Source organism: Staurois parvus, unplaced genomic scaffold (genome assembly GCF_062004578.1).
Source record: "Staurois parvus isolate SC_StPar_1 unplaced genomic scaffold, SC_StPar_1.0 ptg000211l, whole genome shotgun sequence".
Lineage (NCBI taxonomy): Eukaryota > Metazoa > Chordata > Amphibia > Anura > Ranidae > Staurois > Staurois parvus.
Genome location: NW_028318007.1, coordinates 627,161 through 698,236, shown reverse-complemented (window position 1 = coordinate 698,236; position 71,076 = coordinate 627,161). Strand labels below are relative to the sequence as shown.

General features: G+C 45.3%; 4 protein-coding genes and 1 long non-coding RNA gene across 8 annotated transcripts in view; 3 read left to right on the top strand and 2 right to left on the bottom strand.

Moving 5' to 3' along the window:
• The window catches only part of KIFC3 (kinesin family member C3), a 27,462-nt gene extending 19,411 nt beyond the window's left edge, over positions 1-8,051 (top strand). For all 3 annotated transcript variants that reach the window (XM_089678893.1, XM_089678895.1, XM_089678894.1), the window contains exons 12-18: positions 230-360; positions 766-889; positions 1,116-1,245; positions 2,206-2,435; positions 2,979-3,113; positions 7,330-7,393; positions 7,831-8,051. In XM_089678893.1, the coding sequence (XP_089535019.1) occupies positions 230-360; positions 766-889; positions 1,116-1,245; positions 2,206-2,435; positions 2,979-3,113; positions 7,330-7,393; positions 7,831-7,856 (840 nt within the window). In that variant the 3' untranslated portion in view covers positions 7,857-8,051. The remainder of the gene's footprint in view (positions 1-229; positions 361-765; positions 890-1,115; positions 1,246-2,205; positions 2,436-2,978; positions 3,114-7,329; positions 7,394-7,830) is intronic.
• Positions 8,052-8,147: 96 nt separating this feature from the next.
• On the bottom strand, positions 8,148-21,445 carry KATNB1 (katanin regulatory subunit B1). 2 transcript variants are annotated; one of them, XM_089678897.1, is made up of 20 exons: positions 20,867-21,445; positions 19,221-19,354; positions 18,460-18,590; positions 18,095-18,212; positions 17,912-18,012; positions 17,564-17,605; positions 17,401-17,484; positions 16,724-16,839; positions 16,572-16,643; positions 15,455-15,605; positions 14,839-15,026; positions 14,574-14,671; positions 14,024-14,074; positions 13,849-13,922; positions 10,329-10,478; positions 10,101-10,250; positions 9,063-9,139; positions 8,921-8,995; positions 8,656-8,772; positions 8,148-8,499 (listed from the first exon to the last, which is right to left on the bottom strand). In XM_089678897.1, exons 2-20 carry the CDS (start codon positions 19,258-19,260, stop codon positions 8,367-8,369), a joined length of 1,968 nt encoding a protein of 655 aa, XP_089535023.1. In that variant the 5' UTR covers positions 19,261-19,354; positions 20,867-21,445; the 3' UTR covers positions 8,148-8,366. The 2 variants fall into 2 exon arrangements, with proteins under 2 accessions (XP_089535023.1, XP_089535022.1); XM_089678896.1 differs by having other exon boundaries at positions 20,898-21,444.
• A 2,963-nt stretch (positions 21,446-24,408) lies between these two features.
• LOC149461054 (uncharacterized) lies at positions 24,409-33,246 on the top strand. The gene is made up of 3 exons (XR_016312957.1): positions 24,409-24,839; positions 32,552-32,788; positions 33,004-33,246. It is a non-coding gene; the product is annotated as an uncharacterized LOC149461054 (long non-coding RNA).
• DRC7 (dynein regulatory complex subunit 7) lies at positions 25,304-48,259 on the bottom strand. Its single transcript, XM_089678891.1, has 18 exons — positions 48,215-48,259; positions 46,958-47,096; positions 46,522-46,693; positions 46,127-46,252; positions 43,199-43,393; positions 42,375-42,533; positions 33,558-33,776; positions 33,320-33,445; positions 31,200-31,269; positions 30,695-30,823; positions 30,493-30,621; positions 30,191-30,417; positions 29,376-29,591; positions 28,257-28,367; positions 26,518-26,628; positions 26,009-26,203; positions 25,576-25,715; positions 25,304-25,491 (listed from the first exon to the last, which is right to left on the bottom strand). The coding sequence occupies exons 2-18, from the start codon at positions 47,089-47,091 to the stop codon at positions 25,383-25,385; spliced, it is 2,568 nt and encodes an 855-aa protein (XP_089535017.1). The 5' UTR covers positions 47,092-47,096; positions 48,215-48,259; the 3' UTR covers positions 25,304-25,382.
• A 151-nt stretch (positions 48,260-48,410) lies between these two features.
• LOC149461052 (zona pellucida glycoprotein D-like) lies at positions 48,411-63,913 on the top strand. The gene is made up of 9 exons (XM_089678892.1): positions 48,411-48,467; positions 50,645-50,729; positions 58,404-58,601; positions 60,052-60,245; positions 60,895-61,070; positions 62,135-62,377; positions 63,158-63,314; positions 63,457-63,577; positions 63,748-63,913. The coding sequence occupies exons 2-9, from the start codon at positions 50,645-50,647 to the stop codon at positions 63,891-63,893; spliced, it is 1,320 nt and encodes a 439-aa protein (XP_089535018.1). The 5' UTR covers positions 48,411-48,467; the 3' UTR covers positions 63,894-63,913.
• Positions 63,914-71,076: the final 7,163 nt, after the last annotated feature.

The window sequence follows — 71,076 nt, the reverse complement described above, 5'->3', positions numbered from 1 at the left end:
GGAATGGAGGGATTGTAGAGGAAGGTCAGATGTGTGCAAGTGGAGGGGTTTGGAAAGGAAGGTCAGACAGGTGTGAGTGAAGGGGATTGTAGAGGAAGATCAGAAAGATGCAAGTGGGAGGAATTGTAGAGGGACACAAATGAGGGATTGTAGAGCAAGGTCAGGTGGGTAGGAATGGCAGGATTGTAGAGGAAGGTTGGCTTTTAATACAGTACTTATTATCCTCCAGGGTCCTTCTGCTAATCCAGGCATAAACCAGCGGGCACTGCGCCTTCTCCTCTCCGAGGTCAGCAAGCGGTCTGATTCCTGGGAGCACCATCTAAGCGTCAGCATGGCTGAGATCTACAACGAGTCGCTGCGGTGAGAGCAGACACCAAGGAATGATGGGTGTTAGTGATCTGTGTAGTGATCACAGCTTAATTGAAATGATAGCTGTCAGTATATAGAAAAAGCAGATGATGAGAGTAGTAGTTCCTACACCATGTGACAGATAAAGCCAAAATTTGGAGTATCATGGGACCCTGCAGTGGAAGTGGGGAGGTTCAAAAGTACTAACCTGGAGTTTGATGGCAGTCATGGCCTGCATTGAGGTGGGCATGGGTGACAAGAGTCGTAGCTTGAAAGGGAGGTGCAATGGCAGCCATGGTCTTGAGTTGGGGGGGTGATAGTAGCCATGATCTGGAGTGTCGGATAATTGGAGCCTTAACCTGGGGCAGGAGGTTGATGTTGACCTATAGATAATCTAAGTTCCTTTCTCTGGTACAGGGACCTGCTGGGTGCGGGCAATAATGCCTCTTTAGATATAAAGATATCTCCTGGCAGTGCCGGTGAGCTCTACGTTCCGGGTCTGACGCAGCAGAGTGTACGCGGCATACAGGACATCAACAAGGTGAGCGGCAAGCTTAATACATAAAATCAGCTATCACCATCAGTTGTGATTATTTGTTGGGGTATCTCAACACACAAGCCCCAGAAACCCATCTCCGTGAAGCATCTTCACCTTACAAAACCCAGAGGCCCATCTAGAACCCTATGGGGTATTTCATCTCACAACCCCCAGAGACCATTCTCCCAGTGCTCAGATTGCTTACTGCTTTTTACTCTTTTCACTGCAGATCTTGGAGTTCGGACACAAACAACGAGCCACAGAACATACCAACCTAAACACTCACAGCTCCCGCTCCCATGCCCTCCTTATCCTGACTGCACGGGGCCGGGAGACCAGCACTGGCATCTGTACAACAGGTTGGTCTGGAGGGGTGTCCTCTCAAATATGCAGAGCCCAGTAGATGGAGCTCTAGGTTGGTCTGAAGGGGAATCTTCTATACACAGAACATGGTAGATTGACCTCTAGGTTAGTCTGGAGGGAGGGGAGTCCTCTCATATATGCAGAGCCTGGTACATGATGCTCTAGGTGGGTCTGGAGGGGAATTCCCTTATACAAAAAAGCCCAGTACATGGCGCTCAGTGTTGGTCTGGCAGGGGTGTCCTCTGTTACATGTAGAGTATTCTAAAAAAGCTCTAGGTTGGTCTAACAGAGAGCCCTTTCTTACAAGCAGAACCTACTACATGGCACTCAGGCAAGTCTGGCAGATATTCCTCTCCTATATGCAAAACCCAGTACATGGCATTCTAGGAGAGTCTGGCAGGGAGTCCTCTCATGTGCAGAGCCCTGTGCATGGCACTGTAGGCAAGTATGGCAGGTATTTCTCTCCTATATGCAGAGTTCAGTAGATGGCACTCTAGGCAAGTGTGGTGGGGAGCCCACTACATGGCACTCTAGGCTGGTCTGGCAGGTATTCCTCTCCTATATGCAGAGCCCAGTAGATTTCACTGTAGGTGGGTCTAGTAGGTAGTGCTTTCTTATAGGCAGAGCCAAGGGGATGGCACTGTAAGTGGGTCTGGTGTGCAGTCCTTTCCTATGAACAGAGTCTGGTAGAATGAGCTCTAGGCTGGTCTGGAGGTAGTCCTCTTTTATATGCAGAGGCCAAGAGGTGACACTCTAGGTTGGTCTGGTGGGGATTCTCTCTTTTATATGCAGAACCTGGTAGATTGCACACTAAGTGGGTCTGCTGGGTACTTAGAGCCTGGTAGATGCACTGTGCATGGGTCTGATGTGGGTGACCTTGCATAATACCAAAGCCCTAGAAATGATGGGTTACATACAGTACTGTCTGATGGTGAGTCTTGAACCTCCTTCTCCAGGGAAGCTCTATCTGGTGGATCTGGCTGGATCAGAGAGGGTATCGCGTTCAGGTGCTGCTGGGGAGCGCCTGCGGGAGGCCCAGTGCATCAACCGCTCTTTGTCTGCTCTGGGTGACGTATTCTCGGCGCTGCGCTCCAATCAGGCCCACATTCCATATCGAAACTCCAAGCTCACCTACTTACTGCAAGAGCCGCTCAGCCGAGATGGCAAAGCTCTGCTCCTCTTACAGGTAAGTTAGCAGTGCTAGAGTACTCTTTGCTCTCTATCCCAACTTGGCATGAGTAGCAGCATCAAACTCTCCACCCATGTGAGTTGGTAGAGGCATAACCTATTTACAGGTGGAGCTCTGCTTAAGGTTCATGAACAATGGGAAAACATTTCCTGGAGATGATTCTGAGGACAGAGGAGAAGAACTGTAGAATCGTGCACAGTAATGCCGCAAAATCTGTATAATCTGTGAATTGTTGGAAATACACTGACCCAGCTGCTGTGTAACTTCATTTTTGGGTGCATTATATACAATACATGATTGTATATTGTGCTTTATCCTGTATTTATACACTATAATAGAACTTTTGAAAATTAGCATTTTTATTGCATGTTCTCGTACATTGTCTTATTCTTCAGCCCTAATGAAGGAGGATGTCAGATTTGCCTTCTCTTCAGATCACATACAATAAAGGCTTACAGGACTTTGATCAGATATTTGGCACTCTCAACCTTCTTCTTTACAACTTAATGACTTGGTCCTTCTCTCCTCTGTGCTGCTCAGGTGTCCCCAGCTGAAAGGAACATTAGTGAGTCGCTTTGCTCCCTCCGCTTTGGAGACCGAGTCCGAGCTGTGGAACTAGGAGCACCCAGCAGGAAGATCGAACAGCCACCATCTTCCAGCACAGAGACATCAGAGGTATGGAAGGTAGCCTACAGCTGATGGAACATAATGGGCTTCCAGAAAGCTAAGCTCACTCTTATGAATCCTGCACCATGTTTTATTAGGAACTATACACACTTTACATACTGCACACTTAAATGTGGGGGGGGAGGGAGACACCACGGCACAGGCAGAGCTGCTGCTTCAAAGGTAAAAATATTTAGCCAACACATATAGTGGTGGTCAAGAAATAGGAGTCTCAAATGTGGCCCATGACATGAAAGGGGCCACACACAGTATTCAGTCTGTAATTGCAGTCATAACAGCCCACTTTACAGGTCCGTGTTATCACAGATGATTCACCAACTCATGACCAACACACACTATGATGTAGGAGAACCAGTGAAAAGAAGGTGCAGAAGGAAAGCAAAACTCACAGCTGAAAATATGAGCCATGCTGATGCTCCTATGGTAGGACTGACCATTTTTGCATAGAGTACCCAGTAGTGCTGGAGCCTCCTATAGGCTTGAGATAATGTTCACATTGGGTAGTGTGTGTCTGAACTCTCAACCCAAAAGGACAAGAGAAAACCCTCAGAGCAGATCAGACGAAATGAAGGACAGAGCTCCATATTGAGACATTAGGAGAACAAGTACAGATAAAGGTGGCCACTGCTACTAGATAGACCGTTGTCATTGCTATTGGATACAAACCATGGCCACAAATAATAGATGCTGTATATACCATGACCACTGCTACTGGATTTACACCATGGTCACAGATACTAGATAGACCATAGCATCTGGTACTGGATATACATCATGATTATAGATAGCAGATAAACTGTGGTCACTAAATAATTTATATATATATATATATATATATAAATCTCACACACACTACTGTGCAAATGTTTTAGGAAGGTGGGAAAAATGCTATAAATTAGGAATACTTTCAGAAATAAATGTTAATAGTTTATTTGTATCATTTAACAAAAAATGGCAAGTAAATGAACAGAAGAGAAATCCAAATTAAATCAATATTTGTCATAACCACCCTTTTCCCTTTTTAAACTGCATCAATTTTTCTAGGTACACTTGCACAGTTTTTGAAGGAACTCTGCAGGTAGGTTGTTTCAAACATCTTGGAGAACAAACCACAGATCTTCTGTGGATGTAGGCTGCCGCAAATCCTTCTCTCAATGAAATCCTAAACAGACTTGATGTTGAGATCAGAGCTCTGTGGGGGCCAAACCATCACTTCCAGAACTCCTTGTTCTTTACACTGAAGATAGTGCTTAATGACATTGGCCGTAGCCCTGCTGCAGAATACATTTTGGGCCAGTCACACATCTTCCTGTTGGTATGATGGATAAGTATCTGCCTGTATTTCTCAGCATTGAGGACTCCATTGATCCTGACCAAATCGCCAACTCCAGTTGCATAAATGCAACCACAAATGGGCAAGGAACCTCCACCATGCTTCACTGTTGCCTGCAGACACTCATTATTGTACCGCTTTCCAGGGAACAGACTGGCTCCTGCTATAGGCAAATATTTCAAATTTCGACTCCTCAGTCCAAATATTTTTGTGCATAGTTGAGTCGCTTAGCCTTGTTCCCATGTTGGAAATATGGTTTTTATTGCAATTTTTTTTTCATGAAGCTCACTTCTGGCCAGACTTCTCTGGACAGTAGATGGGTGTATAAGTCCCACTGGTTTCTGCCAGTTCTTTGCCAATACAACTGCTTGATATCTTCTGATATCAATGGGAAGTGAGAATAATGTGTCTTCATCTGCTGCATTAAGTTTTCCTTAACTGATCACTGTTTCTACGGTCCTCAAGTTGCCCATTTCTTTGTGCTTTTTCAAAAGACCTTAAAACAGCACATCTTGAAACACCAGGCTACTTTGAAATCTTTGCCTGGGAGAGACCTTGCCGATGCAATATATCTACCTTGTGTCTTGTTGCTGTGCCAGTAGTCTTGCTATGGTATATGGCCTGTGACATGAAACTGTCTTCCACAACCTCACCTTAGTAGCAGAGTCTGGCCATTCCTTACCCAGTTTTAAGCCTCCTACACAGCTGTTTCAGTTAATGACTGTTTCGACCTACATATGAAATTGATGATCATTAGCACCTGTTTGGCATAACTGGTTATTCATAAACCGGATTCTATTCCTTAAAAAAAAAAAAAAAACTCTAATCCCCGCCTTTTGTGCAAGTGTAAAAACTGATGCTGGTTTGCAGTCAAAGACCTCTTCTGCTCACTCACTTTGCATTTTGTACGTAAATAAAAAAAAAAATTTTTTAAAAGCATTCTTACTTTAAATCTTCACACCTAAAACTATTGTACAGTACTGTGTAATAAATATATATATATATACAGTCAGGTCCATAAATATTGGGACATTGACACAATTCTAAAATTTTTGGCTCTATACACCACCTCAATGGATTTGAAATGAAACGAACAAGTTGTGCTTTAATTGCAGACTGTCAGCTTTAACTTGAGGGTATTTACATCCAAATCAGGTGAATGGTGTAGGAATTACAACAGTTTGAATATGTGCCTCCCACTTGTTAAGGGACCAAAAGTAATGGGACAGAATAATAATCATAAATCAAACTTTCATTTTTTAATACTTGGTTGCAAATCCTTTGCAGTCAATTACAGCCTGAAGTCTGGAACGCATAGACATCACCAGACGCTGGGTTTCATCCCTGGTGATGCTCTGCCAGGCCTCTACTGCAACTGTCTTCAGTTCCTGCTTGTTCTTGGGGCATTTTTCTCTTCAGTTTTGTCTTCAGTAAGTGAAATGCATGCTCAATCAGATTCAGGTCAGGTGATTGACTTGGCCATTGCATAACATTCCACTTCTTTCCCTTAAAAAACTCTTTGGTTGCTTTTGCAGTATGCTTTGGGTCATTGTCCATCTGCACTGTGAAGCGGCGTCCAATGAGTTCTGAAGCATTTGTCTGAATATGAGCAGATAATATTGCCTGAAACACTTCAGAATTCATCCTGCTGCTTTTGTCAGCAGTCACATCATCAATAAATACAAGAGAAGCAGTTCCATTGGCAGCCATACATGCCCACGCCATGACACTACCACCACCATGCTTCACTGATGAGGTGTTATGCTTAGGATCATGAGTAGTTCCTTTCCTTCTCCATACTCTTCTCTTCCCATCACTCTGGTACAAGTTGATCTTGGTCTCATCTGTCCATAGGATGTTGTTCCACAACTGGGAAGGCTTTTTTAGATGTCGTTTGGCAAACTCTAATCTGGCCTTCCTGTTTTTGAGGCTCACCAATGGTTTACATCTTGTGGTGAACCCTCTGTATTCACTCTGGTGAAGTCTTCTCTTGATTGTTGACTTTGGCACACATACACCTACCTCCTGGAGAGTGTTTTTGATCTGGCCAACTGTTGTGAAGGGTGTTTTCTTCACCAGGGAAAGAATTCTTCTGTCATCCACCACAGTTGTTTTCCGTGGTTTTCCAGGTCTTTTGGTGTTGCTGAGCTCACTGGTGCATTCCTTCTTTTTAAGAATGTTCCAAACAGTTGTTTTGACCACGCCTAATGTTTTTGCTATCTCTCTGATGGGTTTGTTTTGTTTTTTCAGCCTAATGATGGCTTGCTTCACTGATAGTGACAGCTCTTTGGATCTCATCTTGAGAGTTGACAGCAACAGATTCCAAATGCAAATAGCACACTTGAAATGAACTCTGGACTTTTTATCTGCTCATTGTAATTAGGATAATGAGGGAATAACACACACCTGGCCATGGAACAGCTGAGAAGCCAATTGTCCCATTACTTTTGGTCACTTAACAAATGGGAGGCACATATGCAAACTGTTGTAATTCCTACACCGTTCACCTGATTTGGATGTACATACCCTCAAATTAAAGCTGACAGTCTGCAGTTAAAGCACAACTTGTTAGTTTCATTTCAAATCCATTGTGGTGGTGTATAGAGCCAAAAATGTTAGAATTGTGTCGATGTCCCAATATTTATGGACCTGACTGTATATATATATATATATATATATATATACACACACACATACATACACACACCATGGCCAGCACTACTAAATAGACCATGACAAGGGCTACTGCATATACCATGTCCAATGCTACTATAAGCCATAATCTGGATCTATGAAAATCTTTGCAGACATAGTAGAAAAATTAAAGTCCCAGTGATGCATCTATAATGACTAATTGGTTTTCATTCACAGAGTGACACCCCCTCACCACGTGGAGTCAGGAACACATCTGTACGAAGAAAAGCTCCCAGCTCAGGTATCTGTGCATAGTGTTGTTAAAGTGGAACTCCAGCCAGGCATGGTGGAAATGGATCAGAGGCTCCGGGTTTGTCATCCATGTTCCCCTTGTGAAGAATTTATATCCTTATGGCCACAAATAAAGCAGTTTCTCTGTCCCATGGCACAGCCCAGTCCCTTCTGAGTTGAGTGCCAGGATACAGCTCAACTCAGTCCCTCACCTGCTAAGTACCATGACACAGCTCAAAACAGTCCTGCCTAAGCCAACAAAAGTGAATATAGTGTGCAGTAACTCAGGGCATCTGATCAGGATGGTGCTGGTTAGATGAAGGAAATTTCTGATCGGTTGCCTGTGTTCCACCATGTTTTGTGCTGTCTCTCCCTATTATTCCCTTCTCCTTCCACCCAAATGAAGATCCAGAACAGAAATGGTCATTTTTTTTTTTTTTTTTTTAGTGCGCCACCGAATAGGGCCATCGTAAGGGCCACACTGAAGCTTAGAACAATCCTGAACTGAAGCCGGTATGGAGGAAAGGATGGAGCTCCAGAATGAGGAGACGACAGTTGCACCTTGCGCTACAACTACATAAACTGATAATGCTGCCTGTTTTATATTTCTACTTTTAATATATTTATAGAGAATTAATACTTTATTACAGAGTATTTTATACTTAAAATGGCTGCTGTTTTTTTGTTCAGCGAGGTCACATGTGTGGAAGGAGGCGTGGCTGATGACAGTATAATCGTTAAACACGATACTCACACGTGTAACATAAAATATGAAGTTTGATTTATTGTCTCTAGAAAGGACAAAACAGGTGACGACCAGCGGTCTCTGGACACCGCACATGCCAATTTCAGGACTTTCCATACTAGTAAAATTCCCTCTCCCAATAACTGGCATATCCACAGTACTGATTAATAAATAGTTCCTCCACATGACAGTTCAGCACCGGCAAAGAATTGTGGGCATTCACCCATGGTATTCCAGCTTATTCCAATGCAGACATTAGGAGGTGTAGCTCTCGAAATGCACTTCCATACCGGCCGCTCTGGGATGCTCGGCTCTTCACCAATAACGAGAGGCACCGGAGCTGCTTGTAGCACATCTTACACTTTGTCAGTCTGCAGAAAGAGGAAAGAACAGGTTACTGGAGGGCAGACGGCCACTTTGTAGGGTAGAGGGGCAGTGTGCATATCTAAAGGCACAAGGCTTTCTATGAATTAAAAGTAGGCAACATTCGCTCAACCCAATGAGAAGCTCAATGAATAAACTCTTACCTCTCCTCCCGAGAAATGTCCACACCCACTGAGGGTGGAGCTGACAGCATGTCTGTGATCAGTGGGAGGAACCTCTGCAGCACCAACTTCAGGGAAATGCAGCCGGTCTGCACATAGCTGAGAAGACACAAAGAGGAATCAGACCAAAAAGAGGAGTAGGATGCCCCTGGAGGTGAAGGATAGATGAAGCAGGATGGCCCCTGGCAGTTGACAGCTGGGCAGCCATCACTTAATGCCAGTGTCCAATGCAGTCCCAGGTACTTACCTTTCGTATTTGCTCTGTAGGAGTTTGTCTATCTGCGGGAGGATGGTCAAACACAGATCCAGCTTCCACAGCGACCTGTAAATGACAGTTGTTAGAATCCAGGTAGAGACAGGAAATGTTCAATCGCAACTTTTAGACTTACGCTTTCTGGTTGATGATATTTAACATGTCCACAACCACCGATAAGTCATTTACTGCCACAGCGGAGTCCATGGAGGTCTGTGACACAGATGTTCAATCAATTACAGGGCAGAAACATCAAACCAGTATTATATAAATCCCCCTTCAACTGGATAGTGGTATGATCCTACATCCCCATAGATTTCCCACATCTCATTGGATAGTGGGATGACCTGAGGTTTCCACAAGAGATATCCCTAACCCACAGAATAGTGGTATGACTTGATATCCCCAGAGCTATCCCCCATTTTAATGGATAATGGTATGACCCTATATTCCCAGAGATTTCTCCCAACTCAATGGATATTAGTATGACCGGATGTCTCTAGAGATAGTCACCTGTGGTGTGATCCTACATCCCAAGGGATATCGAATCACCTAATTGAAGAATGGGTCCCCAGAGTTCTTCCCCCTTCTCACTGAACAGTGGTTTGACCCGATATACCCCCACCCATATAATTAGATAATGGAGTGACCCAAGGATATTTCACAACTGACTGGATAGTTGTATGGTCCTACAGCCCCAAGAATATACCACCACCTTACCAGATCATGGGGAAACCCTAATGATGTAGGGCTGTACCATTATCTACTTAGATGGGGATATATTTCTAAGGATGTAGGGCTGTACCACTACCCCGCAAAGATAGGGAGGTATTTCAGGGGCCATAGGGCTGTATCACTATCTACTGAAATTCAGGGGATACCTCCTTGAGACACAGGGTTGTCCCACGATCTACTTAGATGGGGAGATATTTCTGTGTCCCAAGGAGGTATCCCCTGAATTTCAGTAGATAGTGATATAGCCCTATGGCCCCTGAAATACCTACCTATCTGCGCAGGGTATTGGTACAGCCCTACGCCCCTTCCCTTCTCCTGCTCACCATCAACATTCTCCTGACCTCCGTCTTTCTTCTCTGATCCCCTCCCCCTTCGGCCAACCCTGTCTCCCTCTTCCTGGATGCCCCTCTTTCCTTCTCACACAGGAGGATTCTCTCACCTTGATGTCCCCAGTGCTCCATACCGCTCTCACTGTGTCCAGGTTGCGCATGCGGCTGGTCAGCACCATACACATTGTGTCATGCCCCTTCCGAATTTGACCCATGGCTTCCTCATCCCCAACTTCTGTTGGAGATGAGCCCTTTACCACCTGCAGAGGAAGAAGGGGGACGATGACAAACAGTTGCGGAGTGTCTGGGTAATATAAAATACCATCAACATCACTTACTGGAAGGAAGTCAGCCACCTTCAACCCGATAGGCTCCTTTCTGGCAGCAGAGATGACTGGGGGGTGGCTGGGGGTGGAAGGGGCAGCAGGGGGATCTGGGTACACTGTGGGTGTAGAAGATGCCACAGGAGGTCTGTTCAGCTGTTCACGCTGCAGGAAGGAAATAATCCAATATCAAGACAAATCCATTAGAACTAAAAGAGGTGAAGATGTGTATGAGGTGCTGTTCATGGACGAGCAATGTCATGGTGAGCACTTTTCTCCACAGTGACACCATCGCGTCATAAGATCGCATATTTCACAGGCAGACTTTATTCACCATATAGAAAAAAAATAATTCTGAACACCAACAAATGCTACAAAAAAGGCCAAAACAAATATTTCCAGATTTCTGAACTCTTCACCCTAAACACTGAGCTGGTGAAAAGATATTTTTACTTAAAGCAAAATCTATTTCTCAAAAGTACATTGAGGGTCACAGGAATTCAGAAACAGTTTATAATGCCACCTTCATGAGGTTGTGACACCAACATGCCTCAGGTTTGTGGAAAAGCAGTAGAGAGCACGATCATAAACACAGGGAGAGGGGAGGACCCGTGCCCCTCAAATGGACTCCAAGAAAAAGTTTTTACAGAGAGTACAAAGATCTTATTTTGTTTTTCATTCATTAAGGGACGCACAAATTCAGAAACAGCTGGGAGGGCCAAAAGCAGTTCAACTGAGAGGTGGGCAACAGCCACCAACAGGCCTATAAGAAAGGACTGGGAACTGTTTGCAACTCAGGACTACTTGAAAGACCAACACCCTGAATCTGAAGCAGATGAGGTGAAGCCCCCAGCCAGACAGGAGAAACTGCCAACAACCAAGGGAAGACCATAGAGGATTAAACAGGATACTCTAGACCAGGACAGGAGAGAAGAGATAACTGCCAAGGGGAACGATACCAACCAAAAGAACATACATCCTGAACTATCAAGAGGCTGTGAAACCAAAAAAACCCACCAAAACAGTTGGAGCATCATAACTACCGGACAAGCAAGAAATAGACCAAAAATGTTGTGTGGTCAACAGAAAACAATAAAAAAAAAAAATACACGAAGACAAGTATACTGCATCCCCAGCCTGATGCAAGAGAACACCAAAAGAAAACAAAAAGGATGGGCAAAAAACATTCACATCAACACCAGGAGGTGTCATTGGGGTCTTCTAGAGGAACTCTGCAGGACCTGCCAAACCTTGAGCAAAGAACACGGTTCTAATAATTATCAGACATGCCCTATACAAGAAAGTATCTATAGTCCTAGAGCAAGCGACAGAAACCTTATCCACACAGCTAAGAACATCCACCTAATTAAGAGCATGACCAAGGAAGGATTTGGAGACTCCGTCATAGAAGGACCATCTCCAGATAATCAGGTCACACAAAGGTCTCTGAACACACTGTATCATCAACAGGGAATACCTAACCTAAGGATTCCAGTGTGTTCTTCCTACTGAAAATCCAGAAGACTGCAGAGCCCTCCAGTGATGATTTCTGTCTGCCATGCATAAAATAAAACCTCTTCTTTTGGTAAGGAGACACTGGCTGAGGTGCGTCAAAAGCCCATGAATTGTCTCGAAGTAACCCATGCAGTTGAAAACAGAACTCCACGTCATCCAGTGTAGGGACTAGGGTTTTGGCCAGTCACAGGGAGGACTCTCAAACCTTCCTAGAGTTGAAGGCCCAGCAACACCCTAGGAGATATCAAAGAGTCCAACTCAGTTAGCAAACTTACAGTGGGATCTCTCGAAGAAGCACTGACCATCAGTTCCAGAGAAAGAGACTAAAGCCCAACGAATGGGAACACCAGAAAAGATTCACTACTGTGTGCACTTACCATAGAATATTAGTGAGTGATAGCTGAAGGAGATGCCAGACACATGGGGTGCCCTGAATAAAATTACCCAAGGACACATCCAGAGGTACTAACAGCACCTCGCTTGTAGAAGTGGGAGCACACCTTCATACAGAAGTCTAATTAGAGGAGTCAGCTGATCTCTGTCTTCAAACCCTAAGGATGAGTGGGGATTAAGCTCTTAAAGCTGATAAGTACTTGGTGGCAAAGATGAAGGAGAAGGATAGGATTCCTCCAACCCCTCAAAGGACTTCCCCCACACTTCCTAAATTTCAGACAACAGTATGAGGATGTGGTGCCTTAAGAACAGTCGAGAGCGACAGTGGTCACAAGCCTGGACTGGTTTAAGTGCCCAGAGTCTGTAGTGGATTGCACCAGAGCACATTTACAGACTTTGGGGGCAGAATTCCCAAGTAACTGAGTACAGGCAGCAAGAAAATCCAGAATGGACATGGAAGTCCCTGTGGACATAGGGGAGGCCTTGGCCTCTCCTGACAGAGCTGAAGAAGACTCTGATGACAACCCTATCACAAAAAGGGTCCCAAGTTCCAGGTATCGGTTCCTTCTGGGGATACCAAATAAACACACCCAGAACCACTAGAAGAGTATGAGCTGATGTTACCCAAGGCAGTGGGACTGTCCTCTGCGTGTCCTTGCGAAAATATGCTGGCCCAGTATGTAGCATAGCCTCAGGTACTCATAGACCCAGGCAGCTGGTGCTGATGAGGGATAAGTAGCCAGAGGAGACCAAATCAAAGTAGGCATTCAAAGGAACCAAACCAGAGATTCATGTGGTGCTTCAAGAATAGGAGCAGCAGGGCGGCGGTGCTTTCTCTGGGCTAAACAGTTGGAAAGAGCGCAGAACGTGTGGCACTCTACTGATCGTATGATGTCAATTCTCATTTCCTCAGCCTTAACCTTAACTGCAGTAAAACCAGCAGTGGTGCATTATTTCAATAGGTGCTAAACAGTGGAACAGTGAGGTAGCCTCCCAGTGCTTCAGCCAATACAGCCTTGTTGAGCAATTCTTCAGAGACAGGGTCACACTTGGGACTGTGCCATGACTCTGGACTCGGAAAGTGCTAACCATACACAAAGGTGTCCATATTGCACAGGCTCAGTGCCCGAAGATCCCAATCCAAGCTAGCCTTCCAACATTCAGTCCAGCAAAGGTTCAAGTACGGCCTCCAAAGCTAGGGCTGAGGAAATGGTAATCTAAATAGCTGCTGTACAGAGATGAGCTCAGGAAAGAAACTTGATTAAAGTCACTGAAGACTAAATTCCACAAAGCAAGGAAGGCTAACAAAAAAATAATTAAACTTTTTTCAGCAGAGAGGAAAAAAAAGGCATCCAACCTCCAAGGAAACTAGCAAAAAATGAGGCACGCTAGGCATTGGTGTGGTTATAATGGAATGGCCACAATGTTTCGGTTTCCAGTGTCCAAATCTCCTGTAGACAGCAGTATAACTCAGCAGTATATAATATATGAATTCTTGTGTTCCTCAATGGAAAAGAAAGAAACTTCAATAAAAAAAAAAAAATACACCAGAAGTTCACCAGGCCTTTCAAGACCCAAATCTTCACAGCACATCTCATCTTTTTCTTAGAACACAAAATAGACTTACATTTTTCTTTATGGCGGTGACCGGTGTGACAACTTCTGCTGCTGGCGGGACAGACTCCTTCACAGGGACACATTCTAAAGAACACAACATGGACAGTGACAATGGGCAGACAGGAAATGGGGTCCTAAATACAGGCTGTTATGGTCATCACAGTAAACACACAACTTCCTCTTACCATCTTCTGGGGGGGCCGGGAAAGGCTCGCTGTCACGTGGAGGAGTCCGTGCTAAAAATGTGAAAAATAAAATATGGAGATGGGAAAATACATACATAGACAGCAAACAGGTTGGTACAGAGGAGCGCAGGATGGGGAGTGTACAAGGAACACAGTGAAGACGGGGAAATACCTGACAGGCAAAAAAGGGGAGAAGTGGCCAGAAAAGGTAAAATGGCAGCAGAGGAGGGCAGGATGGGCTGTGTAAGTGGGCACACACTGGTAACAGGTTAAGGGTCTGGCACGCACAGAGGTAGAGAAGATGGCAGGGAGGGTAAAGTGATGGCAGAGAAAAAACTGGCAGGGTCAGAGGGGAAGGAGAGGGCAGGGTGGGTAAAGTGGTGTCAGAAAAGGGCAGGGTGGGTAAAGTGGTCGCAGAGGAAGTGCTGGCAAGGTCAGAGGGGAAGGAGACAAAAGGGCAGAGGAAGAGCTGGCAGTGTCAGAGGGGGACAAGAGGAGGGCAAAGTGGTGACAAAAGAAGGGTTTGCAGGCAGGAGATCCCTGGACTCACAGATTGCATTCTTCGGTTGGAAGATTTCATTGAACTCCTCTGGATTCTGGATCTCAGCACTGGACTCCTTCTCATCCTCATCACTGCTCGGACTCGCTCTGTGGATATCAGATAAATATGGGGATTACAACAGAAATGTTTAGATAAAGGACATGTCTCTCCTGCATACGGGATTCGAGTCTTGGTGTCTCTGATGTCAGGGCAGTGTGTTATTTCTCTGTTTTGGAGGGGTTTTATTATATAGATTTAGGGCCACGTTTCTCACCTCTTTGGTTTGCTGCAGGTGGTAGACGGTCTCTCATAGATTCTCCTCAATGAGGATGCGGAGGGTGTCGGCTGACTGATGGGGATCTCAGTTGGAAGAGACCCCTGTGGCTCTGATCCAATTAGTTTCACACGGTTCAGGTCTACCACAAAGGAGGAGACATTTGTCTGGGCAATAGAGACACCAATCTGCAAAAACAAAAAAACACTCTATGGTGACACCAGTACAACACCACTAATTAGCACACAGCCTCCCCCCCATTCCCCTTCAGCACATACCCTCCCTATCACCAACCAGGACATAGAACACCAAATCACCCCCTCCCCAAACTCACTCTACCCATCTAGCTCATATACAGTGCCCACCCTTTCCTGACCAGAACACAGACACCTGCCCTTGACCCCCTCCCACCACTATCAAACACACAGAGACTTGCCCTACCCCTGTTCCCCACCACCAGCACACACACCCTCCAAAATGCCTCTCACTGACCAGCACACAAACCACTCCTGAACAATCCCTCCTGGCCATCATAGACAACCTCTCCTAAACTACCTCCCCCCACTCTCCCCATTAACACACAGACACCGTCTCTATCCCCAACCCTGCTTCCTACCAGCTGGTTGTTGCAGAGGGACAGGTCAGAGACTTTGCCCCATGACACAGGGACGGTATCAAAGCAGCGCTCAGGTTCCCAGCCATAGACTCGAAGAGCATCGCGGCCTCCACAGAAGAGACATCCGCCATCACCACTGAACAGAATCGTTCTAAAAAGGGACAGACATACAATATTACTACTAAAATCAGAAAACCTGAGAAGATGGATCTACATTCCAACACATTGCCAATGTCATTTCTCTGGCATATTCTAATTGGTTGCTAAAAGCAACAGCACCTCCCCTGTCTGACTTTACTAAGGAGCAATTGGAGGAGCTGAGAAGATAGTGGAGCCCAGGCAGGGGGATGCCAATCTGCAGATAAATACCAGGATGTAGGCCAGCTGTGTCATGTGACAGAAGGGCCAACAGATTCCACCTAAGCTCAGAGATGGGTAAAGGAACCAAAGAAGAATCTGTTGTCTATAGAAGCCTTTTTCAACCAAGATGCCTTCACAAAATGTCTAAAAATTGCCCAAAAATTGTATACAAGCCAGCGAGTGGATCAAGCCTGCCTTTTAGCTACTCAAAGCCACAGGTTTTCATTGTACACCATTACAACTTTCTGGCCACTGGTGTCCTAACAACCAATGACGTCATTGGTTGATAAGGAGGACGTTGGACATCTGCACCGCACCGCACCTTTGTTTGCCCCTCCCCTGCCCCTCTCCATTAGCACTGGGGTCACATTAGCTAAATGAGGGAGAAAAAGTGATGGAGAAGAGAAACATTGGAATACTAGTCAGTACCAATGTGCAAAGGCATATTTGCTTCGGAAGAATAAATCACCTGTGATTGGCTGTCCATTGTAGTGTAAGGCTGCGCACAGACAAGAGACGGCAGACATGTTTGCTCTCTGCCATAGACATGTATGCTCAGTCCTACTGCTAGTGGCCACATTATTACCCGTCCAATCACTGTTCCTGTGCGACAGCAGTCAGGGGCTCCCTAAACTCACAGACATGAATTTGTCATCCAATCAGATCATGTTCATAGGTTTCTGAGGATGCTGGGAAGGAAGCTCTATGGGATGAATACAACATGTCCCGGCCCACAATCCCCAGCAGTAAGTCTCACCTGAAAGGAGTCGCTTCTCCTTCCACACAGCCAACCAGCTGGAACTTCTCCAGATCCCAGAACCTCACAGTCCTGCAATACCAAGAGAGTGAGATTGAGAATAACGGGATACACGTCACCAAATACAGAGAGAAGTCTGCCCCTCTCCTTACCTGTCTGCACTCGCTGAGGCCAGCAAATACTCATTGGGGTGAAACTCCACAATCTGGACCGGCCCCCGGTGTTCCGTAAACTCTGACATAATCTTCCCGGCACTCAAATCCCAGAGCTGGAGGGCAACATGGAGTCAGTGGAGTAAATGCTGGTATGTCTACAAATACCCTTATGCCCCATGACCCAGACATCCCCACCCCTATATTATACCATTTACAAACATTGCCTTCCCTCATTATCCCCTCCCTCCTAGATTGTAAGCTGCAAGGAGCAGAGCCCTTGAACCCCTCGTGTATTGCATTGTATTGTTATTGTACTGTCTCATGTATTGTCTCCCATTGTAATGTACAGCGCTGAGCGAACGGTTGGCGCTTTATAAATACTGTATAATAATAATAAAATAATAATAATTATCTTACTATAGACCATCTACAGACATCGCTGCCGCCGCCGCCGCCCCCCCCTTATCCCAGGTCAGACTGTCTACATACATTGCCTTCCCCTATTATATTACTATAGACCATCTACAGACATCACCCCCCCATTATCCCAAGTCAGACTATCTACATACATTGCCTTCCCCTGTTATCCAAGCTCAGGCCATCTATAGTTTCCCCAACACAGCAGTATATACTGTAAACTCTTCATTACTCTGGGTAGGAAATCTGCCACTAACCTTCACACTGCTGTCCTCTGAAGAGGATGCCAGCCACTTGCCATCCGGGCTGAACCGCAGACAGCGCACAGCTTGTGTGTGACCCTGCAGAAGGAAGAGAAGAAGTCATAACTGAAGGAGTAACATGGTGACTACAGGTGGCTGTAGGCAGCGCTACACTCACCTTATATCGAAACACACAACCTTTCCTCCGCACATCCCAGAGCTGTACAACACAGAGAGAAACAACATATCAGAATCAGATTACAGCCAAGATGAGAAACCAGATTTCACTTCACTGGTTCAGAAGAGACATTCAAGAGCCCTCACTGGACGGATTCCTGTTCAGCAGAACACAGACACTCCACAACAACTTCTACACACACATGGCTAACAATGGCAGAACAAAACGTCTGACCAATAGACTGAGCATCCTCTCAACCAATCAGCTTCTCACTTTCCTATAGGGAAGACACCGATTGGTTGCTGGGAGAGACACAGACTGTCCTTCACACAACTGACATGTTTGTACCTTAATATTTGTGTCAAGGGACCCGGATGCCACAAATTCCCCATAGGGATGGAAATCCAGACTGCAAATGCTGGCCTTGTGACCCATTAACGTTCTCTGTACTGAGGAGAGGAAGACGTTACACACAGACATCAAGATTCAGCTTTTATAGAGAAAAACTCAAGCTGGTAACTTAGATCTTACTCTTGGCTTCTTCCATATTCCAAATCCGCAAAGATCCAGACTGCGATCCGGCAACAATCAGCTTCTCCGATGGGTTGAACCTCACGCTCTCCACTGGGGATGTGTGACCGGTCAGACTCTACCATACCAAACAAATTGAAGTTATATTGGGGGGGAAGCAGAGAGACAGAGATGATGGGATGAGGGGGGAGAGAGAGACAGAGATGTAGTGGGGGGGGGGGGGGTGCGCAGAGAGATGGAGAGGTGGGAAAAACAGAAACCGTGAGGGGAGGAGGCACATGAAAAGTTGGAGGGGGGTGGGGGTGATGTAGGGACACACAGAACAATGTACAGAGGAACAGTAGCAGATCACAAACTGCTCTCACCATGATGCAGTTGGGTTTATTCACGGACCACAGGTTGACTCGGCAGTCCTCTCCCCCCGTGGCCAAGAGACGGCCTGAACTCTTCCCCAATGCCACAGCTGACACATTGCTGGCGTGAGCAACAAACTCCTCTACAAGATGTGAAGAGACAATATGAGGAGGAGGGACAAGACAGAGTGAATAGACAACACGGAGAAGACAGACAGACACACATCACAGACAAGACAGGAGCACAGGCAGGCAGGCAGATGACATGGTCAAAACGGGCAGCCAGTCAGATAGACGACACGGACGGGGCGGGCAGCCGGACGACACGGACGGGGCGGGCAGCCGGACGACACGGACGGGGCGGGCAGCCGGACGACACGGACGGGGCCGGCAGCCGGACGACACGGACGGGGCCGGCAGCCGGACGACACGGACGGGGCCGGCAGCCGGACGACACGGACGGGGCCGGCAGCCGGACGACACGGACGGGGCCGGCAGCCGGACGACACGGACGGGGCCGGCAGCCGGACGACACGGACGGGGCCGGCAGCCGGACGACACGGACGGGGCCGGCAGCCGGACGACACGGACGGGGCCGGCAGCTAGTCAGATGGACGACGCCGACGGAACCGACAGACGGACGACGCCGACAGACGGACGACGCCAACAGACGGTTGGGGCCAACACGGACGGGGCCGACAGACGGACGACACGGACGGGGCCGACAGACGGACGGGGCCGACAGACAACACGGACGGGGCCGACAGACTTACGCAGCTTCCATGTAGTTTTCGTCATCCCCGGCGCAGCCATGTTGGTGTGTAGCTGGGAGAATTCTGCCCCCAGAGGGGTCGGACCCCCCAGTAACCGGCCTTGGTGGACAACTATGAAGTATCACATAGGGTACCTGCCAGACAAAACATAGTTATCATTATAGAGGATTTATATTATTATTATTATCCAGAAGAAGAGGGGCACAGGGGAGGGGAGGGGGCACAGAGGAGTGAGGGACACACAGGGAGGGCAGGGGGCACAGAAGAGGGGGGGACACACAGGGAGGGCAGGGGGCACAGAGGAGGGGGGGACACACAGGGTGGGCAGGGGGCACAGAGGAGGGGGGGCACACAGGGAGGGCAGGGGGCACAGAGGAGGGGGGAGGGGGACACACAGGGAGGGCAGGGGAACAGAGGAGGGGGACACACAGGGAGGGCAGGGGGCACAGAGGAGGGGAGAACACACCGGGAGGGCAGGGGGCACAGAGGAGGGGAGAACACACCGGGAGGGCAGGGGGCACAGAGGAGGGGAGAACACACCGGGAGGGCAGGGGGCACAGAGGAGGGGAGAACACACCGGGAGGGCAGGGGGCACAGAGGAGGGGAGAACACACCGGGAGGGCAGGGGGCACAGAGGAGGGGAGAACACACCGGGAGGGCAGGGGGCACAGAGGAGGGGAGAACACACCGGGAGGGCAGGGGGCACAGAGGGGGGGACACACAGGGAGGGCAGGGGGCACAGATGAGGGGGGGCACACAGGGAGGGCAGGGGGCACAGATGAGGGGGGCACACAGGAAGGGCAGGGGGCACAGATGAGGGGGGGCACACAGGGAGGGCAGGGGGCACAGATGAGGGGGGGCACACAGGGAGGGCAGGGGGCACAGATGAGGGGGGGCACACAGGGAGGGCAGGGGGCACAGAGGAGGGGAGAACACATCGGGAGGGCAGGGGGCACAGAGGAGGGAGAACACAGCGGGAGGGCAGGGGGCACAGAGGAGAACACATCGGGAGGGCAGGGGGCACAGAGGGGGGGGGACACACAGGGAGGGCAGGGGGCACAGAGGAGAACACATCGGGAGGGCAGGGGGCACAGGGGGGGGGGGACACACAGGGAGGGCAGGGGGCACAGAGGAGAACACATCGGGAGGGCAGGGGGCACAGGGGGGGGGGGACACACAGGGAGGGCAGGGGGCACACACAGGGAGGGCAGGGGGCACAGAGGGGGGACACACAGGGAGGGCAGGGGGTACAGAGGAGGGGGGCACACAGGGAGGGCAGGGGGCACAGAGGAGGGGAGAACACATCGGGAGGGCAGGGGGCACAGAGGAGAACACATCGGGAGGGCAGGGGGCACAGAGGAGAACACATCGGGAGGGCAGGGGGCACAGAGGGGGGGGGGCACACAGGGAGGGCAGGGGGCACACACAGGGAGGGCAGGGGCACAGAGGGGGGACACACAGGGAGGGCAGGGGGCACAGAGGAGGGGGGCACATAGGGAGGGCAGGGGACACACATAGGGAGGGGGGGGGACACAGAAGAAGAAAGAGAGGGAGGGACAGAGGGGAGAAAGGGGGAGGTGGGTGGAGGACAAGGAAAGGCACAGGGGAAGGAAGGGGGGCAGAATGGTAAGGCAGGGGGCACACACCTCTCCTATCCTTCCCCAGGGGGTCTCTCACCTCTCCGCTTTCACGGGGGTCTCAGGTGTTGGTCACGTGTTCTTATGTCTTCTCTCCCACTCGCTGTTCCCTGACAACCAACTTCACAACAAAGCTCCGGACCCCGCCCCCAACGGTGAGCGTCTACATCATTCTGTCGCGCCGAGTGATCCCCGTGGCCATACCAGTTCCTGGCAGTGGAGTCTCCGCCCCCTATGTGACTGAGCTACAAGGACCCTCCCCATTGAACTCAATTAGGGTTTATGCAGATACCGGGCCAAAACAAGATGGGGGTAGAGAAGGAGTAGGTTTACCGGGCGTTGTGTTGAGGAGGGGGGTGCACAGGAAGGTGGGGGGGCTAATGGGGGGAGCTTTAGGTTTTCACCTTCCTTTCAGCCTGCAGGTGGCGGAAGAGAGCTGGCGCTGAGACTGAGAACTCACTTTAGTCACAATGCGGGCCGATGGGTAGTGAGGGCGGAAATGCTCTTCTTCCTGAACAACCTTGTCATGTGACATATAACGTGACCTAAGAGGGGAAAGAAGGAGGAGCTACCTTCATTCTGGGCTGAATGATCTGTAAGTAAAAGGGGGAGGGAACTGAGCACCACACCCTCCTCCTCAGACCTCTCCACTCCTCCTCAGACTCCTCCCCTCCTCCTCAGACCTCTCTTCTCCTCAGACCTCTCTTCTCCTCCTCATCAGACCCCTCCCCTCTTCCTCCTCAGACCCCTCCCCTCCTCCTTAGACCTCTCCTCTCCTTCTCAGACCCCTCCTCTCCTTCTCATAACCCTCCTCTCCTCCTCAGACCTCTCCTCTCCTTCTCATAACCCACCCCTCCTCAGACCTCTGCACTCCTCCTCAGACCCCTCTCCTCCCCCCCAGATCCCTCTCTTCCTCTCCAGACCCCTCCCTTCCTCCTCAGACCCCTCCTCTGCTCTCATCCTCCTCAGACCCCTCCTTCCCGGGCCCCTCGCTTCTTCTCCTCAGACTCCTCTCCTCCTCCTCAGACCCCTCCCCTCCTCAGACCTCTCCCCTCCTTCTCAGACCCCTCTCTTCCTCCTCAGAAGCCTCCCCTCCTCTTCAGACCCCTCCCTTCCTCCTTAGACTTCTCCCCTCCTCCTCATGCCTCTCCACTCCTCCCCAGACCCCTCTCCTCTCCTCCTCAGATCCCTCTCTTCCTCCTCAGACCCCTCTCTTCTTCTCTTCTCCTATCCTCTTCAGACCCGTGCCCTCCTCAGATCCCTCTCCTCTTCTCCTCAGAACCCTACCCTCCTCAGAACCTTCTCTTCTTCTCCTCAGACCTCTCCCCTCCTCCTCAGTCCTCTCCCCTCCTCCTCAGACCCCTCTCCTGTTCTCCACAGACTCCCTTAGCCTCCTCACTTTCTTACAGTATTTGTACATTGCAGGAAAATGCGCAAATTGTGTTTCCACAATGCACAAAAATGCACAGGGCTTTTGCAGGCTTGCAGTGGTGCATTAAATCCTAATGGCCGCCTCCTGCACCTTGCTAATATGTGCGCTTTTGCACTCAATTATCTGTGCCACAACGCACAAGTTTCACAATACCATGCATTTTGGTGCAACACAATTTTTTAAAAGGGTCCTGTACTTCTTTCGTACATTTTTAATGTATAGTGCAGTCATTAAATGTCATTGAAATGAATGAGCTGTCCTATAACTGCTGTAAAAAACCATGCGTGTACCAGCCTTAGTGTGAACAAAGACTTAGGGCTAGATTAGACTGCAGTAGCCCTCTGAATAACAATTCACATTGGATCACTTTTCATCCATTGTTTTTTCCACCTTCACCCAGGGCACTGTATTACCGGCACTGGATATATGTGTCCTCTCATCTCACAATATACTACACTACAGTATACACTCACCAACCACTTTATTAGGTACACCTGTTCAAGTGCTTATTAACACAAATTGCTAATCAGCAAATCATATGGCAGCAACTCAATGTGTTTAGGCATCTAGATGTGAAGAAAACTTTCTGAAGTTCAAACTAAGCATCAGAATGGGGAAGAAAGGGGATTTAAGTGATTTTGAACGTGGCATGGTTGTTGGTGCCAGACGGGCTGGTCTGAGTATTTCAAAAACTGCTGATCTGGGATTTTCACGCACAACCATCTCTAGGGTTTACAGAGAATGGTCTGAAAAAGAGAAAATATCCAGTGAGCGGCAGTTGTGTGGATAAAAATGCCTTGTTGAGGTCAGAGGAGAATGGGCAGACTGGTTCGAGATGATAGAAATGTAACACTAACTGAAATAAGCCCTCGTTACAACCAAGGTATGCAGAATACCGTCTCTGAACGCACAACACGTCCAACCTTGAAGTACATGGGCTACAGCAGCAGAAGGCCACTCCTGTCAGCTAAGAACAGGAAACGGAGGCTACAGTTCGCACAGGCTTACCAAAATTGGACAATAGAAGATTGGACAAAACGTTGCCTGGTCTGATGAGCCTCAATTTCAGCTGCAAAATTTAGATGGTAGGGTCCAGAATTTGGCATAAACAACATGAACTCATGGATCCATCCTGCCTTGTATCAACAGTTCAGGCTGGTGGTGTCATGGTGTAGGGGGATATTTTCTTGGCACACTTTGGGCCCCTTAGTATCAACTGACCATCGATTAAACACCACGGCCCTCCTGAGTATTGTTGCTGAACATGTCCATCCCTTTATGACTCCAGTGTCCCCATCTTCTGATGGCTCCTTCCAGCAGGATATTGCACCGTGTCACAAAGCCCATATCATCTCCAACTGGTTTCTTGAACATGACAATGAGTTCACTGGACTCCAATGGCCTCCATAGTCACCAGATCTCCATCCAATAGAGCACCTTTGGGATGTGGTGGAATGGGAGATTCGCATCATGGATGTGCAGCTGACAAATCTGCAGAAACTGCGTGATGTTATCATGTCAATATGGACCAAAATCTCTGAGAAAGGTTTCCAACACTTTGTTGAATCTATGCCATGAAGAATGAAGGCAGTTCTGAAAGCAAAAGGGGATCCAACCCAATACTGGCAATGTGTACCTAATAAAATGGCCGGTGAGTGTATGTGTCCTCTCATCCCAGAATATACTACACTATGGTATTTGTGTCCTCTCATCTGAGGATATACTACACTACAGTATATGTGTCTTCTCATTTGAGGATATACTGTAGTACGGTATATGTGTCTTCTCATCCCAAAATATACTATACTACGGTATGTGTGTCCTTTCATCCCAGAATATACTACACTATGGTATATGTGTCCTCTCATCCCAGAATATACTACACTATGGTATTTGTGTCCTCTCATCTGAGGATATACTACACTACAGTATATGTGTCTTCTCATATGAGGATATACTGTACTACGGTATATGTGTCTTCTCATCCCAAAATATACTATACTACGGTATGTGTGTCCTTTCATCCTAGAATATACTACACTATGGTATATGTGTCCTCTCATCCGAGGATATACTGTACTACGGTATGTGTGTCCTTTCATCCAACAATATACTACGCTATGGTATATGTGTCCTCTCATCCGAGGATGTACTACACTACGGTAAAGGTTTCCTCTCATGTGAGGATATACTACACTACAGTATATGTGTCTTCTCATCTGAGGATATACTATACTACGGTATATGTGTGTTCTCATCCCAGAATATACTACACTACGATATGTGTGTCCTTTCATCCCAGAATATACTACACTATGGTATATGTGTCTTCTCATCCCAGAATATACTACACTACAGTATGTGTGTCCTTTCATCACAGAATATACTACACTACGGTATGTGTGTCCTTTCATCCCAGAATATACTACACTATGGTATGTGTGTCCTTTCATCCCAGAATATACTACACTACGGTAAAGGTTTCCTCTCATCTGAGGATATACTACACTACGGTATATATGTCCTCTCATCCCAGAATACTATATTAAGGTATGTGTCTTTTATGTGAGAATATACTACACTACGGTATATGTGTCCTCTCATCTGAGAATATACTACACTATGGTACATGTTGGTACACAGCCCCAGAATATACTAAGTACTGATAACCTGAATCCCTGACTATATTTGATCAGCTAGGCCCAGATCCATCTTCAGCCCCAGTAATGGTCCTGAGTGTGGTTCGTTACATAAACACCAGACCACAGCTGGTTCTGATTGGTCCCCATTGTTGTTCCTTCTCATCAAAGCCTGTCATCAGTCCCAATGCCGATTTACTATGAGATCTTTTCTTGAAATTTCTACTGATCCTCCAATCCAAAATGCAGGGAGATCTTTATCCAGCTGTTGTATGCCACAAAATGGTAGCTGTACCCCATTCCCCCCCAACAAATTGCCCCCCTCCCCAGTCTGTCCCCTCTCTATCCCCCATGACAGGACACACACCAATCACAATCTTTTACTAATATTTATTAATGAAAATTTACATTTAGCAGTCAGAGACACAGCAGAGGAATCCACAGGACTGGCTTATCATTGGTGTCCTCCAGGCTGCAGTGAGATGAGCCCCTCACACAATCTCGGGTCCTTGTTGAGTCGATCTTCTAGAGCCAAGTACTTTCGTGGGGCGAGTTCCTTGTGCCTATACAGACAGACAATGTTACTGGTCATTGTATGCTTTGTATACATTGTATGGACATTACTCTGGGGGTGACATGCGGGGTACCTGGTAAGACGGGCCTCCAGAATCTGGATTCGGAACATGGCCTCTGAGCAGTACTCTGTGTAGGTGTCCTGGACTTCCTGGGTCATGGAAGTTTGGTTCTCTTGGTACCATTGCTGCTTCTTCTGAAGTTCTTGGGTTTCCTACAGCAAGAAGGAAACTCTGGGTGAAAACCGTGATCCACACAATGACCCCCTGAACAGCAGAGGTGATTGATGGTTTGTTGGATAAGTACCGACAGGACTGATCTAGATCATGTTCGTAAGCAATGGCCACAGCACTACACACTGGATATCCCTTTGACAACATGTGGAGATATCTGCACATGAACAAGCACTGAGAAGAACCCAGATGAAGGACAGTTACCAGTTGATGTAAATGGCCCTCCTTGCTCATATTGTGACGATAGTATTACAGGCGGTGTAGAAGTACTTACCTTCTCAAACCGTGCCTGGATGAGATTGGCCTGCTCAATGAGCCTATGTTTCAGGTCACTCAGGCAGTCTTCCCTCACTTGCTGGGCCTGTGCACGGGTCAGTCTCTCTGGATTTCCCAAACGTGCCAAGAATGACGCTAAGTAGTCCAGTTCCAGCAAGGCACATTGGAGGCGCTCTTCCCGAGCAGCTCGTTCCTGTGAAAGAAGAGTAACATCACTAAACCACAGGTAGGTTTCACAGTATATAGGATACTGGAATGCTTCTGAATCCCTCAACCCTCCCCCAACATTTCTGAGAAGATGGCTCCACTCCTCTAAGATGGAAGGGAGGGGGTGATTGTTGAGGTCGGCACCTACATCGAAGAGAGGGGGAGATTGCTGAGGTCCACACCTATATTGAAGAAAAGGGGTGATTGTTGAGGTCTGCACCCCAAATGGGAGGGGGGGAGGGTCACTGTTAATGCCCGCACCCACAGAAAGTATTCAGAGATAGGGTGGATTTCTCTTACCAGCGCCTCTCTTTGTTCTTTACTCTTCTCGTTCCGCTCGGTGTCATAGATGGAGATCGTCAGCTCAGGATCCAGTTCTTCCTGAGCCCGGACTTTGAGGATCTCAAGAACCTGCCCATACAAGATACAGCACAGTTATCTGGCATATACCAGTCAGATGAATGAGAGGCATCATGTTACCAGACGAGACACAGCACAGTGATATCCATATACTAATATGAATTAACGGGATCATGTGACCAGATGAGACTGCACGGTGATCTGCCATATACTAATGAGAAGAATGAGAGGGAACCATATGACCACAGGAGACACAGCATGGTTATCTTTCATATACTAATGAGATGAATGAAAGGGATCATGTGACCAGACAAGACAGCATGGTGATCTGCCATATATTAGTGAGATGAATGAATGTGACCAGAATGACTTTTCTGACTAGAAAACTGACAGTTGATAATGGTGGAAACTTAAAGTGGAACTAAACCCTCCTTTACAGTCAAGGAAGCTGCCATCAGAGCTTAAACTTTAATTGATCTGCAGTTACCATAGTGCTGACATGTGATCAGTTATGAGACCAGCCATTTACGAGCTTGACAATTTGGTTGAGAGCACAAGCAACTGAAACTGTTTTCATTCACAGCATGCTTTGAATCTAACTGTTTTGGGAAGCAGTTGCATTGATGGTTTTGGTTCCGCTTTAAGCCGGACATATTTTAGCAGAATTTCTTAAGATGTTGGCTTTCAGAGCGTTCGTTTCATTTTCTGATGGGTAGTGGGGTCAGATTGACATTCTTTTTTGACTGTAGTAAAGAAGGGTCATAAAGGAAAATATTTTTTTAACAAATAAATGAATCACATAAAATAAAATGTGTATGTGGATTTAATTCACATTCATTCACAATCACACAAATTGTAATGAAACCTGATTAGTATGTCTGGGGCTCCATTCTATTATCAGACCTGGAGAAAATTCTGCAGGTTTTCCAATAAAAAGAATTGACTCAGTGAAGGCAGGAGCAAATGTTCTGATGAAAGATTGTACAGAATTTCCATATGAATGTATGAAGGTGGTTCGACTAGTATACGGGCAACTGTGGGCATTGAATACCAAGCCGTGTATACAGCAGAAATAATAAAGAAATCTATCAGCTTGTTTGAAGCCATTAAAGTGCTTTTTTGCTCCAGTAGGGGCACCTCATGCAGGACAGGTAGGTGGCACATACGCCTCCTTCTTGCCGGCACCCTGGGTGCCAAACAGCCTGATAGGTTTCAGCATTGGTTAGTGTAGTTTTGCTTTGCACTTTTTAATTAAGGGGGGAACCCCTCTCTAATTATCTTCCAATGCTGAAGGGTATATGAGTTGGTATGAGGATACAACTCCCCCATTACTGGTGAGCATGCTGTTTTCCCAATTTTTAGTTTACATTAACCCTCCAGTACAAAAACGGAGTCAAATCCAATAAATCACCTGGTGTAAACTCATTGTATCTGACATTGACTGCTATTCTCCCCTGGGAATTATAATGGATAGGGTAAGTGTCCCTGTGGTACTTCAAGTGAATGCCATTCACTCTGCAAATTTTCCCAGTAATCCTTTATAAACAGACCCCTTAGAAACTATTGTCATGTGTCCCTGAAACTCTTTGATAATACCATTGGGTTAGCTCAAACTGTAACCAGAACATATCTGAATGCAGCGGAATCTGCATTTTCACACATACAGATGAATGCTTCACCTCTGCCTCAGCCTTCCTCATGGCCTCCTTGGCACTCCGCTCCCCCTCCTGGAGCTGGAGAAGAGTTTCATAGACATATAGCTGTTTGTTAAACTTCTCAGAGGGCTCAACCTGGTGGTAAAAATGAGTGACATTAGAGCGAGTCTCCACCTGTTGTATTGTGGAAGTAGGGTTAGATGCAGAAATCCCATATTGTCAAAGTATTGTGTCATGGAGTGGAGGATACTATACAGAAGCCTTTCTCAGCCTTGTTAACACAGAACCTTGAATTAACATTCTAGGTCCAGGAAACCCCTGCTAATAATGACTATGTCTACAGCTCATAGTACATTAGTGTGATGGTCATTGGGAAGAATTCCCTCTTACATATAGCTAAAAATATCATTGTTGTCAGAGGTTACTCATCTGAGAGGCAGAAGCCGATTATTGCTCAAAGAACCCCTAGAAAACTATGAAGGAACTCCAAGGTTCCACAAAACCCTGGTGGGGAAAGGCTGCTATAGAGAATCTACATTGTGGTTGCATGAACACCCTATACAACCAATATAGTGACTATACACTGTGACCTCTACAGTGGTCCTGCACAATGAACATGTATAGTGATGCTACATCATGACCTCTATGAAGGCCCTACTCAATGGTCATGTATGGTGTCTCTATACAATGGTCTCTATGAAGACCCCCCACAAAGTGATCCTGTATGGTGACTTTATACAATGGCTTCTATGAAGACCCAATGATCATAGTGACTGTAAATCATGGCCTCTGTGAAGACCCTACATAGTGCTAATATATAACAACTCTATTCTGTGGATTGCACAATAAACTTGTATGGTGACTCTGTTCCCTGCCTTTTGGATCCTGTAGAGTGTTGTCATTGGTGAATTTGTGTCCTAGCCTCTGCATTGATTCTGTACTGTGTCTATAGTAAATCTGGTGCCCAAGATGACTGTACACAGTTATTTATATAGTATAGTAAAGTATTACTAATAGTGAATCTATATGGCAGGTCCATATCTGCATAGGTGGCTTTTGGAAATTCTGACTGGGGACCTTTAGGGCCACACGCTAAATGGTGACGTTTCCTGGTAGACCTCCAAGCTATATTCAGCTGGTTACCTGGTAGGAGATGCAAGTTTCTGGGCTCAGAACAATGGAGATGCCCTTCTCTCCTAGGTTGGGCGGTTTCTGGAACTCCCAATAGGATGTGGTAATGTGGTCATCAAGCCGTTGGTAGTGGACATTTATGCGACCCTCTGTGATCAGGAAAACACGCTCTGCCACATCCTCATTGGCTGGCTTCTCTTTGTTTCTACAGAAACGTTCTGTAATTTTCTATTACGTAAAGAAAGCATGAAATAATTCTGTACAATCATTGCATCACACCATTAAAATAAAACCTGTGTTATAATAACATTCCTTACTTCAAACAACTAATCATATTCCAGCTGTCAGCTTCATAGCGCATGTATGAAAAAGTATGGAAGCACCTGACTGGCTTATGAGACCAGCACAGTGACCTTTCTATAGATTTTATGAATGAGCCCACTAAAGTAAGCTGTAGGACGCTGCCCTGTGAAGGTTTTGTGTCCAAACCTGAGTCTGTGTTCCCTTTCCAGAGAGCTGGGCCTGCCCCAGAGACATGCATGATTCTGGATTAAGTATACTCATGGAAAAATGAATTGTCATCTTTTCACTTCTACAGATTCACCACTACTGAGATAGTAGAGCCTGCAATTCACATGTTTTTGCCAGATTTGTAAGCAGACCTCTCTGACATGAAGAGAATCACACAACCCAGACAATGGAGACTCACAAATTGTAAGATTCTCTGCAGGATGGGAAAATCTAGATGCATTCAAGCAAATCAAAATATTTCCAGTTTTCTGGTTAGTTGGTTCTATTGTGATGTGTGGATTGGAAGTGCAGATTACCAAGATTGGTCTTGGATTGACCTCCATAGGTCCTCCTGCAATGGCCACCTTCTTTGGCCGTTTTCCAAACATAGTGACTCTGCTGTAGAGGAAGTCTGGTCGTCCCTGGAACATCTCAGTCATCTCCTTTGGTTTTTCATCACGGCGTTCCAGCCCATCAAGTCGAGCCTTGCTGTAGAAGAGCATGGTACGCTCTGTTTCTGGTGCTAAGGAGCGATATGTATGAACTGAAAAAGAAGAGACACTCAGAATCATGGCTGTTGGTTACCAGTCACCCCACATCTCATGACTCTCAGAGTCACCTTTTAAAGCATCACTGCGGCCTGGAGAGAAGTATTCTGTGGTCACTCCAGCCTGTCTCTTCTGTTGCCTCATGTCCAGTTTGTCCATTCGGTTCTTAAACCAGTCCTGGACCTCCACCACCAGAGAGCCTGCAGGAGAAAAATTCTTGTGGTCATGCTGTGTAGAGTGGCCATGACACTATCCCCAAAGTTTATCACTTACATTCGGTGTCTTGGTATATAGTGAGGCGGCCAACTTGTCCATCTTCTTGCACATACGGTGCCCACTTCTCCAACTTGGATTTCTTGTATTGTAGAAGCTTCTTTCCTAGAGGACTACGCATCTCGTACTCTGAGGGGAGACATATTAAAAACGTTGCTACATGGAATGACAGATTAGCCATAAAACAGAGAAACACAGGAGAGTGGCAGCAGAAAAACACCAAGTGGCCTATTGAGTTTTCCTCTTTTTTAAGGGGGCATCAATGTATGTCCGGAAATAGAAAGGTGGGAGGACTATTAGGGGGAATGAGGGTGCATGAAAGGAAAAAATAAATAAAAATAGTCATAGAATTGAGGAAAAGAGGAAGAGTTGGGTGGAAGAGAATCTAATTGGCTACTGAAGGAACTACCAATACTTAGATAATTCTTGACATTGTATAACTCTTTATTTCCTCCTTTAATATTTTGTCCTTCACCACACCTCACACAAATTATGTCTTACAAACCTTTTGGCGTGATGACAATGGGCATTGTCCAGGATGGTGGCATCTGAAATATCATCTTGCTGTCCTTATCCTGTAATATGATTAAACATTGTTACACAGGTCTCAGTTTTGATATTTTTCTACTCTACTTTTGTAGAGGGCAAGGCAATAACCAATCTAAAAATGCTAATATTAATAAAGAAGCATATTAATATTACCCAAGAGTATTCCTAACTATCTTAAAATTACTTGAACACTACCTCTAACCATCTGAATATTACTCATATATTACCCCTTACCCTCAACCTAACCGTATCCATCAACCTTTTCCCAACCATCAGCGCCAAATTTCAACCGTATTTATCAACCTAATCTGTATCCCGCTAAATAGTCCAAACCCGTACTTTACCTGCTATCTATATCCCTCCACCTAACAACTAACCCAGCCTTCAATTAAATCATAACCCTGAACATAATTTCAGCCCTCTACCTACTGCCAACCTAACCCTGAACCATCAACCCAGCTATAAATCAACAACTTAACCCTTGTCCACCAACCCAACCCTGAACCGCCAACCTAATTCTAAACTATCAACCCAACTATAAATCCAATAATCTAGCCCTGGTCCACCAACGTAACTCCAAACCACCAGCCTAATCCTAAACCATCCACCAAAACAACCTAGCCTTGGTCTACCAACCTAACACCAAACCATTAACTTAATCCTAAACTATCACCCCAAACCCTGAACCTACCAACCTAACTTCAAATTATCAGCAAAACTCTGAACTGTTACTCTAAATCTTGATTCTATCCTCCACCTCTATCCCAACCTTACATCTATAACCCTGAAAATAGTCCCAAAACTAAACTTGCTTCCAATCTCACTTATTCCACATCAAAAATATTGTCTCTGAAATACTATACTGGGCAACATTAAAGACAACCAAGAACTTGGTTCATACATCTGTCTGAGAGAGAAACAATGGAATTCTATCTTTCTTGGTGCAGTAGAGAGCTATGGGACATTGTGTTTGGTTGCTATGGGGTAATATACGTTTTTCCTTCACCTTCATACAAGAGGACAGTGTGTTTCCTGTACAGCTTCCACTTTACTGTTATTACTATCTTTATATTGCCTACAGTAATCCACAAGAAGAATGCTGGATCGGCAGCCATCTGCTCCTGCTTTAGTTGTGAGCCTGCACAGACTCCATCTTAACTAATGAAGTGGCTACATTTTACAGAGAATTGTGAATAAGGCCATGGTGATAAACACAAGTGTGATCTGTGATGTTCATTAGCATAGGAGGCTGATTATTTGTGTACTTCTTTTTACCTGTCAATGTGCTCCCAATATGTGCTCTTCCAGGCGTTCACTCCCCCTTTCCAAGGAGGCTTGGCAGGAAGAAGCTCCAGCTGGCCCACCCACATCCCTCTGTGCTAGCAAAGCCCCAGAACCAGGAGCTGCAATGCCTAGGCAGTGACATTACTCCACCTGTACTTGGCACCTGGCGTACACCAGTCTAGTGAACTCAGCTTGGCTCGTACCCAGCAAGGATGTTCCCTTACTGCTGTCAGAAAGGAACCACACAAGCCCACCAAGAGGGTAAGTCTTTGGTCAGTATTGACCTTCCCTAGCCACTTAAAATTCAGTGGGCTCCAGGCCTCTTGCTGTCCATAAAGAGGAAGAGACTGAGGGGAGGGAGGGAGGAATGGAAGGGAGTCCCACTATTAGGAGGATGAAGTGGGCCTAAAGAAAAAAAATAAAAGATGGGTGGAGGACTGCAGACCAGAATCCTGAACCGTGCCGCCTACCAACAGGTTCCAAGTGATGTGTCTCCTCCAGATGGAAGAAAGAATAACTGACCAGTTCCACAGAAGAACTTCCTCTTGAAGTGTTTTTTTGGTGATGCATTTCCTGTTCCTGTTTGGGGGAAGGAGACTCTCTCATGTGCCGTACTGGAACACAATTAAATATTTTAAAACAAAATACCAATTGAAGAGCTTTTATGTGAAAATGACCCTTACTTTGTGAAGTGACCAATAGCAACCAATCACAGATCACCTTGGGCTATCACCTTTAGCCTAACTTACTAAAAAGATCCATTGGTGACTTGCTGGCTGTCTATCGACTCACCTGGTTGTCATTCTCTTCCTCCTCTATGTCTTCTTCCTCCATGTCTGGGATAAGCAGAAGAGGCTTTGAAGAACCCATCAACATGACTTCCCAGCACACAGGGTCACCCAGGTCAAAAGTCATGTCCTGTAGGCAAAAGTCATTCCATCTGTTCATTGTGAAGAGGATTTACCAGGCCCACCTTCCCTCAGCATGTCCTTAATTGAAATTCTGTCAATACACAATCCATGTCTGGTACCTTACAGCCATTGCGACAGTCCTGCATATTGGCCCAGTAGTCCTCATGATTCCACACACTCTCAATCCCTAGAAAATGTTCATCTTTAGTTGGGTAAGCGTTGCCAGTCAGTGCATCAATGAAGAAGTTCTCAGGGACTTCTCTCTTCCCAGATAGAACCAGAACCCAGCAGTGAACCCGTAGTCCATACAGGGGGTCTGGACCAGCCTTCTCTGCTTCCTGGAGACATCAGACAAAGGTCATTAGCCCATCACATAATAACTACATGGTGTAGGTATACAAGTATGATCTAATTGGTTGTTATGGCTTAGGACACACCTGTTCTCCTTTTGCCATCATATAAAATGTTATGTAAGGAAGGAAGCAACCTTTTATCATATCAGAATGTATGAATTTTGCATAGATTTTGGTTCTGACAGTGACGCAAGCTCCAAACCTAAAGATTTATTCACTTAAACTAGCCATAGATGAGTCTAAAACCGAACATTCTGTCAATCAAAACATGAAAATAGCTCATATAATTGTGTCAACAATTGTTTTTGATTTTCTAAATAAAAAACCCAGTATGTTGGATTAGGCACTTTCAATTGCAAAACCAAAATTGCGTGTCGCAGCTGGCACACTAATGATGCAAAAATAGAACAATTCGACGATTGACACACATTTCGTTTGGTTTTTGACTCATCCACGGCCGGCTTTAATAGCATGCTAAACTATTTACGAATTTAGCAAGTTTATGACATGCCTAAAGCTGACTATAGAACAGTTGAATTTCAAACGAACATTCTTAGAAAGAGAATGTTTTAAGAAAGTTCTTTCCTTTCTCTAATCTTTAATGGGTCTAATTAACCTTTGTTTTCGACCGCAGTGATGAGAAAATTCAAATAAGACAGGATGGAAATTTCTCAAATGAACAAATTTATAACAGTGTATGTAGGTAGTCTCTTGGGATCAAGGAAGGGGCCTGAACATGGTGCCGATAGGTAGCTCGTGCTAGGAGAGTTGAAGGAGCTGTGTGTGAGAGAGTTGAAGGAGCTGTGTGTGAGAGGTGAAGGGCTCCGTGTAACGATGGACAGAGAAACCTGAGCCCTGCCCTACCTGTCCTCCTGTGTGCCCCTTGTGTGGTGGTGTTTAAGAGTCTGTTCTCCCTGGATGAGCAGAGAGCGGACCGCCAGCGAGCGGAGCGGTGGATGCTGGGAGTGCCCACGTGACAGCGATGGGGAATACTGGGAGAAGCCGCTCTAATGCGGAGGAGACAGCTGACACAGGACGCCGGAGCTGCGATACCCACGGTGGGTGATTTCTCCATAGTAACAGCAACCACTGGGACCCACCATGAGTGCCCCTGCAACAGAAATTTTGTCTGGAGAGGAGGAATACTACAGGAATTAGAGGTCCCCCCCCACACATGCGGGTGGAGAGGGCGAGTTGCCGTGGGAAGTGGTAGATTTGTATGCCCTACATCAAGCATGCTTAAGGGGAGTGAAGGTAAAATAAACTTTTCAGGGGGTTTTAGATAGCCATTGGGACTGTTAAAATAAAAGGGGGGAACCAAGGAGAGAAGCAAGGGGTCACCAAGTGGGTCCAGAAGAAAGGGAATGAGAGAGAGTTTCTCTTTTTTTATCCATGGACTAATAAGTACCATTAGGGAAAACTGGACGGGTACATGAGGTGGAGGTAAAATCCTCTTAACATTCCCTATAATATATCTCAGATAATGAACAGAAGAACACTTGCACTGAAACTGATTTAACAATTATAACCCTGAGAATGTATTTGGCATTGAGCTATAGACCCAGCAGGGCAATTTTAAGGACATGAAGAATAGACCTGTAAAAGAAGAAAGAACAAAAACTCCTCAGTCAAGTAAAAGTACAATAAGGAAATATATGCTCCAACAGGGAAAGAGCCCAGAGGGTCAAACCCCCGAGAGATAACAGGGAGCAAGAGAAAGATATGAGTCAGTATACAGCATTGGAAATCAAACCAGATTGTCATTAGGTGTAATGAACTTGAACCAGATTAAAGAACCTACAAACATGGAAAGTGAAACTGATTCTGAAAATACAGAAATACAAGGATCAAGTTCGCAAATGCCTACAAAAACGGAAATTGCAGAAATGTTTGCAGTTAGAACTCTCAATAAAGAATGAAATGGTTGTATTACATAATGACCTGGGTCAAGTACTATCACGGGTTGAAAAAACAAGAACAACTAGAGAAACATGTTCAAGTTATCACTAAGTTGGAAGCGCAGGTGGAAGAAATGAGAAGGGAGCAAAGGAAGTTAGCATATAAACTGTAAGATCAAGAGAACAGAGACAGAAGGAATAAGTTGAGGATCCGGGGCTTGCCAGAAGTATCCTCTGGAGAAGATTTATGGGAGAAAATGAGGAAAGTGCTTAATCCGATAATAGGAAGACCAGTGTCAGAGCAACTGAAAATAGTAAGAGTACACAGGGTTAGACGGCCCTATGGAGTGGCATTGGATACCCCTAGAGATGTGATAGTATGCTTTCACCACTATGAAGATAAAGAAAACATCTGGAAGAAGTTGCTATAGACTACAGCAATAAAATACAAAGAATCAAGCTTGCAAATCTTTGCAGACATTGCACAAGAGACATTGTCTAGAAGAAGATCTCTGAAACCATTATTAGATCAGATGCAAAAAAAAAGTCCGATATAATTGGGGTTTCCCAGCGTGCTTGATTGGGTGGAAAGATGGACAATCGGTGAGGCTGAGATTCCCAGAGGATCTAAAGGCTTTCTGTGAAAGACTAGATTTACAGATAATAGATATTCCGGGATGATTTGAATGTGTTAAGGAGAGTGCAGAGTTAGAAAAAGATAAGTGGCATCGAGTTCCAAAACAGAGACCAGAGAGGAAATAGAGGATATTAGTAGGGCATAATGGTTGTTATAGCATGGGGACAGGGTAGGGGGAGGTTTAAGGGAGGTATTTTGAGGAAGTAGTTTTTTTTCTCTAAATCTTCTTTAGAACGTCATGGCGGGTTATCAGGTTATCACTGGTTTCGTGACCCAAATATTGAAGACAGCGGTCTGGAAAGGTGCACTGGTTTTGAGTGTCACCCTGAAGGAGGAATCGACTGTGAGATCAAAATCGCATCTGATTCCAGAGCTAGAGTATGGGACAGCGGGTTCAAAAAAGAGGGAGGGGAGGGGAGAAAGAATTCTCTGGAGATATCTTCTTGTTCCAGATTATAGACACCTGCTTCCCTTACAGATTGGATATAGATCGGTAAAAGATAGAGTATAAGGAATGAATGTGATTAAGTTTTTGACCTATAATGTGAAGGGATTGAATACCCCAGCTAAAAGACATAAGATCCTATGAGAATTAAATCAACATTCTATTGAAGTAGTGTTTTTACAAGAAACACATATCTCAGGATACAAATATTAAGTTATATTCCATGTATTACCCAACCTGGTATTATGCTGACACACCAATAAAATGTGCAAAAGGGGTTGCAATTGGGTTTCCTAGGAATGTAAGATTTAATATTGAAGATAGGTTGACTAACCCAGAGGGTCGGTTTTTGTTTCTGAGAGGGAAGCTACAGGAATTGGAGTGCACATTAGTTAATATCTACTGTCCCAACAAAAACCCAATGATTTATCTGGAGAATACACCAAGGAAACCTATAGATTTTAAGATGGGTAAACTGATTGTGGCAGGAGACTTTAATTTCTGTATGGACCCATGGATGGATACATTGTCACATGTGCAGAGATGGAGGTAAATGTCTAAAGTCTATCAAAAGGATATTGCATCAGTGTCAGTTGATGGACATTTGGAGAATCAAACATCCAGGGGAAAGAGACTATACGTTCTATTCTTCAGCACATGGGACATAGTCTAGATTGGACTATATATAACGGTAGAACATAGACTCTTTGGGGTTTATTTACTAAAGCTGGAGAGTCCAAAATCAGACTCCCTTCTGCATAGAAACCAATCAGCTTCTAACCTCAGCTTGTTCAATGAAGCTTTGGCAATGAAACCTGGAAGCTGATTGGTTTCTATGCAGAAGGGAGTCTGATTTTGGACTCTCCAGCTTTAGTAAATAAACCCCTTTGAGTCCCTGGTTAAAGTTAATATAGAAAATATGTCAATATCAGATCATGCTCCTGTCACAATGAAGTTACAACTGGGGAAAGAGCAGAATAAGATAAACATGTGGAAAGTAAACGAGATGCTCTTACAGGACCAAGAAATGGAAATAAGGATAAGAGATGAAATAGAATAGTATTTTTTGTCAAATGAGATGGAAGGGGTTTCAGTAGCAATGGTATGGGTAGTGCATAAGGCATATATAAGGGGTATCTTGATTGCTATAAGGGCGGAAAAAAGAAAGAACGGTTGAAGAAAATCAGGGTGTTAACAGAGGATTTATACAAATTAGAACAACTACACAAAAAGAAAACTGAAATAGATATATATCAGAAGATAATCCTAAAAAGATATGAATTAAAGGATTGAATGAAGAAGAAACGAGGAGAATGTTTAACATGGTGGCGAAAAAAAGATATCAGTGGGGGAATAGACCAGGAAAAGACTGAGGAATAAGAAAGTGATGAACTATATAGAGAAAATCAAAGATGAGAATGGGGAAATTGTATATTCAACCATGAATATCGCACATGTATTTCAAAAATATTATAGTAGGTTATATGAGGTAGAACTGAAGGCTTTGAAAGAAGTGGAGGTAGAAAGAAAGAGAAAAAGGCAGACATACTTAAAAGAAGCCGAACTACAGAGATTGGGAAAAGAAAGACTAGTAGCCTACAACACAAGAAATAAATATAACCCTAACAAGAAAAAGCTAATAGGACTTTAAAGGTACCAACCATATACAACAAAAACTATATACAGATATGAAACAGAAATTGAAAAGAGTTTACCGCCTTTTATTTGGTTAAAAAACCATCATCATGGTGGAACATGACAATCGGATACATAGATTAAAGGTCATAATAAGCCCAAATGTATTGGACAAACAAAACTGCAATTAGTAGTCTACTGACAATACATAGAGTTACTGATATTCTTAAAGTTGTTCCTTGACTTCAAAAGTGCCAGTGTACAATTTTGTTTGATTGTTCCTGAAATATCTGTTGGTACTTTGTTAATGTATTTCAACGCATTTCACAGGACAAAGCCCACTTCTTCAGGGAGACAAAGTATAAATTCCTGTTGATGATATTGATGACCTCTCATAGGACCAGTGCATCATATATGGGACATTTCAGTTCAAGCCTAGATGGAGAGAAGCCCTCATTTATTGGTACCAGTGATTGCCAGTCAAGTGGAACTGTGTATCCACTATGAAAAGTGCGATGAATAGTGTTAAAATATATGTTGGTAAACATCCAAAAAGGTGCTCCAGAGATAGTAGTACAAAGAGTGTCAGTGCCACTTCCAAGAATGGGGGAGAAAAAGAGATGGCATCATCCCTACTTCCCCAGTGTAGTCCAAGAAATACAAGTAGCATTGAAAATTACAGCAACAGGGAAAAGCCCCGGACGAAACGGTTATAGAGTGAGATACTATAAGACATTTAAAGAACAATTAGTCCCTAAAATGTGTGTGTGTGTGTATATATATTGTAAGCTCCAAGTAGCAGGGCCCTCTAATTCCTCTTGTATTGAACTGTATTGTTACTGTACTGTCTCCCTCCATAATGTAAAGCGCTGAGCAAACTGTTGGCGCTATATAAGTCCTGTATAATAATAATAAATATATATATATATATATATATAAATGCATTAGATGAGGGGCTGGAAATGAGGGAGGGGTCATTGCAGGCATATATTACAATTATACCAAAAGAGGGGAAGGATCGATCTCAATGTGCCAGTTATAGACCTAAATCATTATTAAATACTGATACAAAACTAAATGCAAAGGTCTCTAGCAGCTAGAGTGATAGATTTAATGCCAGAGTGGTTCCACTTATATCAAGTGGGATTTATTCCATAAAGGGAAGGAAGGGATAATGATTTAAGATCATTGCTTCTTCTGCAAAAAAGCAAGAGAGAGAGGTCTCCTGTACTGATTCTGTCGATCAATGCTGAAAAAGCCTTTGACAGGGTCGACTGGAGTTTCATGATAGATACACTGGAGGAATTGGGAATAGGACCAAAAATGAGCCAATGGATAAAAAAGTTATATAGTTTTCCCTTAGCAGCTGTGAAGGTAAATGGTTCATTGTCATAGTTTTTCAAAATGCATAATGGTACAAGGCAAGGATGCCTGCTTTCCCCTTTGCTATTTGTCCTGTCTCTAGAGCCATTACTGACAACTGTACGGAATAGTGTAGATATAAAAGGAATTCAGATAGGCGATGTGGAACATAAAGTCGCGGCATATGCTGATGACATGTTGTTCTAAATTGTAAATCCTAGGTTGACACTACCTAACTTAATTAGAATATTAAAACATTATGGAGAATTATCAAACTTAAAAATTAATCTTTTAAAGTCAGAGATTCTAAATATCAATGTTCCACCGATAGAGAAGAGGAAAGATTTTCATTTCACGTGGAGGGAAAAATAATTAAATTACCTAAGATTAAAGTTAACTCAGTCCCTTAAGAGTTTATACCAGGCAAACTACATCCCATTAATAAATGAGATAAAAGATGATCTGAGGAGATTATCAATAGGACCACGTTCCTGGACTGGGCGAATAAATTTGGAAAAGATGGTAATAGTACCACAAATTTTATATAAATTTCAAATGCACCCAATACATTTACCAGGGACATAATTTGAGATTATAAAAAAAATGATACTTAGATATATATGGGTAAATAAAAAGACCAAGAGTAAAATATGTAGTCCTGCATAAATATAAAGTAAATGGGGTCTAAATGTGCCAGATTTTAAGAGATATTATCACTCTGTATTAATATCACGAACAGTCGATTGGAAACATAATACACAAGGGAACATTTGGGTTAAAATGGAAAAGACATTAAGTGAGACACAGATAGGATTGTTTGGGTACCAAACAATTTCATATGTTTGCTGAACACACAATCACTTTAACGCAGAATGTATTTAGAGTATGGGATGCATTGCATGTGAAAATGGGATGGGAATATAATTCACCGTTAATACCACTGGCAGGAACAAATTATTTCCCACCAGGGAAAGATAACATTTTTGGAAAGTGGATTAAAGACAGTAATGCACAGTTAAAGATATTATGAAAAAAGGGGAAATATGTTATTAGATGACATTAGATGAGTGGCAATACTTTCAATTAAGACATTTTATTACAGCACTTCCACAGCCATTAAGATCTGTGGAAGACCTGTATCCATTTGAACAAATGCTTAGTTCAGATATAATAAGAAAACATGGTACTTCTTGTGTTTATAATATTCTTACTGCAATATCGGGGCCCTCTTCCCCACTGTATTTAGAGAAGAGGGAAAATGAACTGGGAACACAACTGAAGGAACAGCAAAAAAAAGAAAATATTTAAATTAGCACACAGTGCCGTAGATATGATTACAATAGAAATGATCTATAAATGTTTGGTGAGATGGTATATCACTCCTAATGTGGCACATATTCAACAAGGGAACAATGGGACACATATGGTGGGATTGCCCCAGAATACAGGCATTTTAGCAGGAAATAATATATGAGATCTCAGGAATGAGTATTTTGAACGACCCTTGGGTATGTTTATTCCATTGTACCGAGTTAACAGTGAAACAATATAGGAATACGATGGTATTTCATTTAATAAATGCAGCAAAAGGATTGATTTCTAGATTTTGGCAGAAACGGGAAACACCAAAAATAAAAGATTGGTTGTATAGGGCTGAGCATACATACAGGATGGAGGAGCTATACCATATAGGAGAAGGAAAAATGGAAAAATTTAGAACAATATGTTAAAGGTGGAGTGAGTTTAAAATCTCAAAAAGATATGTAGAACTGGTAGAAGTCTAAATGAAGAGAAGAAAGAGGGACGGAGTAAAATGAAGGAAAGGGTAGAGAGGAAAGAAAGGGGGAGAAGGATGATAAAGGAAGTAATGAATTAGCAAGAGGAAAAAGGGAAAAGGTAAGCAGGATAGGAGTTAAGGAGGTAAATTTCTGGGGGAGGGTGAAAGGGAATGGGGGGGGGGGGATGTGGAATATGGTATTGATTTATACCGTGTTTGTGATTTTGTAAACCGAAATTATTAAAAAGATAATAAAAAAAAAAACAATGTATGTGGTTTTCATTTAGTAAAATCCATCTATTCCAATGTTAAAAGCAAGCAAAATCTTTTCAACTACAAATGTTCTGAGAATTTTCCTACAAATTTTACTTTGAAATTCTATCCATCTATGGCCAGCTTAATTGCTTATCAGTGCTCTGCCTTAGCCCCGGTTCACCGGTTCACACCGATACAACTTGTCATGCGACTTGACAGTTCCAAATTGCATGTGTAGTCGCACCCTATTTTCAGCAATGGAACCGCTCAAACCGGTTCCTGCACAATGTTCGACAATTTCAGGTGCGACTTGCATTGACATCTGTACATGACGTCGCACAAATGTCAAGCAAGCCACATATTAAATTGCACCGGGTCAATTTACAGGTTTTATTGCTAAAGCTTCATTGAACAAGCTGAGGTTAGAAGCTGATTGGCTACCAGGCACAGGTGCACAAGATTCTGAGTGAACCAGCTTTAGTAAATAAACCCCACAGTGTGCAACCTGGCCTCCCCCCTTCTCCCCACACGGGCCATCAAATATCATTATCCTCACACAGATGAGTTCTCTCACCTCCTGACGGCGTTCTTCTTCCTCCTGCTCTTTGAGGTGCATAGCCTGGATCTTCGCCTGGTGCTTGGCTTCCTGCTGCAGCTCAAATCTACTGATAAGCTGTCTGGGGGGCTTTACACTGTACTTCTTTTGGGGCTCCTTGTGGGGCTCTCCATTGCTCTGTAAAGAAATATATTACCATTTACATGTCCACAGAGGGATATCAGCCTATATGAGGTGTTAGGAGGTAACACGGGGACTGCCTAATATCATAAAACGTGGCTATACACAGGGGGGAAAAAAAACATCAAAGAGGTAAAAGGATAGCTAAGGGCAGAGGTGTATTGTCTGTGAGACTGTTCTGCATCCCAGGGGCCCTAAAACTATAGAGCACACAATGGAAGGGCACGTGGCCTGGGTCTAATGTGGAGGCATAGGCAACTTCATGTGGTTAGGAGCAAAAGTAATGTGGAGATCACATACACGGAGAAAAAGCAGTATCTAGTCAATGATCATCCTCAAGGGCTTTAACCAGAAAGCCAGCCAGTTTCTCTGTAGATGGGCCCTGTTATGGATAATCTACCAGGACAGCAGAAGCATCTGGCAAATAGCTGTAATTAAAATGATTTTGTATACAGCTCAGCCAGCTCTATCATGTCCTGTACAAAAGGAATTAGTAGGCTGAGAGTGATTGTAGTACATGGTTCTGAGCCCAGAAACTGGATCACTTTCACTCCAAAAGCTATATATATAGCTGCCCTCCACAGTATAGTTCCAGAATTCTCAGTCTAGCTTTGGGCCACCAACAATCCATTCACAGTCAAGGGGAAGAAAGACTTTCTCACCTCTTTTGTTTTATTCAGAAGAGGACATACTTCCCGTGATTCATCCATAAGACACATCTCCCGACTGGCGTAGCCACTGACACAGTATGCATCGTACCCGGCCCCAAGAAGCAGAGAACACAGAAAGATGCTGAAATCAAAGCAATTCCCCTTCTGTCTCTGCAGGACTGAGTTTGAGGAGAAGAGTTTACATGGCTGTGGAGAAGAGAAAATGTTAGAGAGAATGCAGGGATACACCTAGGAGAGATAAGATGAGGAAATGGAGGAGGATGGATGGGGAGATGAGTGGAAGTTGGATGGTGGCTGCATAGAAGAGGAAATTAATAAATGTTGGATGGAAGATGGATAGATGGGTGGGTGGATAATAGATGAAGGATGGATGCATCGATGTTGAGAGATAGATACAGTGTATGAGAGATGCATGGGTGAATGGATAATAGAAGGAAGGAAGATGGATGGATGATAGATGGAAGGAAGATGGATTTATAAATGAAAGCATCAATGTCAGAGGGAGAGATGATAGCAAGAGAGATGGATGAATGGGGAGATGAATGGAAGTTAGATGGAAGATGGATAGGTGGGAAGATGGATAGATGGATGAAATAATCAACATCAGAGGGATAGATGGAGAGATGGGTGGATGGATAATAGATGGAAGAAGGATGGGTGGATGGATGGAAGCATCAATGTCGGAGGGATAGATGACAGATGGAGAGATAGATGGGTGAATAGATAAATGGAAGTTTGATGGAGGGAAGATGGATAGATGGGTGGATGGATAATAGATGGAAGGAAGATGGATGTTGCAGAGAGGGATGAATGGATGTAGAAAAGATGAATAAAAGATGGATGTTGAAGATAGAGATGGAAGATGGAGAGATGAATGGATACTTAGATGTTAGAGATATGGATGGAAGATGGATATATAGATGGAAAACAGAGCTATGGGTGGAAAATGGATAGATGGCAGGATGCTGGAATTATGGAAAGGAAAATGGTTGGATATTGGATGTTGAAGATATGGATGGAAGATGGAGAGATGGATGGAACACTGGATGTCGGAGATATGAATGGAAGATGGAGAGATGGATGGTTTGATGTTGGACATATGGATGGAAGATGGAGAGATGGATGTTTGGATGTTGGAGATATAGTTGGAATTACAGGTTGATGGTTGGATATTTGAGATCTAGATATATGATGAAGGAATGGACGGTTGGATTTTGAAAATATGGATGGATGATGAATGATGGGAAGGATGGATGGATCAAAATTAGAGACATAGATGGAAGATGGATGCTTCAAGAGATCAATGAAAGGGATGAAAGAGAGATGGATGTAAGATGGGTGCATTAACGGTGACTTTAGGGAAAATGGATGTATAGAGAATAAAATAATGTTAAAGGTATGGATGGATGTTTGAGACAGAGATTATTATTATACAGGATTGATATAGCGCCAACAGTTTGCTCAGCGCTTTACAATATAACGGGAGACAATACAGCAACAATACAGTTCAATACAAAAGGATTAGGAAGGCCCTGCTGCTTGGAGCTTACAGTCTAAGAGGGAGGGGCTAGTGGTACAAAAGGTAGTAAATGTGGGGGATGGACTGGTAGGAGGAATAGAAGATTCCATTATTAGCTGAGGGCAGGATAGGCTTCCCTGAAGAGATTGGTTTTCAGAGATCACCTAAAAGTGAGTAGAGTAGGCGATAGTCTGATAAATTGGGGTAGAGAGTTCCAGAGGATGGGGGAAGCTCTGCAGAAGTCCTGGAGACTAGCATGAGAGGAGGAGACAAGGGAGCTAGAGAGCAGGAGGTCGTGCAAGGAGCAGAGAGTACTGTTTGGGTGATATTTGGAGACAAGATTGGTGATGTAATTTGGGGCAGAGTTATAAATGGCTTTATTTGTTATTGTTAATGTTTTGAATTTTATCCGTTGGGCAATGGGAAGCCAGTGGAGGGATTGGCAGAGACGGGTGGCAGATACGGAACGGTTAGTAAGGTGGATGAGTCTGGCAGCAGCATTCATGATAGACTGAAGACGGGATAGTCTGCGATGAGGTAGGCCAGTGAGCAGGGAGTTACAATAGTCAAGGCGAGAGATAACAAGGGAGTGACCAAGTTGCTTAGTAGTTTCGGAGGTTAAGAACGGGGGTATCTTGGAGATGTTGCAGACGTGAAGTCTACAAGATTTGGACAGTGTTGGATTTGGGGCTGAAAGGACCGATGGGAGTCTAGGATTACACCTAGTACCCTGGCATGAGGGGAGGGACTGATGGTTGTGTTATTGATCTTGATGGAGAAGTCAGGGGAGGGGGCACGGGCTGGAGGGAATACTAAGAGCTCATGAACTGACGTTGAAGAAATGAATGAAAGATGAATGGATGATTAGATGTTGAAGATATGGATAGAAGACAGGTGTATGGATGGATGGTTAGATGTTGGAGATATAGATGGATGATGGATGTATGGATGGATGGTTAGATGTTGGAGATATACAGTAGATGCAATATGAATGTATGGATGGATGTTGGAGATATGGATGGAAGATGAAAGAATAGATGGATACATGGATGGATGATAGAGATGGGGAAATGGATGGATTGCTGGATGTTGGAAATATGAATGGAAGACTGAGGGATATATGGTTGGGCGTTTGGAGATATAGATGGAAGATGGAGAGAAGGATGAATGGTTGGATGTTGAAGAGATGGATGGATGTTAGAGATGGGTAGAAGATGAATGATGGAGGTTGACAGTTTGAGTAAGACAGTAGGTGGGTACACAATGGATATTTATGGAGACAGGAGAAGAGCTGCTAAAAGTCAGGGGAGATTAGGCAGGCGATAGGGGGATATGTGGTCCTGGAATCCAGTCAGTGACACAAAGGTGAAGCACACAAAAATCCGTTGACAGGACATTACCAGCTCTATGGGGGAATTCATTGGCTCCATGCTGAGAAACTCTGATACAAAACGTGCGCACTCTTTCCAGTTATACAAGTCGGAGTACGGGAGGAGAATTGGGTGTAGTGTGGTGCAGACAAACTTCTGTAGAAAGGGAAAAGACACAAAACTGAATGAATCCACTTGTCTGAACTCTATGCTCCTGATCAAGCCAGACAATTCCTACTTCAGACACTTTGATGAATAAAGCTGCATGTGAACTGTCTGTATTGCTACATTTTGCCAGATTTATACAGAATATCAGTGGACTTCCTCGATTGAATACACAGTATACCAGTGCACCACAGTATCCACCATGCACCAGAAACACATTCTGCCCTGCGCACCAGACATTCCACCAGGTACTGTCTCACCTCCAGGCTGCACTCATTGAGGGGACACATGAAGAGTGGTTTGCGGTCCGGGTACAGATGGGTGTACTGACGCCAGAAATTGTCGGCCAGGCTCAGCAGAGTCCGCTCCTTCTGAGAGTTTGTGCGGTATGACTCTGGAAATGACTTGTTTTCCCAAACAGCCTCCAGATCCCTGAAACACAAACCGACATTACCGGGAGACAAAATGAAACTGGGATAGTAGCCATAGTAACAAGATGTTTTACTTCCTTCTCTATCCGGAAAGGTTTTCCTTCTATAGTTCTAACACAAAATAATCATTACAGGTCCTGACAAGGGGCCCCAAAGAAGGGCCCTGAGAGATAATAACTGTGAATTATGCGACTTCTCTTTTATACATTGGAATGTATTGGGGTAAGGGGGGGAGGAGTCCATGATGGATGCACTCAGTACTTACTGTGAACTGTCCCCCTCGGTGACCTCAATGTGTGACAGGTCCTCTTGTATGTCCCGCAGATCCTCCTCAGTAAGAATATCATCCTCAGTGCGGGGAGTCTGTCCCTCTCCTGGATCAGCCTCCACAAACTCCATATTACCTGAAATATCCCAGACCAATATGGCTCACTCTACAGTATACAGTATGACCCCCCCATTATTTACAGTATAACCCCCCCCCCCGTTATATGCAGCATGACCCTCCTCATTATATATACAGCATCTCCGCCTTATATACAGCATGACTGCCCATAATATACAGCATGACCCCCTATTACATACAGTATAACCCCCTGTTATATGCAGCATGACCCTTCCCATTATATACAGCACCCCCCCTTATATATAGCATGACCCCCCCATAATATACAACATTAACCCCCCCGATACAGTATGACCCCCCATTATATACAGTATAACCCCCTGTTGTATGCAGCATGACCCTCCCAATTATATACAGCATCCCCCCCATAATAAACAGCATTAACCCCCCCCCCCACACTTGGATACAGTATAACCCCCTGTTATATGCAGCATGACCCTCCCCATTATATACAGCATCCCCCCTTATATACAGCATGACCCCCCCATAATATACAGCATTTACCCCCCTCCCCAGATACAGTATGACCCTCCTCATATATACAGCATTCCCCCCCCCCCATATACAGCATGACACCCCATTATGTACAGTATAACCCCCTGTTATATGCAGCATGACCCTCCCAATTATATACAGCATCCCCTCCATAGTATACAACATTAACCCCCCCCCAACTTAGATACAGTATGACCCTCCTCATTATATTTACAGCATTCCCACCGCCTTATATACAGCACTACCCTCCCATAATATACAGCATTAACCCCCTCCCCCCTCAGATACAATATGACCCCCCATTATGTACAGTATAACCCCTTTTTATATGCAGCATGACCCTCCCCATTATATACAGCATCCCCCCTTATATACAGTATAACCCCCTGTGATATGCAGCATGACCTTCCCCATAATATACAGCATCCCCCCCCCTTATATACAGCACGACCCCCCATAATATACAGCATTAACCCCCCCCCCCCCCCAGATACAGTAGAACCCCCTGTTATATACAGCATGACCTTCCCCATAATATACAGCACCCCCCCCCATATACAGGGGAGGGGGTGATACATTGTATACAGAATGATTCATAGAGATATTTCTGCTATACTGTACTTGAGTCTCTGTAGTCAGATGTGTACTCTGGTTGCCGGGGTAACAATACCAGAAACAGGAAGTGCTGGCAGCATGGGATGCTGGGAGATGTAGTCGAAGACTCTCAAAAGGCTTCTCACCCAATATCACCCCTATCATCATCCCTGACCCAATATCCCGGGGAGGGGGAGGGAAGCATGATGATTGACAGCTGAAAGTCATTAATTTAGAGTGGGGAGGAGGGGGAGGGGAGAGCTGTGATCGGCTGGAGGAGGTAAACGTGTGTGAGGAGGCAACAGATCTGATATATACCCCAATTCTATACTATATACTGACATGGAGTGTATTACTCAGAGCCCCTTCTACATACGGGACTATTGTATTGTGTCAGGAGTCCCCCAACCCCTTCCCCCAATACATCCATCTCGCTGTTATACCCCATTCACCCCCACCCCCTCCTCTAATATACCCCAATTCCCCCCCTATCCATCTACTATACCCCCGTCCCTCTAATATACCCTAATCCCCCCCCCCCATCCATCTACTATACCCCCATCCCCCCAGTTCTATTATACCTCAATTCCCTCCTCTATTAACCCAACCCCTACCTCTGTCCTTTTACTGCACCCCCATTCCGCCCTCTGTCCATCTATTATACCCCAATCTCCCCCCTCCTACTCTCTATTATATCTCAAGTCCTCCTCTGTCTCTCTATTATGCCCCCCCCCCGTCCACAATCCCTCCCCCTTTAGTACCCCCAATACCCCCTCTATCCTTCTATTATACCCATGTCCCTCTATTATACCCCAATTTACTTTGTGTCCTATTATACCTCAACCCCCCCCCCCCCCCCCCGTTCATCTAATATACCTCATCCCCCCCCTCTATTATACCCCCACCTCTGTCCTATTATACCCCCAACCCCCCCCCCCGTCCTTTTATACCCCCAATTTCCCCCCCGTCCTTCTATTATAACCCCCCTGTCCTTCTATTATAACCCCAATCTCCCCCTCCTACCCTCTATTATTCCTCAATTCCTCCTCTGTCCCTCTATTATACTTCAGCCCAATTCCCCCCCATCCTATTATACCTCAATTCCCCCTCCCTGTCCTTCTATTATTATTATTATACAGTATTTATATGGCGCCAACAGTCCGCTCAGCGCTGTACATTACAATGGGGGACAGTACATGAGACCGTACAATAACAATACAATGCGATACACGAGGGGTTCGAGGGCCCTGCTCCTTGGAGCTTACAATCTAGGAGCTGTTTACCCCAATCCACCCCCCCTGTCCTTCTATTATACCCCAAATTCCCCCCTGTCCTTCTATTATACTCCCCCCCCCCCCCCCCCCCCCGTCCTATTATACCCCAATCTCCCCCCTGTCCTTCTATTATACCCCAATCTTCCCCCCACCCGTCCTTCTATTATACCCCAATCTTCTCCCCCCCCCATCCTTCTGTTATACCCCAATCTCCCCCCGTCCTTCCATTATACCCCAATCTCCCCCCCGTCCTTCCGTTATACCCCAATCCCCCCTCTGTCCTCCTGTTATACCCCAATCACCTCCTCTGTCCCCCTGTTATACCCCAATCACCTCCTCTGTCCCCCTGTTATACCCCAATCACCTCCTCTGTCCCCCTGTTATACCCCAATCACCTCCTCTGTCCCCCTGTTATACCCCAATCACCTCCTCTGTCCCCCTGTTATACCCCAATCACCTCCTCTGTCCCCCTATTATACCACAGTCACTTCCTCTGCCCCTCTATTATACCCAAGTCTCTCCTCCTCCTGTTATTCCCCAATCACCTCCTCTGCCCTCCTGTTATACCCCAGTCACCTTCTCTGTCCCTCTATTTTACCCCAATCACCTCCTCTGTCCCTCTATTTTACCCCAATCACCTCCTCTGTCCCTCTATTTTACCCCAATCACCTCCTCTGTCCCTCTACTATACCCCAATCACCTCCTCTGCCCCTCTACCGTACCCCAATCACCTCCTCTGCCCCTCTACCGTACCCCAATCACCTCCTCTGCCCCTCTACCGTACCCCAATCACCTCCTCTGCCCCTCTACCGTACCCCAATCACCTCCTCTGCCCCTCTACCGTACCCCAATCACCACCTCTGCCCCTCTACCGTACCCCAATCACCACCTCTGTCTCTTTATTATACCCCAATCACCCCCGTCCCTCTGGAACCCCAACCCCCCTTCCCCCTCTGTCTCTTTAGTATACCTCAACCCCTCCCCTCCCCTTGCCCCTCTAGTATACCCCAGTCACCCCCTCTGTCCCTCTATTATACCCCAATCCCTCCCAACCTGTTCTCTCTCCTTATTGACAGAGGAGATGGGTTTGTGTCCTTGGCTGGGTGAGGGTGGTGGATATGAAGGGATTTTCCAGGGCTTGATGATATTTTATGACTGTCATTTCTCTCTCTTCCTCCTGCAGATGATGTCTGGCTTCACAGGATGTCTTGCATTATTCGGGGTGATATTGACTTTGGTGACTCCTGTTATACAAGATGAGGTTGACGGTAAGGATGGAATATATTCTGAGCTCCTGGGAACTAGGGAAGACAGCAATGTGTGTGCAGTTCAGGTCCATCTGGCAGGTTGGGGATTTCTCCAGGCTGGTACTGTGTGCAGGGAATGTGTATATAGCTTTGAGCTCGGGGCAGTTTAATATGAATGTATTCCTGGCTGACACCTTCTGGTTGTGGGCCAGGACGTTGGTGCCCAACTTGGGAAACCGGCACAGGGAAAGGTTGAACAGTTTTTTTTTGTTGAGTTGCAGGTGAAACTGGTTTAGTCAAGGACTGAATCGTCCAGTGCTTATCTGTTCCTGTCCTAATTTATGACGCTAGCTTTGGAATGTGCGCACACTGGAAGAGACTCACGCTGACACACAAGTTCAGTCTATGAATACTTCTAGTTTATTATAATGAGAAAGTGAGCTTATATATGCAAAATGATGCAAGCGTCATGTGACAACAGCATAAGCATTATATTAGTCTTTGATTGGTCATTTCCACACGAAAACAATCTCCATCATGGTATAGGTGTGATCTTCTTCCAGGCCTTATCTCATAGGAAAACATGCTTTTGTCTTCCAAATCACACGGTGGGAGGGGGTCTGTGTGTGTGAGCAGACATTTCTTAAGCAAAGATTTCTTATAGTACCACAAAGCCCAGCAGGCAGAAAATATTCACACAACATATGTATTAAAGTATAAAAGTAAATATTTATAAAACTTATAGAAATAGCATATATATACAGTCATGGCCGAAATTGTTGGCACCCTTGATATTTCTCCAGGAAATCATGTATTTCTCACGAAACGTATTGCATTAACACATGTTTTGCTATACACATGTTTATTCCCTTTGTGTGTATTGGGACAAAACAAAAAAAGGGAGGAAAGAAAGCAAATTCGACATAATGTCACACAAACCTCCAAAAATGGGCTGGACAAAAGTATTGGCACCCTTTCACAACTGCGGATAAATAAGAATGTTACAAGCATGTGATGCTCCTGTAAACTCACCTGGGGCAAGTAACAGGTGTGGGCAATATAGAAATCACACCTGAAAGCAGATAAAAAGGAGAGACGTTCACTTAACCTTTGCATTGTGTGTCTGTCTGTGCCACACTAAGCATGGACAACAGAAAGAGGAGACGAGAACTGTCTGAGGACCTGAGAACCAAAATTGTGGCAAAATATCAACAATCTCAAGGTTACAAGTCCATCTCCAGAGAACTAGATTTGCCTTTGTCCACAGTGCGCAACATTATCAAGAAGTTTGCAACCCATGGCACTGTAGCTAATCTCCCTGGTCGTGGACGGATGAGGAAAATTGATGAAAGATTGCAACGCAGAATAGTCCGGATGGTGGATAAGCAGCCCCAAACATGTTCCAAAGACATTCAAGCTGTCCTGCAGGCTCAGGGAGCATCAGTGTCAGCGCGAACTATCCGTCGACATTTAAATGAAATGAAACGCTATGGCAGGAGACCCAGGAGGACCCCACTGCTGACACAGAGACATAAAAAAGCAAGACTACAGTTTGCCAAAATGTACTTGAGTAAGCCAAAAGCCTTCTGGGAAAACGTCTTGTGGACAGATGAGACCAAGATAGAGCTTTTCGGTAAAGCACATCATTCTACTGTTTACCGAAAACGGAATGAGGCCTACAAAGAACAAAACACAGTACCTACGGTAAAATATGGTGGAGGTTCAATGATGTTTTGGGGTTGTTTTGCTGCCTCTGGCACTGGGTGCCTTGACTGTGTGCAAGGCATCATGAAATCTGAGGATTACCAAAGGATTTTGGGTCGCACTGTAGGGCCCAGTGTCAGAAAGCTGGGTTTGCGTCCAAGATCCTGGGTCTTCCAGCAGGACAATGACCCCAAACATACGTCAAAAAGCACTCAGAAATGGATGGCAAAGAAGCGCTGGAGAGTTCTGAAGTGGCCAGCAATGAGCCCAGATCTAAATCCCATTGAACACCTGTGGAGAGATCTTAAAATTGCTGTTGGGAAAAGGTGTCCTTCCAATAAGAGAGACCTGGAGCTGTTTGCAAAGGAAGAGTGGTCCAAAATTCCGGGTGAGAGGTGTCAGAAGCTTATTGATGGTTATAGGAAGCGACTGATTTCAGTTATGTTTTCCAAAGGGTGTGCAACCAAATATTAAGTTAAGGGTGCCAATACTTTTGTCCAGCCCATTTTTGGGGTTTTGTGTGACATTATGTCATATTTGCTTTTCTGCCTCTGTTTTATATTTGTTCCAATACATACAAAGGGAATAAACATGTGTATAGCAAAACATGTGTTAATGCAATACCTTTTTTGTGTGAAATACTTGATTTTCAGGAAAAATATCAAGGGTGCCAACAATTTCGGCCATGACTGTATATATATATATATATATATATATATATATATATATATATATATATATATATATATTCAATAGGAAACGAAATAGGCATTTTACCAAATCCATCACAAAACGAATATCAAATTGAGCAACAATCGGCAATCGCTATAACTGAATGACGTTTCGGAGCTGCACATACATAGATATGTTAACCCAGTAGTTAAATTTCACCAAAGAAACCAATATATATGTGAGAAATAATAAATGTTTGAATGTCTCACCCCAAATTTGGTGCCAAAAATACTCTTCTAGTGCTTGGTCTACATCTTCGTGCGAAACCTCTTAGTGCTCCACCACCATGTACCAACCCTCCATGACCCCTTCATTAAAAGAAGGTCAATAGAGCTTTGTGTCACCAGGGTTTATGCTCTCAGTAGATTTCTTCTCTAGATTCTCCCAATAAATCTGAAGTTTCAGATCATGACTGTGATTGCTGCATGATTGCAGTTTTTAGTCAAGGGACAGGAAATAATGAATGTCCTACTCAACATGGGTGGCCTTATGTCTGCATCTGTTTTTTACATTGTAACTCTTGTAATTCTAGCCTCATTTCCTTTGACCAGCACAATTTTTCTCACTTCTTTGGACATAAAGCTCATGTACATGGGGCATTGGGGAAACTCTTCTGACTGCTGGAAAATGTAGGTTAAAAAACGTTAGTTTAGCTGCGTTTGCATACCGCATTTATGCGCGTTTGCGTTTAAAAGCGTTTTAAAAGGTAACCTCAGGAAACCCTACCGAATGCACTGAAAAACAGTAAATAATTATTTCAGACATTTTGAGAGAAATGGAGAGCAGAAGCAGAGAGAGCAGTATGTGTTGAGATGATCTGTCTTTTCTGGTTGTATTCACTATGGATCCCATCATGAGCATAATGCGTCACGTTCTACCATTTCTTTTCCTTCACGTGAAACCTGAACTGTCTGCGCTGGTGTACTGGGTCTATTTGAATACATGGAAAACACTTTGCATGCATTTTTGATGAAGAAAAAAGGCTCTGGGCAGCATCTAGATATGGACCTGTCAAAAAACGCATCTAAACGCAATTGCTTGTAAACCGCGTTTACAAGCGTTTGGCGTTTGAAATGCCAGTAAAATCTTCTCCTGAATGCTATGTTGATGCGTTCAAAAAAACGACTGTAAATAACTATCTGTATATGGACACATCGGAGGACATAAAGGACAGTTCAGGGGCTGCTGAAAAAAAACCGCTGAACAGCTCCTGAACGTCAGTTTAGCAGCTGCAGCGTACATGAGCCCTTACGGATAATTTCACATGAACTGTTGTGATTATCTCTCCAAAGCTGTGTACTAAAGATCAGATGATCGGATGGCCGTTTTGAAAGTGGTATTTTTCATCCGATTTTCTCACCCAAAAGGGGAAGTTCTGCTTTAAGCCTTTGTCCCCCGCTCCCCGTTAAGGATTGGCACCTTTTAGGGACACATGACAGGTCCCAGAAGACTACGGAACCATTCGCAAAGCACAGCACTACTCGTGCATGCGCAGTGGGCACTCAGCTGAGAAGCTGCAAGCTTTCACAGCCGGGTGCCCACACGGAAGATGCCGGCGCCGGGGAGAGAAGACGGCCAGTGAATCCAGTGGTGGTGAGGACACCGCTGAACCGAGGGACAGGTAAGTGTCTGTAAGTCCTTTTTTTTTTTTTTTTTTTTTTTTTTTTTAATACTTTTTAAATTTTTTTTTTTTTTTTTTTTTTTAAACCAACTAAAACTCTGCTTTAAGTCTCATATGTCAGAACCACAAAGAAAGTCAACGCTGGAAAGTCTCCCTCTGCAATGTGCTATGCAGTCACCAGTAATGTGGCTTTAGCAGCTGTGGCAGAACACTTCAAATAGCAGTTCCGGACACTGCTGTAAAAGCAAACACCGTAACACCAATGGTGCAGTAATGGTAGCAGTACATGAGTAGATCTACAGATTTATGGGTATCACACTGGCATAGCCTACATTACCAATGCAGCATCTGCAAAAGAAGTGGCTGACGGGCAGAGTGGAGGCACACGTGGCAACTTGGAAGAGTTGTACAGGTCCTATGAACTACTAACACACAGCGGTGCCCCCAATCTAACAGCAGACAGCGGTGTCCCTAATCTCTCCCGAGCAGGAACCATTCCCTAAAGCTATTACATTGTCCCTAGCAAGCATGGCTCCCTTCCCTACTCTAGCTGCTCACAACTGCAGGCCAAATACAATGGGGCACTGCTTTTTAGTAGCATTGCCCACACCAAAGATGGCTGCCAGGGTTACAAAGTGTTGCAGTATGCCGTTAGACCACTGCTCCTCTGGTGACACCTACAGATTCTGCAAAGGAACAACGTTCCTCTCATCCTCCACTCCATCTGTACAGTGGCACAGCAACACAGTGCTGCCTACAGAATAGAGGATAAACTGCACCTGCCTACGTGGTAGAAGGGATGTGTATATAGTTCAGCCCCTCTAAATAATTAACCAGGAAGGAGAATTCATTCATGAACTCAGTAAGGAGAAGAGTATGTTTGCTTGGCTATGAATACCCAATCCGGTGCAAGAAAAATTAACCGCTCTCCGACCGCCCTATAGCAGTAGTACTGCGGCAGGGATGCGCCAAATCACATAAGTATATGGGTTTTGCAACCCCGGGTAGGGGGCGCGCGTGGTCCCTACCCGCGCCACTATTGGCTCCTCTGCATATCAATCACTGGGTCCCAGATGCTGATTTTGTAGCATTGCCCACACCAAAGATGGCCACCAGGGTTGAAAAGTGTTGCGGTATGCAGTTAGACCACTGCTCCTCTGGTGACACCTACAGATTCTGCAAAGGAACAATGTTCCTGTCATCCTCCACTTCATCTGTACACTGGCACAGCAACACGGTGTTGCCTACAGAATAGGATAAACTGCACCTGCCTACATGGTAGAAGGGATGTGTATATAGTTCAGCCCCTCTAAATAATTAAACGGAGAATAATTCATTCATGAACACAGATCTCAGTAAGGAGAAGAGTGTTTGCTTGGCTTTGAATACCCAATGCTATGCAAGAAAAACTAATTAACCGCTTCCCGACCGCCCTATAGCAGAAGTATTGCTACAGCGCGGCAGGGATGTGCAAAATCGCGCATGTATACATGTTTTTCATCCTCGGTTAGGGGGCGTGTACGTGTGTTCCCTACGCGTGTCACTATTGGTTCCTCGGCATGTCAGTCACCGGGTCCCAGATGCTGATTCTCGGCCGCGACTCTGTGATCGTTGGCGGAGCTGACGGGAGAAGTCTGTGTGTAAACACAGATCTCTTCCCTGTCAACTCGAACATGTTGCTTTGTATTGCTCTGCACAGCAGTGCAATACAAAGCAGCTTGTCTACATAGTAAAAGACATACGGCTCATTATGTGAAACACAACACAGCACACAGTTAACCTTTTGATCGCCCCACATGTTAACCCCTTCCTGCCCAGTGCCATTAGTACAGCGTCAGTACTTTTTATTAGCACTGATCACTGTATTCGTGTCACTGGGGATGTCAGTGGCAGTTAGTCAGTTCCCCCCAGTGTCAGAATGCCCGCCGCAGTCCTGCAATAAGTCGCTGATCACTGCCATCACTATTAAAAGAAAAAAAATACAAATAAAAATTCCAGTGTGTCTATATACTGCCATTTGAAGACTCTATAACTTTCACGTAAACCAATTTAATATACACTTCTTGGGATGTAACAGAATACATGTTGGCCTAAATTTATAAAGAAATTTTATTTAACTTTTTTTTTTCCTGCATGTTTTATAGCAAAAACTCAAATAGTGCTTTTTTTTTTTTCAAAATTGTTGGTCTTTTGTTTATAGCACAAAAAAATAAAAAACGCAGAGGTGATCAAATACTGCCAAAAGAAAGCTCTATATGAGGGGAAGAAATACATTAAATTTATCTACAGCGTTGCATGACCACGCAATTGTCAATTAAAGTAATGCAGCACCGTATCTCAAAAAATGGCCTGGTCAGTGGGGGGGTAAATCCTCTGGAGGGCAAGTGGTTAAAAAAAAAAAGAAAAAAATTGTTTGCACATGATTAGATGATTAAAGTCAGCATGGCTTCACCTCATTAACTAAGCTTAGTGATTTTTTTGTTTTTTTTCCAATTCTAGCGCCATGCCTTGTGGCGGAGGCTGTAGCGCCGTGCCTTGTGGCGGAGGCTGTAGCGCCGTGCCTTGTGGCGGAGGCTGTAGCGCCGTGCCTTGTGGCGGAGGCTGTAGCGCCGTGCCTTGTGGCGGAGGCTGTAGCGCCGTGCCTTGTGGCGGAGGCTGTAGCGCCGTGCCTTGTGGCGGAGGCTGTAGCGGCGTGCCTTGTGGCGGAGGCTGTAGCGGCGTGCCTTGTGGCGGAGGCTGTAGCGGCGTGCCTTGTGGCGGAGGCTGTAGCGGCGTGCCTTGTGGCGGAGGCTGTAGCGGCGTGCCTTGTGGCGGAGGCTGTAGCGGCGTGCCTTGTGGCGTCACTCTGGGGCAGAGGTGGCAGTCCTTGTGTTGAACCATGCCTTTCGGCATCCCTGTAGAGAAGATCAGGGGGCTTCCTTTATGGCGTGATATGGGGCAGAGGTGGTGTGCTGTCTGGTGGCGTTGTGGGAAGGAGACAAAAGCCGTATGCTATTTGGTGTCTCCTTATGACATCGCTGTTATTAGAAGGAAGCAGCCTGCCACCTTATGTCACTATTAGGAGATGGGAATGGCTTCTGGCCAGTGCCAGATTTATAAGGGTACAAAAGGGGCTACTGCTCTGGGTCTCCTTGACAGAAGAGCCCCCCCTCGATACAAAAATTATCTAAAATATTTTTAAAATTATTTATAAAATATATAATAAAAAATTACTTTTACTAAATGTATCTTGGGAAGTAATATTTTGCCTGCCATCTGTAAATGTTTTTACTCTGGATTAGTATATTGTATCATATTTTTTTTTAAACAAATTTTGGCGGCTTAAGCAAACCACACATAGAGCACCATGACGTCGTGTGCGCACGCGTGTGACCTCAGAATGACTGTCATACATTTATAAAATGTGTGACTGTCATTGAGAATGTAAACCAGCTCTGTCCCCCAAGGGCTAAATCTGGCCCTACTTCTGGTGTCGCTGTGAGGAGGAGGCTGTATGCTGTTTAGCCTTGTTGTGGGGAGGAGGGAGGTGGTGTGCTGCTTGGTGTCCGCGTGTGGAGGAGGCTCACATTTGGTTCTCAGGTTTGGGGATATGACGTGTATGGCCCAGGTGATGTCTGTATGAAATCTCTCCCAACCAGACCGTGGTGACCCCAGCGTACGGATCCTCTACCTGGATCCATGGCCGAAGGAGTCGAGTGTGCCAAGCAATATGACGTCAGAGGGTGGAGTCTGCCCCCCCTACATGTGTGAGAACGGAGGAACCTGTGTGGAGGTGGAGGGACAGTATAGATGTCTGTGTGCACCGGGATTCATCGGACACAAGTGCCAAGGTGAAGGTGACTGGGAAAATCATTACAGTGGTTCTACTACTTAAAGTGGTATTAAACCAAAAACCAAAGATTTAATATATTGCAACTTACCAATCATTCGATGTGATGGCTGCCTTAGTTTTCTTTTAGGCTTTTTTTTCTACCAGTCTGGCCAGTATAACACCTCTCCTTTATTAGAGTGCCCCCGCTCTTAAAGAAGAAGCACAGGGGGCACAGCAGACAGAGGTATTGTCAATCTGGGAGGCGGGTAGTGTTAAAAGCACTAGCAGATTTAAAAACACTAACAAATTAAAGCAAAACTCCAGCTCACACTTTTGGGATAAAGGGTTTTTAAAGAGAACTTGTTCCCGCCATCGGGAAGAGAACTTGTTCTTCTGAAAAACAAACTTACTGGCTGGATCACCGAATGAAAAAAGAAAAAAATACAACTTTTGGTGCTCTATCCATCCCTCTAATATCAGCGAGGATTTTGGTGAATGTGATGTATTGTATGGTGAAGTGTAGTACAGTGTGCTATGTAGCATTGTGCGATGTAGTATGTTGTGGTGGATTGTGTGGTGTGGTGTAGTATGGTGTGGTGGATTGTGTGGTGTGATGTAGTATGGTGTGGTGGATTGTGTGGTGTGATGTAGTATGTTGTGGGGGATTGTGTGGTATGGCGTAGTATGGTGTGTTGGATTGTGTGGTGTGGCGTAGTATGGTGTGGTGTGGTATGATGTGTTGGATTGTGTGGTGTGGCGTAGTATGGTGTGGTGGGATGTAGTATGTTGTGGGGGATTGTGTGGTGTGGCGTAGTATGGTGTGTGGGATTGTGTGGTGTGGCGTAGTATGGTGTGTGGGATTGTGTGGTGTGGCGTAGTATGGTGCGTTGGATTGTGTGGTGTGGCGTATTATGGTATGGTGGGATGTAGTATGTTGTGGGGGATTGTGTGGTGTGGCGTAGTATGTTGTGGGGGATTGTGTGGTGTGGCGTAGTATGGTGTGTGGGATTGTGTGGTGTGGCGTAGTATGGTGTGTTGGATTGTGTGGTGTGACGCTGTATGGTGTGGTGGATTGTATAGTCTGGTACAGTTTGGTGTGTTGTATGGTGTTCTCTATGCTGTGTATCATTGTGTAGCATTGTACAGTGTGGTGTAGCATGGTGTATTGTGTAGTACAGTTTGACATGTAGTGTGTTCCATGCTGCATAGCATTGTGTAGTATAGAACAGCGTGTTCCTTCCTGTGTACTGTTGTACTGTGTGGTGTTGTATGGGGTGGCGTAGTGTTGTACAGTTTGACTTGTAATATGGTGTGTTCCATGCTGTGTGTCATTGTATAGCAGTATACAGTATGGTGTGACCTAGTATGATGTGTAGTACAGTTTGACATGTAGTATGTTGTGTTCCATGCTGTGTAGCATTGTGTATTATTGAACAGTGTGTTCCTTGATGTGTGATGTTCTGCATTGTCCTCAGATTTGAGGTTGGAGTTGGTCTGTGACAATCACTGGATGAGGCTTCAGGTTCCGAAGGATGTCCTCACCGATCTGAGTGTAAATGTCTCCAACCTTCATACATCTAATGAGAAGTGCACAGCAGAAGAGTCTCTTCTTTATGTCTCCATCACACTGACCCACCAGAACCACACACAATGTGGAACAGAGGTTAAGGTAGGTGGTCGGATTGCCATTGTGAGGCGGTATTAGAGCGTGGTGGTCCGATCTTCATCTGGCTATACTGGGCTTGTCTGGCCTCTCCTGGGCTGATGACTTCTTCTGTTCCTCCAGCTAAGGGATCAATTGTGACCACTTTCATATGCTGTGTGGTCAGATTTGTATCCAGCCCTGATGATGTCCAATGAGTCAGGACAGTCTGACTTCACCTTAAACTGGACTCTGGCCCACATGGTCTGCTGCCCTTCATCTGACTTTTAATGGCTCCTTTATAGTGCCAATCACAATGGGAAATTGATTTTTTTTTAATATTTATTGCGATGTGCAGAGAATCACATTGTTCACCAATCACAATTGGTTTGACTTGTGTCAGATTGGACATACAGTATGTGTGTTCAGGAAACTGGGAATGTTGCACTTAATGACACGGTGAGCATCTCACTGTTCATAAACCTCAATCACAGGAATTCTACATTGGCCAGGAAACTATCTTCCAGTGGTCTGTGGTTCTCCTGAGTAGTTTGGAACAAAGGATTCTGGGCACAGTTATCAGGCCGTGTTGGATCACACAGGGTAGTCAGTGATTTCACCATGTGATGGTCCTCCACTCTGTACAGTTCACCTGAGATGTTTTCTACTTTTCCAGGTTAATGGGACTCACCTCATCTATTCAAATGAGCTCAAAACAGGATTCACAACACAGCAGCCAGAGATACTTGGAAATTCCATATCCCGATCTGCAGATGTCCAGATCTCCTTCTTCTGTGTCTACCACTATGATCGAATTGTGTCTCTGCCCTACCCACTGCTCACCAGTGCCTCGTATGTATTTTCAGGGGCTGCCAGCACTCCAAATGGAGTCGTATTGTCCCAAAGTGTGGTGGTGAGGCTCTTGGGGTCGCCAAGTGTAATGGGGAGGTGTAACCTTAAATATAGACATGAGATGATGACCTCATAAATATCCTCATAATTCAGTGTTCATTGTAGTTTGGACAAATGTGGTGCCATCTGAACTAAGAGTTGGACAGGACCCTGTAAGCTTGTGGCTGTATGTAATGTTAATCAACAATCACCTCACAGACAATTGGACAGGCCATCAGGGTCCACACAGACCATCAGGAACCTTGCAGACCATGAGGGACCAGGGAGGAAGAGGTGGTCTTTACACCATGAGACTCCATGTAGTCTTGGAACAACCCCTCCTTTTCTTAAATTCTTCATAAGATCTAAAATATTGGTTGGGAGCAGAGGAATTATTCCTTGGATAGTAAAAATTGTGAGCTGAATGTGTATGCTAAATGGTATGTCCTGGACCTAGAGGGACTACCCAAAAGACTTTATGGACCCTGCTTGTAGCAGTCAAGTAGAAATTGGACTCTCGGCATTTGAGATGATGTGCTGGTGCTGGAAATTTAACTCCAACCAAACCATCAGAACTGACTGGTCCATATAATCTATGGCAACTTCAGGAGGTTAAACCTCTTGCCCCAAGCAGAGGAGGTAACTTGTCCAAGGGGTGATAGGTTAAGGGGTAAGAGCCCACCCCACATTCATGCCTCTATAAATTGAGTAGAATGAAAACTAACATTGCAGTTCATCTGGAGCCTGTTCTGAACACAGTAGATAAGTGTGTGTGTGTCACCAGCAGGATAAAACAATACTGCACAAACAGTAGTTTTCCTGCTGTGTCAGGTAACATTTGAAGGTATCATGTCGCCTATGAGGGGCAATCCCTTTTTTATTTTTGTATGGAAATTGGTCTCAGCCCATGGATATGAGCTTGGCTGTATGGGGTGAAAGCTGACATTTTCCTATAGATGAGAACTCTACTTTCAGACCGGCATAGATCCGTTTTAGTTATCATTTTGGTCCTCTCTTCCTCCTAGGCTGGTGACATTTGTGGTAAAGGAAGGAAAATTCAATGTTAGTATGACCCTTCACCCCTCAGAAGATTTCTTGGACTCTTATGATCGCCCTCCAATCATCCCACTTACCGGCAGACTCTACGTCCAGCTGCAGATCCTCGGACTTGATCTGCAAGACTTCTTTATTCTGAGATTGGATGAGTGCTGGGCCACACCAGGGCCAAATTATGCTGACGAGATAAGACACCTAATCATCTCCAGTGGGTGAGTGGTACAGAGGTCACCTTGGTTCTGGTAACTGTTATTGGTGGGAATCACTCCAGGGGTAGGGGTGTGTGGGAGAATGGGGATCACACTGGGCATAGGTTGGTCTGAAAGGAGGGGGATCACACTAGGAGTTGATATATCTGGGAGGGGGAAGATCACTTGAGAGGTAGGTGGGTCAAGGAGGAGAAGGGATCACACTAAGGGTAGATGGGTCAAAAAGGGGTGGATCACACTAGGGCTTGATTAATCTGGGAGGATCACGCAAAGGTATGTGGGTTGGGGAGGGAGGGATCATACTAGGGGTTGGTGGGTCAAGGAGGGCATTATCGCACTAGTGATAGGTGTGTTTGGGAGGTAGGGATCACACAAAGGTTAGTTGGAGTTTGATCTGGGGGGTGGGCGGCATCACACTAGGGGTAGATGGGTCAAGAAGTAGTGGATCACACTAGGGATTCAGGAATCTGGAAGGATCACGTGAGGGGTAGATAGGTGGGTCAGGGAGGTAGGGAGCACACTAAGGGTAGTTGGGTCTGGGAGGGGGGGAAGGGTGTCGCACTAGGGGTAGATGGGTTGGGAAGGGGTGGTTTACACTGGGGGTGGGTGGATCACACTATGGGTAGGTGGGTCAAAGAGGAAGCGGAGGAGGTAATCACACTATGGATAGGTGGGCTGGGTGGGGGGATGTCGCACTAGTGGGATTTGAATGCATTAACACATTGAGATGGTGGGGTTTCCTCAGACTATTCCCACTGAAATAACAGAGCATCTTCTTCACAGAACTGCTAATGACTCCACGGTGGCCATGTTGGAGTCAGGGAACCAATTGCTGAGCCGCTTCTCCCTGCAGATGTTCCACTTTGTGAAATTCCCAGAATTTTACCTGCACTGCCGAGTCTGGCTGCACCAGCCCAATGCCAGCCATTGCTGCAATCCGGTGAGGCTCCTTTTATTAAGTGATGAACACAAATGGTCTTTGTTTGGGAAACTAGATTCAGGCCTCTCGGACCTGTTGTCCCTCCTGTGTCTAGAAATTGTCCAGGCTTTCATCTGATTCTGGAATATTCTGCCCCTTCCAGCCTAAAACCAGCAGTTACCGACACGCCCGGGACCTGAGTGACCCATACAGGAAGGTGGTGTCCTGCGGTCCCATCAGACTCAGACGGAGTTCTGTGTCCAGCGTTGGGAAACCGGAATCGGGTAATATATCTACAGACTGTCCACCAGCAAAGCTGTGATGGGATTGGCAGGAGATGGCTCCTTGTGGGAGGGGATTGCTGTGTTTTGGACATAGTTGGAGCATGTTAGGAGGGTTTCCTGGAGGGAGATAGATTTTTATTTCCTTTTTATGTGTATTTTCCTTTTTCCAGGTCTGAATCCTTTCCTCTTCCCAGCATCCTCTGCAGCTGCAGCCATTCTCCTCGTGCTGTGTTTGGTCACCATTGCCAAGGTTCTGAAGAAAAGAGAAAAGCTATGGGTCCCTCTCCCAATGTGTCCATTTCCTCCAACTCCCTAAATAAAATACACTACATCTGATCTTTGTGTGTATCTTGTGTATAGCGGGTTACCCCTCCCCCCCCCCCCCCCCCCTGCTTTGTCCATCTTTCCCTCCCACTGTGGGGGGCAGGGGTATACACTCTGTCTCTCTGCTGTGGAGGGTAAATTTTCCACCCTGCTTTCTGTCCTTCAACTGAAGGTGTGACCTCCCTACCTATCCTAGGGAATATGAAGTGGAGTTGGGGGGGTATCATCTTAACTGCCACAAAACCATCAGAGTACATTGGGATTGTATGTGAAATTTACATCTGTCTGTGTGTGTCCAATCAGATAAATTTTGGGTGTGTTGCCCTCTAGTGGTGGCTGGTGGTAAGGGAGTGTTTATACTAACGCTTGAAGTAATATGTGGCTTAACCTGTAACTACTAATGAGCGGTATGTGTGGTTGGTGATAACCTGTGTGCACAGTCCAGTCTCCTTTGTCCCCCCCATTCCCTCAGTGACTCCTGATCAATGGCGCTGCCTTTGTCTGCTCTCTGTGACCATTGATTAAGGAAAGGGTCTTGTATGGGATGAGGGATCTTCAAAGCTGTACATGAAATCCGACATGACCAATAATTATGTAGAAGTCACATTCAGCATTTTTCATGTAGACTTTTTTTTTGTTCCATACAGATTTTTTATGTAGATGTGCAGCAGAGTGGTTTAAGGGTAAGCACCGCCCAGCAGTACTAGGGTCATTGGTTCGAATCCCAACCATGGCACCACCTGCCTGGAGTTTGTATGTTCTCCCTGTGCCTGTGTGGGTTTTCTTCGGGTACTCCGGTTTCCTCCCACACTCCAAAGATATGCTGGTAGGTTAATTGGCTCTTGTCTAAATTGTCCCTAGTATGTGTATATATGAATGTGAGTTAGGGACCTTAGATTGTACGCCCCTTGAGGGTTAGGGACTGATGTGAATGTACAATATGTGTAAAGCGCTGTGTAAATTGATGGGGCTATATAAGTACCTGAAATAAAAAAAATGTGCTGGGTGACCATCACCCTTTAATTTGCTGTGCCAGCTTTCCGCCACTAGGAGGTGCATCTGCTCCATCCTAGTGCATGAAAACCCCAACAATGAGCGTCTCTCATTCTCCACTTCTGCTTGGTTAGAACAAAATACTTCTAATGGTCTCTTCATCTGTTTGATATGTGAAAAACTTCCTGCCAGAGCCGATAACTTCCTGCACTCTCTGCCTTGTATTGCACTGTTATCAGTCACATGGTTTCCAGGTCTCTACTGTGGTCTACAGTTTGACCCCATACCCAAGGGCGGACTGACAACTCATGGGGCCCCTGGCAAAAAGATAATGGGGGCCCCCTGTGTCTGTCTACACTAAAGCCAAAGCACACCCACACAACACCCTGCCTACATATTGCAGCTCAGCTGCATAGAAAGGGCATTAAAAATTATTTAAAATAATAAAACATCGTGGGGGCCCCCCTCCATTCACACCAAGCCCTTTGGGTCTGGTACAGGTTTTGAGGGGAACCTCCATGCCCCATTTAAGAAAAAAAATGGCGTGAGGTCCCCCCCAAAATCCATACCAGACCCTTATCTGAACCTGCAGCCAGACAGGTTAGGAAAGGGGGGGAGGGGGGGGGGACGAGCAAGCGAACACCCCCCCCTCCCCCCCTGAACCGGGCCACATGCTCTCAACATGGGGGGGCTCCTCCCGAAGCAACTCTTCTCCACAACCCTGGCTGGTGGTTGTGGAGGTCTGTGGGCAGGGGGCTTATCGGTGGGGAACCCGTCTGACAGCTGAAACATTAAAACATGGTTGTCACTACTAAAATGCCGCATGACTTGATAAAATAACATGCGGTATTTTAGTAGAATTTTTTGGTGAATGCAAACTTCTTTTTTTAAAAATGCCATGCGGTATCATGCCGCATACTCAGATGTGGTAAGATACCGCTTAGTGAATTGTGCCCAGTGAGCCTCTCACTGGGTCCCCTACTGACCCTGGACCCTTGGGCAATGCCCAAATGCCTGAATGGGCAGTCTGCCCCTACCCCTGTGTTTTGGAGAGGGGGAGGTGTTCTGTAGCCCTGTTCCAGGGTGCAAACATTTCTCCTACATAGATATGGTACAATGAGTGTTGTCACTCACTCTAGGACAGGAAGTGTTAGTGGCAGGATCACCAGATGAGAATGGGGAAAAAATGTGAAAAGAAACCCCTAAAAACAAATAGATCCACCACATTTAGGGACTGATGAGCTACAAACAGCAGAAGGCGGGGTGTGATCTGGAACGGCAGGAGCAATGTCTCCTTTATGCTGCTCCTTTGAATTTTCTTGACACTATAGTAAAAAATAAAAAAATGAATGCTAATTTGACCTCACCAGCCATTTGAAAATCAAAGAACATTCCAATACACTTTTGTACAAAATTCCACTGGTTTATGGCTAGCTTAACAAAGTAAATAAAAGAAAGCCGAGTAAATGGCACTTGTGGAAATACCTAGAATGGGCAGCAAGTTCCAGTTGCCATGTAGGACTCTCCTAACAAACATTTGGTTTCACATATTAAATCCATAAATGTAAGAATTTGTACAAACATATCATTCATTACAACAGGCATTAATGTTTGCTATATGGGAATGCCTGATCAGCAGCATGACCTCTAGATTCCCAAATACCTCACTGTAGACCATGGAACCAGGGCTATCTTAATGCATGGGCACTGCCCAGGAGCTCTGGGTGCATGGGGTCTCCGATGGTAACCTTGCATTACATCATACTTGCCAACTCTCCCGGATTTGCTGGGATAGTCATGCTTTTTACTAAGCTATCCTGATAGCTGTGTTCCTGGGCAGTGTCCCAGAATCTGGTATATGGGGAAAGTAGCAGGCTGGCGCTAGTCTAAATCTACAATTAGAATGACCTCCCCCCTCCCCACCCCACCCCATGTTGTGCTGTTTGTGTTGCTTAGTCTTTGATATACTTTGCCCAGGGACCCATGGTGCTATTAAGACGGCCCTGCAAGGAGCTGCAACTGTCTCAATGTGCTACAGGACTTTCCTTGATGACTGAGGACATTAATTTGTTCTAATAATATCTACCTGTAAAGTCATTCTAGCCAACAAACCAAGAACCCAACATTAGCATATAAGCGCTTAGTAATGTAATTTAATAATTCATTGAAAACATTTTTTTTTCTCTGTCCCCCCAAAGCAGAATTCCAGAAGTTCTTTATTCTTGCAATGCTAAATGAAGTGGCTCAAACTACTACCAATATGGTTGCTGACCCTCCGATTGTCATGCTGCATACTAGAGAGAAGCCACCAGCCAGCCTGGTCTCTCCCTCTGGCCCTTTTCTCTTATTCCTTCAGTTATCCACGTTTCTCTGCTGTCCCTGCAACGGTAAACGGTTCACAGTCCTCCAGGGTGGTGATTGGCAGGATTTATTTTTCCCACCGATCTTGAGGAACTCTGGGTGATCTTGCACCTACAGGCAGGTGCTTACTCTGTCTTCTTGGCATGCTAACCAGCTCACAAAAGATCTTACTACTGCTTCTCTGTAGCCTTCTCAAGTCTACAACTCCTGGATTGTCAAAGTAAAAAAGTTGTCTTTACTCCAATAACCAAACTGGGGAATTCTTACAGAACTGCATCAAAGGTTGACAAAACCTGAACAAGCCCTGAAAACTGAAATCTTCCCTTTTTTCTTCCACAACTAGAAGGAGATAATGGGGGCAAGGGCAATCACATCTGTATTAGGGGTTGCCTGAGACCACTGGCTGTGGTGATTTGAAGAACTCTGTGCTACATTCAACTGCTACCTGGGGAACCCTCTGAACTTTCAAAATTAAATAGTATCAACACTCTCTGGGCTCATGCTCATCTGATCTATCCAGGTCTACAAATGTAGAATCCACATAAAGAGGAGATCCTAAAGCAGGCTTGGCACAAAAGCTCCCTCAACTTCAAGAGATCCCAAAATCCAATTTTATGCAGACCTTTCCATAGGATCTCTACCACCCATAAGCCTGATGGTGCTCTTTTGAAAAAGATAAGGGAGGTCGATACAACTAAATTTGGAAATTTTTCTGAGTATAGCATTCTGTCCAAAATGTAGCTGCTTTCTTGTGAATCTCTTTTCACAAATTTCTTTTTTGGTCTGCATATTTTTTGGCTACTGGATGGAAGCCATATATTGGGTGATGCAGTAATTTTATATTTGAACCTCTAAACCTATCTTTTACTAACTAGGTCGATACAACCTTCCTGCTACATCGCATTGTTAATAAAAAAAAAAAACAATCCTTTACGTCACATTCCCCACAGGCACCAGAATGGTTCTTGCGGACTCTTTTTAAGGAGTAAGAGCTGAAGTAGGTAGTTGCTGGATAGTCTTCATTTTGTTGCCCTGTAACTTGAACCTGAACTTGTTCCAGAGGTCAACTTATGTTACTGACCTCAGCTTGTTCCTAGCCACAGCTCGTCTCTGGAGTATGACCTCCACTGGTTCCTTGCTACGACTTGATTATGCTGATTCCCAGTGTGATCTCTGCTAGTTTCTGACCATGGCTTGTCTTGTGACTCCTGATGTGACTTCCATTAGGTCCTAACCACAGCTCATTTCTGCTGAATTCTGAGATGACATCCACTAATTTCTGACCATGGCTTGTCTTCTGACTCCTAGTGTGATCTCTGCTAGTTCTGACCACAGCTTGTCTCTTGCTAGTTTTTGACTGTGACTTGTTCTCAGACTCCTAGTATGACCTGCAATAATTCTGACCACAATTCTGCCTTCTACCCTTCCTGCTGTCTGTCTTCCCAGTTGCTAGTTACTGTCTTTCTCAGACAACACATTTATTAAGCCAAGTCCTCCAGAGTTTCAGCCAGCTGCCTTCTAGTCTGCTTCTGTATGTTGGATTCTGTGTCCCTCACTGAGCTTTTTGTTGGTCTGCACAAGCACCTTGCAATCAAGCCGTTTAACGTGAGCTCCTGTAGACTGAACTCTTGGCACCCATGCCACTCTGTGCCCCTTTTTCCCCTGTGCTCTACTTCAGTGAGGTTTGGGCCAGAGGTGTCATCTCAGTCTCTAAGTAGGAGCTGTTGGCTGGTATTAAATGAGATGACCAGTTTGATTGCATAGAGATTGACGTCTGTGTGTGGAAGTTGTATCTGCCATTAGCAGAGGCAGATCTTACTATCGGTAACGGAGATCTGTGTGTGTAGCTTCCTAGCAGACCATTCAGCTGACAAACTGCAGGTGCTGGCATCTACCCTGATCATGTATATTGGCAGCGGGAAAGGTGACTGCACAAGGAGTCCAGCTCACAGGCAGGGGTGGACTGACCATTTAGAAACTCGGGCACTGCCCGAGGGCCTGGGGTCAGTAGGGGGCCCCATGAGATGCCCCTGGTACCTTTTCCATAGGTGTTTTTGAGTTTGGGCAAGGGCACAGGGGCCCCATGATCCCCTATTGCCCGGGGGCCCCATGAGTTGTCAGTCCACCCCTGCTCACAGGATATCTTGGTGAATATGAGACTTAGTCGAACAATTGAGCTGCTACACAACCCTTAGCAAACACGTGATTGCATGCAAGAGTTGCATCTGCCTATTTGTGCCCAGCCAGATTAAATTTTCATGAGTCTTCCTCTGGTGGTATTGCAGGTAGTAATAACTGTTTCACAGCTTTTTTTACCTTCTATAAGCAAGCTCTTTTCCTATCTCTTCTCCCCCAAACAAGGATCTTGCTCTGGTTGGCAAGTTGCTTGTGATCTGCTGACAGCGGGTGACAAGGGCAGGATATTAGTGTTTGCATGCAGTTTTCAGTTGTTTCCTGCATCTGGATTTGGGAACTTTGCTTAATTTGCCAGTGTGCTGCTCAATCTTCAGGCGCAGATACACTGCTTAAAAAGTGTTCCTTTAATTTTTTTTAAGCAGAGTATAGCATCAAGTCAATTAAACTCCTCAGGTATTGATCTGGTCAGTGAAGAAGCAGAGGGAGTTGGTAATCAGTTTCAGCTGCTTTGGTGTTAATGAAATTAAGAACAGGTGCACTAGATGGGCAGCAATGAGACAACTCCCAAAACAGGAATGGCTTTACAGGTGGAGGCCACTGACATTTTTTCCCTACTCATTTTTTCTGACTGGTTTTCACTAGTTTTGCATTTGGCTAGGGTCAGTGTCACTACTGGTAGCATGAGGCCATACCTGGACCCTACAGGGGTTGCACAGGCAGTCCAACTCCTCCAGAATGGCACATCAATACGTGCCATTGCCAGAAGGTATGCTGGGTGTCTCCCAGCATAGTCTCAAGAGCATGGAGGAGATTCCAGGAGACAGGCAGTTACACTAGGAGAGTTGGACAGGGCTGGAGAAGGTCCTTAACACATCAGCAGGACTGGTATCTGCTCCTTTGTGCAAAGAGGAACAGGATGAGCCATGCCAGAGCCCTAGACAATGACCTCCAACAGGCCACTGGTGTGAATGTCTCTGACCAAACAATCAGAAACAGACTTCATGAGGGTGGCCTGAGGGTCCGACATCCTCTAGTGGGCCCTGTGCTCACTGCCCGGCACCATAGAGCTCGATTGGCATTTGCCATTGAACACCAGAATTGGTAGGTCCACCACTGGCACCTTGTGCTTTTCACAGATAAGAGCAGGTTCACCCTGAGCACATGTGGCAGACATAAAAGGGTCTGGAAAAGCCATAGATAATGTTCTGCTGCCTGTAGCATCATTCAGCATGACTGTTTTGGTGGTGGGTCAGTGATGGTCTGGGGAGGCATAGTCATGGAGGGACACACAGACCTCTACAGGCTAGACAATGGCACCCTGACTACCATTAGGTATCTGAACGAAATCCTTGGACTCATTGTCAGACCCTACGCTGGCGCAGTGAGTCCTGGGTTCCTCCTGGTGCACGACAATGCCTGGCCTCATGGGGTGAGAGTGCGCAGGCAGTTCCTGAAGGATGAAGGTATTGATACCATTAAGTGGTCCCCACTCTCCCCTGACCTATATCCAATAGAGCACCTCTGGGATATCATGTTTTGGTCCATCTGATGCTGCCAAGTTGCACCTCAGCCTGTCCAGGAGCTCAGTGATGCCCTGGTCCAGATCTGGGAGGAAATACCCCAGGACACCATGGGGTTTATTTACTAAACCTGGTTGACTCAGAATCTTGTCCACTTCTGCATAA

Excerpts from the sequence above, each read along its gene's own strand:
- DRC7 (XM_089678891.1), bottom strand. The coding sequence starts at position 47,091 with ATGGAGTTTGTGGAGGCTGATCCAGGAGAGGGACAGACTCCCCGCACT. Across the intron at positions 42,534-43,198 it reads TTCTGAATAAAACAAAAGAG|AGCAATGGAGAGCCCCACAA; the intron begins GTGAGAAAGTCT and ends ATTTCTTTACAG. Across the intron at positions 30,418-30,492 it reads CCGCAGTGATGCTTTAAAAG|TTCATACATATCGCTCCTTA; the intron begins GTGACTCTGAGA and ends CTTCTTTTTCAG.
- KATNB1 (XM_089678897.1), bottom strand. The coding sequence starts at position 19,260 with ATGGCTGCGCCGGGGATGACGAAAACTACATGGAAGCTGC. Across the intron at positions 14,075-14,573 it reads CCAACCGAAGAATGCAATCT|CACGGACTCCTCCACGTGAC; the intron begins GTGAGTCCAGGG and ends TCACATTTTTAG. Across the intron at positions 8,500-8,655 it reads GACATTTCTCGGGAGGAGAG|ACTGACAAAGTGTAAGATGT; the intron begins GTAAGAGTTTAT and ends CTCTTTCTGCAG.
- LOC149461052 (XM_089678892.1), top strand. The coding sequence starts at position 50,645 with ATGATGTCTGGCTTCACAGGATGTCTTGCATTATTCGGGGTGATATTG. Across the intron at positions 50,730-58,403 it reads TATACAAGATGAGGTTGACG|ACCGTGGTGACCCCAGCGTA; the intron begins GTAAGGATGGAA and ends TCTCCCAACCAG. Across the intron at positions 62,378-63,157 it reads CACCTAATCATCTCCAGTGG|AACTGCTAATGACTCCACGG; the intron begins GTGAGTGGTACA and ends TCTTCTTCACAG.